The sequence below is a fragment of the Phragmites australis genome, chromosome 14 (assembly GCF_958298935.1).
Source record: "Phragmites australis chromosome 14, lpPhrAust1.1, whole genome shotgun sequence".
NCBI classification, from domain to species: Eukaryota; Viridiplantae; Streptophyta; class Magnoliopsida; order Poales; family Poaceae; genus Phragmites; species Phragmites australis.
This window is the reverse complement of record NC_084934.1, coordinates 14,861,640-14,933,728: the sequence shown is the minus strand read 5'-3', so window position 1 is coordinate 14,933,728 and position 72,089 is coordinate 14,861,640. Positions and strand designations below refer to the sequence as shown.

General features: G+C 42.9%; 2 protein-coding genes and 3 pseudogenes across 2 annotated transcripts; all 5 read left to right on the top strand.

The window, feature by feature from the left end:
* LOC133889928 (putative cyclin-dependent kinase F-2) overlaps nt 1-261 on the top strand; it is a 1,399-nt pseudogene extending 1,138 nt beyond the window's left edge.
* Nucleotides 262-4,951: 4,690 nt separating this feature from the next.
* LOC133890258 (serine/threonine-protein kinase SAPK4-like) lies at nt 4,952-6,561 on the top strand (annotated as a pseudogene).
* A 26,469-nt stretch (nt 6,562-33,030) lies between these two features.
* LOC133890796 (COP1-interacting protein 7-like) lies at nt 33,031-40,825 on the top strand. Its single transcript, XM_062331353.1, has 10 exons — nt 33,031-33,506; nt 34,010-34,189; nt 34,262-34,382; nt 34,471-34,510; nt 35,052-35,104; nt 36,075-36,136; nt 36,397-36,549; nt 36,963-37,174; nt 37,667-39,162; nt 40,048-40,825. Exons 1-10 carry the CDS (start codon nt 33,448-33,450, stop codon nt 40,342-40,344), a joined length of 2,673 nt encoding a protein of 890 aa, XP_062187337.1. The 5' UTR covers nt 33,031-33,447; the 3' UTR covers nt 40,345-40,825.
* A 2,348-nt stretch (nt 40,826-43,173) lies between these two features.
* Nucleotides 43,174-44,970, top strand: LOC133891583 (uncharacterized; annotated as a pseudogene).
* Nucleotides 44,971-53,217: 8,247 nt separating this feature from the next.
* On the top strand, nt 53,218-54,469 carry LOC133890126 (glycine-rich cell wall structural protein-like). Its single transcript, XM_062330572.1, has one exon. It carries the CDS (start codon nt 53,274-53,276, stop codon nt 54,207-54,209), a length of 936 nt encoding a protein of 311 aa, XP_062186556.1. The 5' UTR covers nt 53,218-53,273; the 3' UTR covers nt 54,210-54,469.
* Nucleotides 54,470-72,089: the final 17,620 nt, after the last annotated feature.

Genomic DNA, 72,089 nt, shown 5'->3' with positions numbered 1-72,089 from the left:
CGTTCGAAGTCCTACCGGAGCTGTCGCAGGCAGGACGAGAGGTCTTGGCGGGCCTGCTGGCCTTCCACCCCGACGACAGGCTCACAGCGGCGGCCGCGCTGCAGCATCGTTGGTTCAGCGAGGAGGCAGAGCAGCAGTGTTAGTGTAGTGACGATCATGGCCTGTGATCATTGAACTGATCCATGCAATCTTATTATTTAGTTCAGTTGTAATCTTGATTACTTGACATGAAGATAAAGCAACGCTTCTGTTGTTGCTCCATTGTCAGTTGTCCAAACATTTTCTGTATTAACAAGCAATTCCTGCCCAGCGCAGTTGGTCGGTCCGCGTTGTTGCCCCCACACCGCCCGTGTTCAACCCTGCTCGACGCTTGATCTCACCAATTTTACAGAATGGGTTTTCCCTTCTATATTTCCCTTCTGGAAAATTATCTTTGTTCACACTCTGCCTTCCCCCACTGACAAGCACATTTTATAACTCGTCGACAAAATTGTTGAGCAATGGTACACGTCGAAACGTTTTCTTACAAAGACGTTGCAAACCAAACTCTCATTCAACAGAAATAGAAATTATCCTCTGTTCATGTTTTGAAAGAATTCATTAGAAGACAGAGGTGAATATATGTTTATGGTACAAATACAACAAGGGATAACAAACATTACATTAAAACACAGCACAGACTCATTACTCGCCATACAAATTCAAGAACCAAACGACCGCTTGTTTGATCAACCGAGTGTACTGCATCAAGACGCCTGAAGATCATCCATACCCACACTGGCCTGCAAGTAGACAATTGTATCATAAACTGACACCTTCAAAATATGTTTGTTGATCACACCAAAAGCTCTGTAATTTGGACTGAACTTACCAAAAACTTGTGGTTTTCTGCCAGCAAAGGGGGAGAATGTTGCGCAGAACTTCTCAATGTCTGTGTTGATGTCGCCTGAGACATTGATGATCTCCATGAACTTCTTCCTGTCTGGAGCAAACTTTATGGCAACTTGAGATTCTGGGGCATTAGTATGTACTCATACAGCTTAACGCATTTCAGATAGCAGAGTGAAGTATCTATTTGTAACTGATGACACAATCACTGTCCACTGAAGGTTTTATGTTTGTTATTGTTAATAAACTTAACACCCCACTTTACATGTTCCTAAACCCTAAGTATGAACATTTTAGGAATGAGTAATCAAGGCTTTTCCCACTTTGCATAACTGTAAATGCTTTCAAAGTAATAGGAATATTAGTATTTCAGATTTTCTATACTACATGGAGCACTATAGATCTCACATTCTCTCCATTGCAGTGTATGTATAGTGCTAAGAAATATGTGCAGGCTCAGATAACTCATTACACAGTTAACTGTACCGCTGTAATGAATCAAATGTCTATTATCAATCTCATCCTATACTTTTAGGATGAACATCTTCATAGGACTTACCGACCTATATGATTAGCACAACAAATCCAAATACAACTCCACAAGATGGCATCATAAGTAATTTGGATCAGCCATTGCTTTAACCATATCAAAGTGTCACAGACTGAGCTACTGGGTCAAACTATGGGTTGGATCAATGGGCTCAAGTTGGCCCACCAGGCGGGGATGCGGTAGCCGTATATGAGAGGGGCAACGCCAATAGAAGAAGGGGACGAAGAACAAAAACAAGGAACATACCCTTCTCCTTCCTCACGCTCTGATCCTCTCTCATGCTAGTTTCTCCATTCCCAGTCTAGTTTGCTCTTCCCTAGTCTTTGCTTCCTTTTCTCCCAATTTGTATCCTAAAACATCATGTATCCAGTTGGGATTTTGGCAATGCAACTCTTAGGTTTGTTTTGATCGGTGCTTGATTATCGGATACATAATAAATGGTATTAGAGCTAGTTTTCACGCAGTCTACTAATGCCGACGAGTTCGCCTCCGAGCCTCATGTCATGAGCTATGAGGAGAAGTACGTTGCGATGTCCGAGGAGCAGAAGGCGAGGATTCATGAAGAACTAGATCAGTGCATTCGGATGTTGCAAGAGATGACCGACAGCATGAAGACCACGGTCTCGTGGGTATCGTCTTCTCGGATACCCATCCACCAGAGTGAAGCCCCCCGCATCTTCCATGATGCCACCACTACTGACACCTACATCACTGTAAGTTCATCGATGGCTCTACTCCCAACATCATCTATGTCCATCTGCATCAAGGAGCTCATCCACGACCCTGTTCCGGGTGATGCAGCTTCTCCGGCCATCCACGATATCCCCAGCAATGCCAACATCGACACGCCCACAATCGACGTTGGGCCACTACTCCCCGCAAGCATCAGCACAACATCGTGGAGGATGGCGTCACAATCGACGTTCCACACACGCGCTGCCAATGCAATGGCCTCTACTACGATGTCCGCATCAACCCCGATCTAGAGGTTGCAGTTTCCCCTTCTGCCACCTCCTCCACGCTGCAGCCGCCATTGGAGCCATCGGGAACCTCACCGCGCATGTCAACGTTTGCTTTGCCTTGGCCGGCTGAATAAGGACGACCAACGAGTGTTGGTCCCGCTAGTTTTTCTTCGAACGGATGGCAAGAGAGTTGCCAAATTTATATTAGAATGAGTAAAAGAGTGTGAAGATAAAACAAAAGGCCCACCAACAGAGCACTACGACACACCAACTAGAGCCGTAAGCAAGAACATAACACTCTGACTAGCAACAAAAACTACTAAAGGAAACAGATTATTGAAAAGAAAAAGTGTGACGCCGCTATTCAAGATCTTCTTTGATTTCGTGAGCCACTTGCAACGGTGGATGTGCTTGGTTTTGAAACGTTCGCTTGTTCTTCTCCTTCCACACATTCCACCAGAAATAAATCACCAGCCCCAGGACTTCCTTCCTATGATGTTTGTCCACCCTTCTGCTTACTTCTCGCTACCATCTTTTGTTGGTGCGGTACTCTATTAGGCTTGGCAGGGTATTTTGGTGAAACAAGCTGGCAACCCATGCCCAAACCTCCTTGGTGTATGGGCAATCTTTGCATAAATGTAGTGCCATTTCATCAGCGTTGCCACAAAATTTACAGGTGGGATCATGTGGCCATCCACGACGAGCCAAATTATCCACCATTAGGATCTTTTGTTGTAGAAGTACCCACATGAAAAACTTACATTTGGGATCCGCATGCGCCCTCCAAACATGCTTCATATTATTGTGTTGTATTGATCTTTGGAACTGCATCTGATAAGCACTTTTAGTGGTGTATTCTCCGTTTTTTTGTCCATTTCCATAAGATATTGTTAGGGACTCCTGCATGTATAATCATGTCTTGTATGCTCTCCCACAACCGCACAAACTGGTCCAGTTCTTGAGGTGTATCAATTTGTGCTAGGCTTTGCATCCAGTTATGATCTGGTAGTTCTTTGCTAACCATTTGATGTTTCCTCCTTGACTTGTTATATAGGGCTGGTGCTATGTTCTTCGGGGCTTGGCTGTGGACCTAGCTAGAAAGTCAGAACAATGCCTTGTTTCCATCCCCGATATTGACTATTGTCGATGCGTTGAACAGATCCATGTCCGTCTGATCACATGGAATGTGCATTCTTGCCCACGGTCGGTCTTCTTCTTTATATTGGGACCATAGCCATCGAAGACGCAAGGGTCGGGCAAATTTCTGTAGGTTTGAGATTCCCATCCCACCTAAACTTTTAGGCTGGCATATAATCTCCCAATTGACTAGACAATGTCCTCCACTCACTTTCTCTGCCTTGTCTCCTTTCCATAGGAAGTTGCGTTGAATCTTTTTTATAACCATTTTTGCAAAGGAAAGATTGTTAAGTGATAAATCATTTGTGATGATAGCACCGTCTTTACTAGTGTTTCTCTTCCTGGTATGGTGAACATTCTCCCTTTCCACTCTGGCAACCAACCACTCAACTTGTCTAGCAACGGTTAAACGTCCACCCTTTGTATCCTCCTGATGTGTAGGGGTAGCCCTAGGTATATGCATGGGAATTGGCCTACCATCCCTGGGAAGCTTTGCAAGATTTGATCCATAGGTAGTTGTGAGCAATGTATTGGAAAAATCTCTGGTTTTTGTAGATTGGTCACTAGCCCCGAGCATTTTCCAAAAGCAACAAGTATTACATTTAGAACTAGTAGTTCCTCTCTGTCAGGATTTGCGAAGAGGGCCACATCATCGGCATATAATGAACATTAAAGCTGTGCTGCTCTGGGAAGGATTGGCTTAAGCAAATTCCTTTGTGTTGCCATTTGTATGATGCGCTGTAACGGGTTGATCACCAAAATAAAAGGCATTGGAGATAGAGGATCACCTTGACGCAACCCTCTAGCATGTTGAAATTTCCTTCCTAGGGTACCGTTTAGCAGGACTTGAGATGAAGAAGTGGCAAGTAGAATTGATATCCAATCACACGAATGTTGACCGAAACCAATGGCAGTGAGGACCTCAAGAAGATATGCCTAATTTACTGAGTCGAAAGCTTTGGAGATATCTAGCTTGATGAACAGTGTTGGTTGCCTTTTCTATTGCAACTCCTTGATGACGTTCTAAACGTACATGAAGTTATCATGTATGCAGTGCTTCTTAATGAAAGCACTCTGACTTCTCGAGACAATTGATTGTAGTTTAGGAGCAAGTCGATTGGCTAGTAGCTTTGTAATTATTTTTGAAAAACTACTAATCAAGCTAATTGGCATGTAGTCTCCAATTCTTGTTGCATCATTCTTTTTTGGAAGGAGGTGTTTGAAACAATTAAGGAAATATCGTCTAAAAAGTCCCCAGGCCCAGATGGCTTCATCGACATCTTTTACAAGAAATGATAGAACATTATTAAATCAGACTTACTCGAGGCAATTACATGTTTCTATAGCATGAGGTGCTCCAATCTGTCACTTGCCAACCCTGCTGGTCCCGCTAGTGATCCCAGCAGCCACACCCACACATCTTCCAACTGTGATGGACTATGTGGCTGGCGGTGAACTCTTTGATCGAACAGTTGATCGTGAGTGGTTTAGTGAGGATGAGGCCAGATATTTTTCTAGCAGGTGATTTGTGGCATGAGCTACTGCCACCACATGCAAATATGCCATAGAGATTTAAAGCTGGAGAATGTTCTCTTGGATGGCAGCCCAGCTCCGTGGCTCAAGATAAGTGATTTTGGGTCCTCCAAGTCGTCAGTACTACATTCAACACCAAAATTGGCAGTGGGGACGCGGACATATATTGCACCAGAGGTGCTTTCTCAGCGGGAGTATGATGGTGAGCTTGCAGGTGTATGGTCTTGTGGAGTGACTCTTTATGTCATGCTTGTGGGAGCCTACTCGTTTGGAGACCAGAATAATCCTAAAAATACTAGGAAGACCATTTAGCGAATAGCAGCAATTCAGTGTGAAATCCCAGGCCATATTCACATATTTGCTGATTGCAGATAGGTCATTTCACGTATCCTGGTCAGCAATCCATTGGAAGAATCACCATGAGGGAAATAAAAAGCCATCAATGGTTCTTGAAGAACTTGCCGAGAGAGCTCACAGAAGCTGGAACAAGGTTGTATGTTCAGTCCCCAGAATGTGCCATGATATCTGGTTTATTTTGGGGAGAATGGGTTTGGGCTGGAATTTCCTTGGTGACTATAGATGAAGTGAAGGGAGATTGGTATGGTTTCTTGATACATAAATACTTGAAGGTGGACAAGGTAAGAGGACCAAGGAGCTGGTTGCTGAACTGTATGGTTTCAATGCTATATGCTCAACAACAAGTGACACTAGTAGCCATCATAGCTTACAACAAATCACCTGTTGTGTCACTAACTTTCTGCAGCAATCTGGTGCTAGATGAGGTGGGACAATACACGTACGGTAGTGAGCTCTCCAAGACAATCAGATCTAAAACAAAGGACTTAGGAAATGTCACTAACTAGTGTTGTCTGGTTACCATTGGAGTGCCTTGGAAGCAAATGAAATTGAAGGAATTGTTCCCTGGAGACATCTGGGTTGACATTTGCTCAAATAAGTGACCAGTATTTTCTCCTAGGCGGAAAAATTTGCATAATGCTTCTCCTTGTTACATCTTATGGCTTGATGCATACTCCTGGGAGGGCAGTCCATGGTAGTACTTGTCTTCGTATCTCAGCAGAGAGCATGTTCATGACTGAGCTATGGGAATCGTTGTGGTTTATCGAGCTAGTTTAGTGCAAGGATTGTTTGGCTACTCATACAAAGCTAATGAAGATGTTTGTTAATAACATGAAAGTGATGGATATTGAGCTCTACTACTATATAGATGCATCCGAGGTGCTATTGATATGGCCCAGATCCAGATCATACATGAATATTAGTATATGTTTCTCTATCCAAAGTATCACATATGCTCAGTTGATTCAAGTCCTAGTTTGGTTGCAGCTGAAGCATTGTGGTTCTGGTTATAACATTGTTCTTATGGTCAGTTCTGGGAGCTGTGAAGATTCTCTTATGGTCACATTGGTGTCCCATGATATCATTGACGAGCTATCTAAAGGAGACACTACTTGTGATGGAGTTCTGGAATGAAGATCCGTGTGTTCCTAGCCATGGTGGTGAGTATACTAATTGCATTGGTGATGTTGAGTTATCTGCCACCATCAAGAAGGTCTAGTTGTCATGGGATCCCGAAGGCATCTTAGCATCAGCTTGGGGACAAGCTGAAACTCAAGGAGGGGAGAATGCCACAGACTGAGCTACTGGGCCAAACTGTGGGCTGGACTAACGGGCTCGAGTTGGCCCACTAGATGGGGATGCGATAGCCATATATGAGAGGGGCAACGCTAGCAGAAGAAGGGGGCGAAGAACAAAAACAAGGAACATACCCTTCTCCTTCCTCACGTTTCGATCCTCTCTCATGCTAGTTTCTCCATTCCCAGTCCCTTGCATCTTCCCAGACTATTTTCTCTTCTCTAGTCTTTGCTTCCTTTTCCCCCAACTTGTATCCTAAAACACCATATATCCAGTTGGGATTTTGGCGATGCAACTCTTAGGTTTGTGTTGATCAGTTTTTGATTATCAGGTACGTGACAGAAGTACTGCATATTATGGAGAAGCACCCCTAAATCTATTACAGGAGCATCTGTTATTTACCTAACATAGGGAGGATGCGCTTGCATACTTCAAGAAATGGCTTGGTCAGGATCACACCACTCTATGACTTGACATGCTTCATCCCTTCAAGTGAGGGCGTCAACACAGCTCCCTCCATCTGCATTACGCATAGAATCAGCACACGGACAACAGAGAACATCAAGGCTGCAGAAAAGAAGAAAACCTAGAACATGCATTGTACCCAATTACCTTGGTTAACCAAAGCAGCTAGACATGGTGATCACGCTAGTTTCACTCAAACATCAGCGCGAATCGCATCACAAGGGAAACTACAGAGGAATTAGGAACAAAAATCCTCAACAATGTTTGTAATCCTACTTGCACCCTAAAGAAACAAAGTGATTGAATGTGAATTACTTGTAGAGTGCACTGCTCGTGTGTGGAAAGGAACAAATGAGGGGAGAGGAAGACGGATTGGGGTGAGCTCTGCTCGTGTGTGGAAAGGAGAAGAGACCCCAAGAAACGCAGGAGACGTGCGTTTGCGATGGCGGAGGTGGGGGAGTCATGGGATCCGATAAAAGGGGCTAATCGATGACGGTTCATATATAGCAAGTGCCAGTCGATCGGCCGGTCGGATGGTGACTGTTAGAATAAATTTGGTTTTTAGGATTTGTAATCCCATATTGTCATATGTATCAGGGAGACTTTTTATCCTCTAAATTTTTGTACTCTATTTATACCGTCTGATAGGCTCAATGCAATTTATCCCACATAATATATTCTTCCCACATGATATCAATTTAGGTTTCCGCCCTAGCTCTAAAGCGCTTTCGCTTCTACCGTGCTGCCCTCAGAGTGATCGATCTCCATGATCTCTATTGGGGGCTGCGCAATCCGAAACTAGGTTTTCGCGGCCGATCCTATTAATCTGTCGCCATTTTCACGTTGTCAAGAAGTAGAAGTAGCCACGGATCGGTAGATGCAGTCCCGAATCGTCATCGTGAGCCATAGGGCCTTGTCACTCATGGCCACCATCCTCGGCCATGGTCCATCGACAACATTGTTCAGGACCCTCTACTCCACGTTTGGCCACCCTGCGCCCTTGCCTCCGCCTTGTCGCCGATCGCTGTGCTGCAATGGTCCTGGCACCAGCTGTCGTCCGGTGATTGGAGCTCCTCGCGCTAGATCTGAAGCTCGGCTAGTTCCACCGCCATCACGTCCACTCCTCCGCCCGACCATACTCCACCACAGCACCGGTTGTCACCTAGCTCCATCGTCCCTGCCACCCGCTAGAGCCTCCCTGGCCACCGTTGCCAGGCGGCCCCTTCGCACCAACACCACCGTTAGGCCCCTCCACCTCCGTCGGGCTGCATCACATCCTCGATGCCAGCGCTGTCCCTCTCCAACACCGATGCCAAGCCTAGTCACCCAAGCTCCTCCCTGCGCTCCTCACACCATTCGTTGACAATTGTTGATCCAGTGGTCTTTCCAAAAGAGCCCATTTTTCCATTGCCTACCTTAACTTTAAGTGATGTATCGAACATCGTCTGCATCCTAGAATTACACAACATTGGCATGAGCAACTAGCTTCGCGTCGTGTCCACCCATCTAAGTCAAAGCCATCACATCTTTAGAGCTTGGCCAAGCAAATCAAGATCCAAAATCATATTGCCTCCTAATTCCGATGGTTAGCACACTTTCATCTAAGCGATCAAGCATTTGCCACTAAAAACCATGTCTGTGTCATGCAAAAAAAATCTATTTCCTGTGCACATGTAGTTTATTTTGCATATCTATTTAATTTATGTTTTAGTAAACATTGTCTTATTATTGGCTTATTTTTTTCAAACTCCATCGCTGCATGAGGAGTGCATCGACAAGGACATGTCCCCTTTGACCAAGGAGTACATTTACATGGCAAAGAAGTGGCACAAGGAGGAAATTAACATTATTGCCCGCAAAAAGGCCAAGCATGAGAAGGAGGAAATCAAGCATCGGCCTGAGGAGCAGCATAGGAAGATGGTGTCTAAGTGTGAGGCAGATAGGGAGAGAAAGTGCGAGGGGGCACATCATGCCAAGGTAGCCCTTCGTGAGGGTGGTGATGATGTCAAGAGGAAGAGAAAACGGCCCCGGTGCATGCAGTAAAGGCTATGGTGTAGCCTCTTTAATAATTTGTATGAGCTTGTAGTTGAAAGATGTTGTGTCACATTATGCTACTCTATTGGACGTATTTAATTTTGTCGTTGTTTTGAACTTTATGTTGCTTAGGTTGCGAACATGTATGTGTTACTTATGGACTGTAATATTTGCTTTTATGTAATGTGTTATCCTTGTTGTAGCCTATATATGTTTCAATGTGTTGGTATTATGAGAAAGATGCATTATTCTTGGCTCATAGACATTTTAGAACGTGTGTGACAAATAGAGGAATGGACATGATTATAGTAGAATAAAACCGGTGACAATACATTGTAATATGGTTACATAGTATTATGAGCTAGGTGAATCCCGTCTACTAGCATGATACATGTTGGAATTTGTCTTTTGTTGAATTGAAAAAATATTATACAAGGAACTAAAGCACAAAGCTAGGCCAATAGGTAGTACAACAATCATTTAGTCATATTGGTTTAGATTGAATTATGAGGAGGGTCCTGCCTCCTAGTAGGTAGCACTATCATCCTGAGCTGCTGTTGGTTGTGGTGGTGGAGGGGGAGGAACCTTATTGTGGCATGAGCAGTGGTACCATGGATCCAAACATATGATGTCATCGGAGAGGTGTATGACTAGCTTGTCCTCCATGGGAGGAGTTAGAATAGCATCAACTTCCCACTGGAGGTCAAAGATTCAGTCCTAGAGGTGATGGATGTACTCTTCAATGTGGGGAAGAACCGGACGATCCACCCATCTCGTGAAGCGGCAGTTGTCATAATCATCAGAGTTCTAGAAAGGGTAAGTCGCTGTTAGTCATAAAGATGATAATGTGATTGTAGTAATTGGAGTACTCACCCTCCCACGTGGACATGAAGAATCAACGTCCATCATGAATGCCTCCATCAACTCATTTGGGTGAGCGTAGAGCTTAAGCTGATGAGGTGGGCTAAAATCATTGTTTCCTGCAAAGGGAAGCTGGCACGTGGTGCGGCATAGGATGCAGGACCAAATGAATCCTCCCATGTCACAAGTGTGATGGATTGCCACCACACCCCCTGGTCCCCTCTGTCATCCTTTTCCCCAACCTCTCCCTCCCTCGGTCACCATTCTTCATACCTCGTTCTCTCTTGAGTTATGTGGTTGGGGGAGGTAGACGAAGAAGGCTTTTATTAATGAAGGGGCACGCATTGAATCCTTCTATATGTGCTGGACCTAGATGGGATGAATCACTAAAAAGGGTAATGGTGGTGTGGTCATTTTAGCCTGTACACGGGTACAATGAGAAGGGTACAATAGCATTATAAAAAGGCAACCATAGCTTCACAGAAAAGGCTACGGTTGGATTTGAATGTATGAAGCAGTCGTGAAATTATTTAATAAACATTTGGTCAAAATTATGTCACCATCATTGGATCAAAAGTATTGAATCATATGAAATACGCATGCAATTATTTAATCATCATTAGGTTGAAAAAATAATGGTCATTTCAAGAACACATTCAAGTATGGAAGTGCAAAATTAGCTAATACAAGGCACTGTTTTATCTGGAATCGTACTTAAATGACATGGTGCCATAGCCAATGGGACCATTGACAAATTACATGGCACCATAGCAAATGGAGCCATGGCTAAATTACACAGGGCTATAGACAATGTCGTCGTAGTTAAATGACATTGCACTATAGACAAAAGCTTGTACATCGCAGACAGGATATATGCATTGCATTCAAAGGCTTATATTAGCACACATAGTAGCACACATTTCACAAATACATATATAAGAAATATAGTCCAAATAGAGTTCGACGAATATAAGCACGAATACACAAGTCCAAAGTGTCCAAATAAAATACGGTGCATACTTGAGTCCAAAGCATCCAAATAAAGTCTGGCGTATACATATCACATCACGGTCCCTACAATACATTATAAGACGACTCACTGCCTCTTGCCCTTACCCTTCATAAGGGCATATGTCCCTAGTGCATAGGTAGTAGGCTAATGTGATGCATGCCTGGATTTATCACTTCCATTACATTCAACATTGCCACAAGGCGCTCATATGCCTCCTACCAATCTCCATATAACATTGCCACAAGCACGTTGTTTCGCCACCAGGCTTTGCCATATTTCACTGTGTACTTTCAAAGTAATTTACTAAGTGCCCCTATCACTGCTGACACGTGCATTCTTGACATGTGCTTAATCATATGGCATAAGCGGTTGATAAAGGACTTAGAGGTCAATTGAAGATGCTTCGCTCGAGCTCTGACATGCCACAAGTGTGTGGCCCAACAATACTTGTTACCTTCTATTGCTCCGTACACTTTTTCCTAGCTTGTACTTTCCAAACACATCCATCCACCTAACACTTCATGTTCTACCGCCTTTGAGCATATGAGTGCTTCAGATAGAACAGTTGGTGATGCACAACCAAGTACTCCTGCAACGACAACTATAAAGCACTCATGTTTTCAAAAGCATGCCTCTTCTCGGCGAAATTACTAGGCCCAGCATCCGGTATTGCTTTATGCACTAGACCCATGTCTCTTCAACCGCCATGTGTGCTTGGCTATGGTTAGTGAAATCTAAAATGAGGGGATCACAGCCATGAAACAACTTCCTGGAAACTTCAATATCTCTAGTAGACAATTCTAGAACAAGATAGTCATCATCGGAGTCAATAGCTCTCTCCTCTTCATACATCTGATCATCGCCCATAACTTGCACATCCACATGGTCTGATGCCCTAGCAACCAAATCAATATCCTCAACACCAATCTCTTCATTCAATGGAACATCCTTTGGTCTAGCCTCATCCACCACATTGGGTCCATGGACATTAAATCTACCTTCGAAACCATAAAAGCTACCTTCATCTATTGGTTGTGTCAATGGAACCTCACACGGAGCCGACAGAACAATATGAACATCAACCTCTTCAAGTAGAGGGGAGTTATTGACGTTGAGTGGCATCCCAGCAAGGGAGGAATCCCTCAACACCTTCTGCACTAGCAAATCTATCTCTCACTTTGAAATCCATCACGATCGACACATAACTCTCCCATTCCTCTTGAATACCAATTGGGACCAACCTCTTGATGTGTGGTCCCTAGCTAGGATGAACTGACATCAATCAAGCCTTTCAAATTAGCATCCACACCCTCCTCCATACACCCAAGCCTCACTTTCAATCATGCAACAATAGTACCCAAAGACGGGCATTCATTAAAGAGCAACACCACCTCTTGCATTCGCTCAAATTCAACACCTCCATTCTCATTTCTCTTCACAATGCCACCATGACGCAATGTCACTAATTTATCCATATATATCACAACACAAAAAAATCATGTATGAATTGCCAAAAAATCAAATACACATAAATAACCATTAAAAATTATTCCAATGTAACCCTACACAACCCAATAATCCAAATTACCTATTGAATATGTCCCCCTATTTTTCAACTCTCAATCTAGGGCTCTATCCAACATGCATTCATCAAATTTGTTTCTACAAATGCCACAACAAAAAGTAATAGGTATGCACACATCAATATCACTCATGTACACCACAAATTTAAGCCCTAACCGAACAAAATATCACGTTTTTGACCTAGGGCACAAATTTGGGTTCCAATAAATTTGCACCAAATCAAGCAAATATAGTGGACAAAAATTTAGTGAGGAGAGGGAGGTTACATGCCATTTTTTGGCTTGATTCACCCGGAGAGAGGGGTTTGGGATGGGGTGAGGTGAGGGGGGGAGAGAGGGCACCAACCTCCTCTCTGTGTCAAACAGAGGGTGAATAGAGGAAAAGAATGAAGATTGAGTCAGGCGGCATCGTGGGTTTTAGTCTGGGTGGCACAACGCTAACAGGTGTGGCACCGTTTCTTGTAAGCACAGTACTAAAGGGTCCAATGCTAGAGGGTCTGGCACCATGTCCTAGAACATGATGCTAAAGGACAAGGAACCATGGTTTGCCACCTCTCACCATTGCACCTCAGATCTGACATTGCATATATATACAACACCAAAGGTAAAGGCGTCGTGGCATGTATCAATGGCACCAAAGGACATGGCACCGCAAAAGGGGTCCATTTTGGGAATTTGTTTGGCCAAGGTTCTATTTTAGAAAAAGTTTTAACATATCCTCTAGTTGACCTAAACTAGAGGAGTGAACTTCCCATCTCAAAAGAGAGATGGGATAGAACCTCTTGTGAGGAACCGACCAAATAGTATTCTAATTAATCATCAGAATAATTATTTTCTTAATCACAACCATGATAATTAACCGGAATAGCGTCCCAGAAGTCCCAACACGTGTTTTGTGCCTAAGATCGGAACACATGCCTTTCCAACATATAATATCACAACAAAGCTTAAAAAAATGAGTAATTAAATTATATTACAAGTTCTTAAGCATTCAACCATTTACAATAATTTATACCAAAAGAAAGCTAGGAGGATAAGGAACAGATTACCTCCTAACCAAGCTAGAAACTACGCAGCGAAAGATTAACACCTAACAACACCAAAAGCTAGGTGAAGCCATATGCCCTTAGGCCCCACCCAAAAGCCTCATCACACGAGTAGTTTGCACTACTCATTCATGCCACCTACATCGGCGGGTATAAAGTAGCCAAACATGAGCTCCTCCTCACTGGTAGAACCTGAAAGAGCAGCATGAGTACGAAGGTGCTCGCAAGACTTAATCCATATTGGGTATATATAATAACTCAACTCCAAGGATTATGTATTGAGTCATTAGCAAGGAGTAGGCCACAAGGTTAAATAAATTCATATGCGTAAGCAACCTAGACACCTAGGTGGCACTTAACCAAAAGTATCTTCCTACCCTATAACCAACAACTTGAACATAAATATAACTGGAACCATCTCATGTAATTAATAGTCATAAACAACCATTTCCAACATACCCTTCCATATCACCCATCCCCAAACTCCAAAAACTCTACGACCGATGCAAATGGATAGAAGCATGCTCATGACTGAGAACGCGATAATTCAAATTATTTTTACACCCTGCAGGAGGTACTCCTTTACCTACACGACTCGAGGACCATTCAACTCATGTGTCCACATAGGCTCACATAAGGGGGTACTCATGTCAACTTTTCCTAGTAAGCGCTAACCGTTTGATCATACGCCGATAGCTGCAGGGGGTCATCCAGAACTACTCTCAAAGCAAACTGGATACCTTTACAATCCTATTATGCTAATGATACCATCGACTCGCATGCCAAAAGGCTAAAGCCAACTGCACCGATAGACGGTGCTTAAACGATGCAAGCGGTCTATGGCATCCGAGTTTCTATCCCGAACTACACTGAGGAACACCTCCGGTGTAGAAGATACCCCTAGCACCACCCATATCTCGCCTCATCCTCACCTCTTATACAACCCACATCATTGTCATTGTGTTTGTAAACAATAAGTAAGCCCTAAGCTCGCGAACAATGGTTGCACTATTGCTCGACTTCTACCGGGGACCTATGCATTGCTAAGTATTTCGAATAACTGTTAAGTTAGACATCAACAATGTTATCAAGGCTACAATGATATGGATAATCAATAACTCGAGGTAGAGGTAATGCAATTCAATATAGGTTCTGCCCATATAAACCTGACATCGACTCGCTAGCAATGCAATGATACATAAGCGACAACTTATTAATTTAGACTCTATTCAATTCAATAAAGGTGCAATATGCTTCGATGCTTGTCTTGCTGCTCTGGCAGTTGCCTGATACTCTCAGCACAACACTCACAGAACTTTGGTATATTGGCGTCACCTTCACTCGCTTGGATCGCTTGAATCAAGAATGCATTGCATAAATAATCAAGAGATGGAAAAGTATGCATATGATGCATACTTGAACATTGATAGAGTGTCGCGTTATGAAAACGTTTGAAAAATACCATCAAATGATTGGGGTATCGGAGTTTGAAACCCTGGATAAGACGACATAAGTGCATATAGCTTTAACTGGCTAGCGGTCAGACCGGTGTTAAAGTGGCGGTTAGACCACCGGCGTTCAGAAGGTTTTGGCCTCTAGCGGTCAGGCTATGAGACTCTGCTGGTGTCACTTTACGAGGCCACTAGCGAAGGCTCTGGCGAAACCTTCAACCATGAAAGGTACCAAAATGCTCTATGGGACTAGTGGAGTGTTTCTAAAGTGGTTTGAACAACATTCACCGAGCTAAACTCAACATACCCCATGGATAAGCCCTAGGCTTGGCTTAAGCTTGGATCTAAATGGAACGAGGATCGATTAGAGCTCAGGAATGACGGGGAAATAGTATGGGATGTCTCACCTTAGTATAGGAAAGCTTTCTAGCAGATCAATACACTCCGGAGAAGCTCTGATTTGGAGATCGGGCTCTGGGGTGGCATATGAGCTTGTAGTTGGATAAACTTTCCTCCGGCGAGGGAGAAAAGGGGAGGAGCTCGAGGAAACCTCCTGAGGCTCGAGGGAGTCCCCTCCACCGATCTCCGGTCGTCGAAGCCGTCGTGGTGATCTCTTCTTCTCTCTCTAGGGCTTGAGTGAGGGAAAGAGTGAGAGCAAAAGAAAAAGATAAAGTGAGAGAGTGTGTGATCGATCCCCTTAATGGGTGCTCTGTGTACTGGTGGTCAGCCCGTGAGGAGCCCCGGTTAGACCTTGGGTACGGTTTGGTGCTAAAAGTCTCATTCTTTTTCCTTTTTCTTATTCTTTTTCTTTTCTAATATCTACGGGGTTTCTCCGAATTAGCTTCTAAGTCATTTTCACTCTCAAATATTCGCGTGTATGTGAGGGAAATATGGAACGTTCAAAACACATAACTTTTGGAATGTGTTTAAACTCAAATTGATAATCAATCGCACAAAACATAATGCAATCATGATTAGGCATGCTTAATAATGTAATTAATATTTTGAGACGTGACAAACCTCCCCCACCCCCTTAAAAAGAATCTCGACCCGAGATTCGATAAACAAAGGGAGAAGGTGACAGTGATGAAGTGGAAGAGAATCTCCCACAATGGAAAAGAATTTTGTTAAAATTTACCAACGGGATAAAATGATAGCCATTGAGCCTTTACATGAGCTAGCGTTTAGACCGCAGCTAAGCTCAGTGTAAGGAATCGTCCAGATAATATTCTAATTAATCACCAGGAGGATCATTATTCGTAATCACAACCTTGGTGATTAACCAGAATATCATCCCAGTAGTCCCGGCCCGTGTTTTGTGCCTAAGATCGGAACACATACCTTTCCAACATATACATCAAAAAAAGCATAATAAAGAGCGAATAATTAATATTATATTACAAGTTCTTAAACATACAACAAGTTACTACAATTTACAGCAAAATAGAGCTAGGAGGAGACTAAAACCAGCTCAACTCCTAACCAACAAAAGAAACTAAGCAGCAACTAAAACTATACAACAAAGAAGGATGGAGCCATATGCCATTAGGCTCCATCACAAAAGCATGCCAACAGAGTAGGATGCACTACTCATGCCTGTCACCACCCTCGGCAGGCGTGAAGTAGCCAAAAACCAACTCATTCTCGCCAGTAGCACATGAAATAGCAGCGTGAGTACGAAGGTACTCGTAAGACTTAATCCATAAAGGACACTTATAAATAGCCCGACTCTAAGGATTATGCATTTGGATATTAGCAATAAAATGCCACATGGTTAAGTGAACTTCATATGCGAAAGCAAAATTTGACAGAAACATGTGTGAGCATCTATACTAGACCAAAGTAACAAACTAGACCATAAACATCAACTGGACATAACGTAAACGGAACCATAGTAGTAACATCTATAACGAACCATCTCAACCATACCAATCCACATTCATAACTCTACGACTGCTGCAAATAGACAAAAGCATGCTCAGGACCGAGAGCGCAGCATTTCAAAATATTTTTACACCCTGCAGGGGTACTCCTTTACCTACACGACTTGAGGACCATACGGCTTGCATTACCACATAGGTCCATACAATGGGTACTCATGTCAACCTTTTCTAATAAGCCATGACCATTTGAACATGCATCGGTAGGTACTGGAGTCATTCAGAACTACTTCTGGAGCAAACTGGATACCCCAGCCAGCCTCATGCCCGACACCATCGACCCGCACGCCGAAAAACCACAGCTACAAAGGTAATCGGTTTATCGTTTCCATATACGACATGTAGTAAGCACAGAAAGTACTAAAGCCAACTGCAACAACGATCGGTACTTAAATGATGCAAGCGATCTACGGTGTACGGGTTCCTCTCCCGAACTACCCAGCGGAACTCCACATCCGGGTAGGACAAACACCCTTAACACCACCCACATCTCGTCTCATCTTCACCACTCATCCAACCAACATCATCAACCTATCATTATGATCACTATGCAAGTAAATAAAGTCTATGCTCACGAACAATGAAATATTTCACCGCTCGACTTCTACAGATGACCTAAGCACTTGCTAAGCATTATGAATAACATTTTAAGTTAGACAACATAATATTAAACCCAGGCTACAAGGATACGGATCAACAATTAATCAAGACAGAAGAATTAGTGCACCAACATAGGTTCTACCCATCAAATCTGACATCGACTCGAACTCATGCATAACATACATAAAGCGTAATTTATCACATTAGACACATATGATCAAAAGTACTGGGAGAAATATGCTTATATGCTTGCCTTGCTGCTCAAGTGACCGCCTAATGCTACTCGCATAACACTCCTAGAATTCCGATAGATCAGCGTCACCATCAGCCACGACTGGCACCAATTCTTCGTTCATTAAACAAGAACGCGTGAAATGATGAGCGTGAATGAAGTGCAATGATGCATGCCACAATGTGCATAAGATGAAATGCCATAAAACTATGCTATATAATGCATTAAAATATTTTTCATAGATAGACAAGTCATAAGAAGACTAGCAAAATTGGTTTCACCCATTTTGGACTCGCAAAGAATTAACGGTGAATTAATGAAGTCTTAACCTAATTAATTTATCCCAAAATGTTAATTAATTATTTAATAGATAGAAACATTTTTAATAGGTAGAGAGGGTTATTATGAAACCAATAAAATTGGTTTCCTGATTTTTGGAGCTACAGGGAATTTATTATGAATTTTATAAGCCTCACATCGCCTGGTGAGCCTCAGCGAATTTCTGCGGAGACTCCGCATTTTTGTGGAGTATCCACGAATTTTTGCGGAGTCTTCGAAAAAATTTCCGAAGTCTTTGGACTTTCTAGAACAGCTATTCTTCACGTGGAAAAATGGTCAATTTGATTTGCGAGCTTCTCCAATCCAAAGGAGACATGTTTGAGATAGTTTAGAGAGTTTAGAATTCACTCATCAACCTAGCAATATGATTACTAACTCAAATCTCATCTAAATTCTCTAAGTTAGCTCCAAAGTTCAAGAACCCTAGAACTTCACTGTAACTCAAAATTGATCAACCAAATCACGCATTTACGCTAGGGAAAGTCTAAGAGACTTACCCACGATCCTTGTGGTGGTTGGTGACCGTCGGGTGACGAAGGAAACGGAGGAATCTGCCCGGAAGATGAAGAAATCCAGTGTTCCTCGTGCTTCAACCAAAACACCAAAAGACGTCAAATCCGGCTCGAATCCTTCGGGAAAGAGCAAACGAATTGGATAGATAGGAAGCTTATGAGCTCGTGATCCCGTGAGTACCACATGCTTGCCTAAATCCTTCTCTTGAGATCAAATTTTAGGGGAGAGGGAGAGAGAGCTTGAGAGCGAGAGGGAGAGTAGCTCGGGTGCTCTTGTGGCCGGTTGAGTACGGGTGGGAGCAGGTGGGAGAGTGAGGGAGCGAGAGAATAGGTGGGGTGGCTTCCTCTTTGAGTGAGGTGTGGGGCTGGGTGGTGGGTCCCACATATTAGAGAAAAAGTTTGTTTCAACTGTGAATCACATTCTTTTCTCTCCAGAATTTCTTTCTCTCATCCAAATGACTCAGAACAAAGTGCTAGTGTGCCAAAATAATTTACCTCAAAACTAATCGTGGCACTAACGACGCATAATTAGACTTAATTACGTGATTATGGTTTCAGGACGTGACAAACCCCCCCCCCCCCCCCCTTAAAAGAATCTCATCCTGAGATTCGGTACGAGTTGAGGAGAGTACGGTGACTCTAGGAACCTCGTGATTTGCGTAGTAATGAAAATATTCGAGGAATATCAATAGGCCACCCTGTGAGGAATGATACTAAAGTACACTCATAGGTTGGAGAAGAACTCAGGATAATCAGCACGAAGCCGATCTTCACGCTCCCACATGGATTCATCCTCAGAGTGATTACTCCATTGATCCTTGAGGAACTAAATAAACTTGCGCCACATTTTCCGTTCGGCTTCATCAAGGATGCGGATTGGATGCTCGCAATAAGATAGATCCGGTTGCAATTCTTTAATCGCCACCTCAATGACTTCGGTCAGGACTCGAAAATATTTCTTCAATTGTGAGACATGGAAGGCATTGTGCACAGCGGAGAGAGATGGAGGTAGCTCTAGTTGGTAAGCCACCTCACCACATCGGCCAATAATCCAAAAAGGGCCAACACAACAGAGCGCTAACTTTCCCTTCATCTAAAAACGTTGCGTTCCTCTAAGAGGAGAGATCTTAAGATAGGCAAAATCCCCAATCTTGAACTCCAGCTCATGCCGACGACTGTCAGCATAGCTCTTCTGATGAGACTGAGCTGTGAGTAGATGTTGGCGAATGGTTAAGACATGTTCATCTGCCTCTTCGACCAAATCCGGGCCTAGAAAAGCTCTTTTGCCAGACTCGAACCAATTCAACGATGTTCAACATCTTCGGCCATAGAGAGTTTCGAATAGCAACATTTCAATGCTTGCTTGATAACTATTGTTGTAGGAGAATTCCGCAAATGGCAAGCAAACTTCCCACTTCTTGCCATACGTGAGAACACAAGCCCGTAACATATCTTCTAGGATTTGATTTACTCTCTCAGTTTGACCGTCAGTTTGGGAGTGATATGCGGTGCTGTGGAAGAGCTCGATTCCCATAGCTTCATGAAGGATCCTCCAAAAATGAGAAGTAAACTGAGTGCCACGATCATAGATGATCTTCTTCAAAATCCCATGACAGCAAACAATCCTAGTGGGGTACAATTCCGCATATTGCTTGACCAAATATGTGGTCTTGATAGGAAGGAAATGAGCAGACTTTGTCAATCGGTCCACAATGATCCAAATCGAGTCATAACCTTGAGAAGTCCTCGGCAATCTGGTAATGAAATCCATGCCGATCTCCTCCCACTTTCAGGAGGGAATGGGTAAAGGCCGGAGCATACCGGCCAGCTTGAGATGTTCGGCCTTGACTCTCCGGCAAACATCGCATTCAGCAACATATCGAGTGATTTCACGCTTCATGCGAGTCCACCATAATCTGGACCTGAGGTCCTAGTACATTTTAGTACTCCTAGGATGGATGGATAGCAACAAATCATGAGCTTCATCAACAATCTTCCTCAAAGCGTCAACCTTTGGGACCCCTAGGATGGATGGATAGCAATGAATCGTGAGCTTCATCAAGAATCTTCTTCCTCAAAGCGTCAACCTTTGGGACCACTAGCCAGCTCTCAAACCATAGAACACCTTGCTCGTCTTCAGAGAAACATGTGGCCTTACCTACTTTCATCTTATCTCGGATTCGGGCCATGCCCCTGTCATCCTTCTAAGCTGCCTTGATTTCATCTAGGAGGGTAGATTTAATCTCCAAATTTGCAAGAAACCCCTCCGGAACCATCTCAAGTCCAAGCATTCTGAAATCATCACAAAGCGTGGCATTTCCGGACGAAACCCTAAGGCAATTGCACTGAGCCTTCCGACTCAAGGCATCGGCGACAATATTTGCCTTGCCAGGATAATAATGCACTTCCAACTCATAGTCCTTGATCAATTCAAGCCATCTCCTTTGCCTCATGTTGAGGTCAGCTTGGGTGAAAATATACTTGAGGCACTTGTGGTCAGTATAGATGTTACACACATTTTTGAGGAGATAGTGGCGCCAAATCTTAAAGGCGTGTACTACAGCTGCAAGTTCTAGATCATGTGTGGGATAATTTTCCTCATGTGGCTTTAATTGGTGTGAAGCGTAGGAGACCACACGTCCTTCTTGCATGAGAACACAACTGAGCCCAATACGAGAGGCATCACAATAGACATCGAAGCTCTTTTGAATATCCAGTTATGCTAGAACTAGCGTCGTGGTGAGATGAGACTTCAAAGTCTGGAAAGCCGTTTCACACTCCTCGGACCACTCAAACTTGACATTCTTCATTAACAATTTGGTCATGGGCTTGGCGACCTTAGAGAAGTTCTCGATGAACCGGTGGTAATAACCCGCAAGTCTAAAAAAACTTTGAATGTCAGTCACACTTCTGGGCTGCACCCAATTGAGTACATCCTGCACCTTGCTCAGGTCAACTGCAACTCCATTCTCTAACAAAACGTGACCTAGAAAGGCGACCTCTTTGAGCCAGAACTCATATTTGTTTAACTTAGCGTAGAGTTGGTGATCTCGAAGGCGGCCAAGAATAACTCGGAGGTGCTCAAAATGCTCTTCTTCGGTCTTGGAGTAAATGAGGATGTCATCGATGAAAACTATGATAAACTTGTCGAGTTCCTCCATGAAGACCGTGTTCATTAGATACATGAAGAATGCTAGTGCATTAGTCAAGCTGAAAGACATGACGGTGAACTCATGAAGCCTGTAACGGGTCGAGAAAGCTATTTTTGAAATATCCTCCGGTCGGATCTGAAATACGCCTCAAGTCAATCTTAGAGAAAACCCAGGCACCAGTCAATTGATCGAATAAAATATCAATCCGAAGAAGTGGATACTTTTTCTTGATCGTGACAGCATTGAGCGGACGATAATCAACACACATCCGCAAGGTACCATCCTTCTTCCTCACAAAGAGTGCCGGGCATCCCCAAGGTGAGTAACTCAGACGAATGAAACCCTTCACAAGCAATTCTTAAATTTTTCTCTTCAATTCTGCAAACTCATTCGGCGACATCCGATAAAACCTTTTTGAAATCGGGGTCGTACCGAGCAATAGCTCAATGGAGAACTCTATTGTTCGGTCGGGTGACATTCCTAGCAACTATTCTAGGAAGACATCTGTAAATTCACAGATGATGGGAATATCCAGGAGATCCGTGGCTACGACAACCTTTAGTGCATATAGGTGGAGACCGCCCTCTCCAAGGTGGAGAGAAACCCAACCACCCTTGAGATTTTTGAGAGAAATGACTCTCTTGGCACAATCAAGCTGAGCACCATACTTGGTTAGCCAGTTCATTCCTAATATAACATCGACACCTCTAGTGTCAAGAAGGATCAAATTTGCAGAAAACTGAACTCCCTCAATAAGAACCTTGGCCTTTGGAACGACTCGATTGGCCCACAACTTAGTTCCGGGTCCATCAATGATATAGGCATAAGGCAGAGTCTCGGCAGCCAACTTATGACTCAAAACATAACTATCCCTAATGAAACAGTGAGATGCCCCCGAATAAAAAAGAACAACTGTGATGTGAAAATTCACAAGTAGTGTACCGACGAGCATGCTGTTGTCCTCGCGAGCACCCTCGGTGGTGGTGTAGTGCACTTGGGCACGCTTGAGGACGTGTGTAGCCTGGGAGGACTGTGAAGTGGGTTAAGTGGTGGCGGCTTACATGACTACACAGGTCCATACAAGGGCTACTCATATCAACCTTTTTCTAATAAGCTCTGACCATTTGAACATGCGCCGATAGGTGCGGGGGTCATCCAGAACTGCTCCTGGAGCAAACTAGATACCCCAAATGGCCTCATGCCTGACACCATTGACCCGCACACCGAAAAGCCACAGCTATAAAGGTAATCGGCTTATCCTTCCCATATATGACATGTAGTAAGCACGGAAAGTGCTAAAGCCAACTGCAACAATGATCGATACTTAAACGATGTAAGCGGTCTACGGTGTTCAGGTTCCTCTCCCGGCCTACCTAGGGGAACTCCACATCCGGGCACGACAAACACCCCTAACACCGTCCACATCTCATCTCATCTTCAACACTCATCCAACCAACATCATCAACCCATCATTGTGATCAATGTGCAAGTAAATAAAACCTATGCTCGCGAACGATGAAACATTTCACCACTCGACTTCTACCGAGGACCTAAGTACTTGCTAAGCATTACGAATAACATTTTAAGTTAGACAACACAATATTAAACCCAGGCTACAAGGATACGGATCAATAATTAATCAAGACAGGAGAATTAATGCATCAAAATAGGTTCTACCCATCATAAATCCGACATCGACTCGAACTCATGAAAAACATACATAAAGCGTAATTTATCACATTAGACACCGCAACACTTGCAAAATTCTGGTAGATCGGTGTTGCCTTCAGCCATGACTAGGTCACGCAACGGTTCTTCGCTCACTAAACAAGAACACGTGAAATGATGAGCGTGAATGAAGTGCAACGATGCATGCCACAATATGCATAAGATAAAATGCCATAAAATTATGCTATATTAAGTATGAAAATATTTTTACTAGATAGAATAAGTCATAAGAAGACTAGCAAAATTGGTTTCATCAATTTTGGACTCGCAAAGAATTAACGGTGAATTAATGAAGCCTTAATCTAATTAATTTATCCCAAAACATTAATTAATTATTTAATAGATAGAGACATTTTTAATAGGTAGAGGAGGTTATTATAAAACTAAAAAGTTGGTTTTATAATTTTTGGAGCTACAAAGAATTTATTATAAATTTTACAAGCTTCACATCGCCTGATGAACAGTAACTACGGAGCCTCTGCGGATTTCTGTGGAGACTCCGCATCCAGAAAATTTTCCGGAGTCTCTGGACTTTGCAGAACAGATGTTCTTCATGGGGAAAAATGACCAATTTGATTTGCGAGCTTCTCCAATCCAAAGGGAGACATGTTTCATATAGTTTAGAGAATCTAGAATTCACTCATTAACCTACCAATACGATTCATAACTCAAATGTCATCTAAATTATCTAAATTAGCTCCAAAGCTTAAGAACTCTAGAACTTCACTCTAACTCGAAATGGACCAACCAAATCACGTATTCACGCTAGGGAAAGCCTAAGAGACTTACCCACGGTGCTTATGGTGCTTGGTGACCGTCAGGTGATGAAGGAAACGGAGGAATCCGCCTAAGAGATGAAGAAATCTGGTGTTCCTCGTGCTTCAACCATAACACCAAAAGACGTCAAATCCGGCTCGAATCCTTCGGGAAAGAGCAAACGAATTGGATAGATAGGAAGCTTATGAGCTCGTGATCGTGTGAGTACCAATGCTTACCTAAATCCTTCTCTTGAGGTCAGATTTTGGGGGAGAGAGAGAGAGATCTTGAGAGAGGGAGGAGAGCAGCTTGGCTGCTCTTGTGGCCGGTTGAGCACGGGTGGGAGCAGGTGGGAGAGTGAGGGAGAGAGAGAGAGCGGGTGGGGCTGCTGCCTCTTTGAGTGAGTGAGGGGTGGGGCCGGGTGGTGGGTCCCACATGTTAGAGAAAAAGTCTGTTTCTACTGCAAATCACATTCTTTTCTCTCCTTAATTTCTTTCTCTCATCCAAATGACTCAGAACAAAGTGCTCTAGTGTGCCAAAATATTTACCTCAAAACTAAATATGGTGCTAATGACACATAATTAGACTTAATTATATGATTACAGTTTCGGTACGTGACACTCAATCAGACCGCAGCTCGGTTAGACTGCAAAAACGATAGTTAGACCGAAATCTATATAGAGAGTTTTGGGCTTTGTCGATAGGATTGACGTTATGTGGGCGGCAGATCACCAACCAACGGTCAGACCATGAGCCTAGGGTGATCAAACTACCTAGGAACAGAGAGTTTTGGGTTCTAAACGCCTCTGGCGATCAGACCGGCAGATCAACAATAGTCAGATCGTTAGGAGTATACTCTCCCGGTTCGAAAGGTTTCTAAGCGCAATCCTTTCGGAACAAACTTACCATTCAACATGGTGATAACTATAGACATGTGATATGCTCCAATTATGCAAAATTACAACGACATTTACAAATTTTCAAAAAGTTCAGGATATTTGGAGCGAATTTTATCCTCACGCTCACAAGTTGCTTTATCCTCGGTGTGGTTGCTCCGTTGGAATTTGATGAACTTAATAGAGTGTCTTCGAGTCTTGTGTTCCGCTTCGTCTAAGATTTGAATTGGCCGCTAGCAATATGAGAGATCTGGTTGCAATTCTTGATTTGCAACTTCAATGACTTTGGTTGGAACTCGAAGGCATTTCTTCAGTTGCAAGACATGTAACATATTGTGAATAGCGGAGAGGGACGAAGGCAAGTCCAATTGGTAGGTCACCTCTCCACATCAAGCAATAATTTGGAAAGGTACTATATAACGAGGGTCCAACTTTCCTCGAACTTGAAAGCGTCAAACCCCTTTGAGAGGCGATACCTTGAGACATACAAAGTCCTCAATATCAAACACAAACTCTCATTGGCGGCAGTCTGTATAGCTCTTCTGTCGGGACTGAACCATGAGGAGACACTTGCGAATAGTTAGAATATGATCTTCTGCCTCTTTGACCAAATCTGGGCCTAGAAAAACCCTTTCACCGGATTCAGACTAATTCAACGGCGTTCAGCATCTTCAGTCATAGAGAGCTTCAAACGGCGACATTTCAATGCTCGACTGATAACTGTTGTTGTATGAGAACTCAGAGAATGGTAAGAAAATTTTCCACTTCTTTCCATATGTGAGAGCATGAGCTCACGACATATCTTCTAGAACCTTATTCACCCTCTCGGTTTGACCATCGGTTTGAGGGTGGTAAGCGGACTATAGAAGAGCTCGGTTCCCATAGCTTCATGAAGACTCCTTCAGAAATGTGAGGTAAACTGAGTGCCTCGATCGGAGATGATCTTCTTCGAAATCCCATGAAGGAAAACAATCCGAGTGAGGTAGAACTTCACATATTACTTAACCGAATATGTGGTCTTGATAGGAAAGAAATGGGTGGACTTTGTCAACCGGTCCACAGTGATCCAAATTGAGTCATATCCATGCGAGGTCTTCGACAATCCTATAATGTAGTCCATTCCGATCTCCTCCCACTTTCAAGAGAGAATAGGCAAAGGTTGAAGCATACCGACCGTCTTAAGATGCTCGGCCTTCACTCTTTGGTAGACATCATACTCAGTAACATATCGAGCGATTTCTCACTTCATGCGAGTCCACCAAAACCTTAGCTTGAGGTCTTGGTACATTTTGATACTTCCCGGATAAATATGCATGCTTATGACTGAGTGCACAGTAATTCAAATTATTTTTACATCGTGTAATGGGTACTCATTTACCTATACGACTCAAGGACCATTTGGCTCACGTGTCCACACAGGCCCACGTAAGGGGTACTCATGTCAACCTTTTTCAACAAGCACTAACCGTTTGATCATGCACCGATAGGTGCGGGGGGTCATCCAAAACTACTCCTAGAGCAAACTAGATACCTCTACAAGCCTATTATGCCCACGACACTATCAACTCGCATGCTAAAAGGCTACAACTACAAAGATATTCGGCTTATCGTTCCCATATGTGACATGTAATAAGTATGGAAAGTGTAAGCCAACCGCACCAACGAACAGTGCTTAAACAATGCAAGCAATCTATGGCATTCGAGTTCTTCTCTTGAACTACACTGAGGAACTCCTCCGGTGCAGAAGATACCTCTAGCACCGTCCACATCTCGCATCAACCTCACCTCTCATACAACCCACATCATTGTCATTATGTTCGTAAATATTAAGTAAGCCCTAAGCTCGTGAACAATTGTTGCACCATCGCTCGATTTCTACCGGGGACCTATGCATTTCTAAGCATTTTGAATAACTCTTAAGTTAGACATCAACAATGTTATCAAGGTTACAAGAATATGTATAATCAACAACTCAAGGTAGAGGTAATACAATTCAATATAGGTTCTACCCATATAAACCCGACAATGATTTGCTAACCATGCAATGATACATAAGCGACAACTTATCAATTTAGACTCCATTCAATTCAACAAAGGTGCAATATGCTTATATGCTTGTCTTGCTACTCTGGCAGTTACCTGATACTCCTAACGCAACACTCACAGAACTTTGGTAGATTGGTGTCGCCTTTACTCACTTGGATTACCGGCGTAACGCTCTCTAAATGAATTAAGAATGCATTGCATAAATAATCAAACGATGGAAAAGTATACATATGATGCATGCTTGAACATTGATAGAGTGTCGTGTTTCGAAAATGTTTGCAAAAGACCGTCAAATGATTGGGGTATTGAAGTTTAAAACCCTGGATAAGACAACCTAAGTGCATATAGCTTTAAGTGGCTAGCAATTAGACCAGTGTTGAAGTGGCGATCAAAACTTCGGTGTACAAAAGGTTTTAGCCTTTGGCGATCAGACCGACGGTATGTCAGCGGTCAGACCGTAAGACTCTATTAGTGCCACTTTTTGAGGCCGTTGGCGAAGGCTCCGGCGAAACCTTCGATCACAAAAGGTATCAAAATGTTCTATGAGACTAGTGGAGTACTTATAAAGTGATTTAGATAGCATTCACCGAGCTAAACTCAACATACCCCATGGATAAGCGTTAGGCTAGGGTTAAGCTTAGGTCTAAATGTAATGGAGATTGATTAGAGCTTGAGAATGATGGGAAAAAGGTAGAGGATGTCTAATCTTAGTGTAGGGAAGCTTTCTAGCGGATCAATTCACTCCGGAGAAGCTCTATTTTGGAGATTGGGCTCCAGAATGGCGTATGGGCTTGTGGTTGGATGAACTTTCCTCCGGCGAGGGAGAAGAGAGGAGGAGCTTAGGGAAACCTCAAGGAAGCTCGAGGGAGTCCCCTCCGTTCATTTCCAGTCGTCAAAGCCATCGTGGTGATCTCTTCTTCCCTCTCTAGGGCTTGAGTGAGGGAGAGAGTGAGAGAGCAAAAGACAAAGATAGAGCGAGAGAATGTGTGATCGATCCCTCTTAATGGACGCTCTGTGTACTGACGGTCAGACTATGGGAGTGGTTTGGTACTGAAAGTCTTATTCTTTTTCCTTTTCCTTTTTCTTTTTCTTTTCTAATATCTATGTGGTTTCTTCTAATTAGCTTCTAAGTCATTTTCACTCTCAAATACTCACATATATATGAAGGTTCGAAACACATAACTTTTGGAACACATTTAAACTCGAATTGATAATCAATCGCACAAAACATAATACAATCATAGTTACACATGCTTAACGACATAATTAACGTTTTTTGGACGTGACACCTCTAATCCTCTAAACAAACATGATGATCATCCAGTTCATATCTCCATCGAAATAATCACATGCATACTTCGGAATTGGTTTCTGCAAAAGGGAGATCAATGGCATCATTGCTCATCATTAACTAGCCCCGGTTCTATCAGAGCTGACCCTACAGACGACTGAAAGTAAATTAACCAATAGTAAACTATCAACATGCATGCTCTGACTCTCATGTAAACGGACATGTCAAGCACTCACTGCATGTGACGAGCTTAGACATTGTGCTCGCGCGACATTCTTTTCTATTGTGCTCGTGCGAAATGCATCAACGCCACTCATCCCTCGCCTATTCTCTTCATCCTCACCTCTTCGTCTTCAACGTGACATGCAAAGAGCTTCCCCGGCCAGTGTTCACGCTTCTCTCGTGCGGCCTCTCCTGCTTCTCCCTCTGACTGGCTCTGCCAAATCGAAGCTAGCTCCTCCCACACCCCCCCCCCTCCCAAAAAAAACTATAAATCCATGATTTTCTTTTTGTGTTTCAATGTTGACTCAAATGAAGCGGGGATAATTGCTTGTTCAGAGTTAAAAGTTAGGTTTTCAAGTTAGATGGATGATTTAGGATTCAAAGTTTCAATTTAATTGAGATCAAAGTTGAATGGTTCAGCTGTGAATTTGGAGGTGAAAATTTATGATTTTTTGTTCAAAGTTTCATTTTAATTGAATTTAGAGTTGAATGTTGAGAGTTCAAGGTGGTTCTATGAGTTTTAAAGCGAGTTCAAAGTTCATGGAGGGGACAATTCCAACTACCAAGTTCATGGAGAGATAGGCGATGAAGAGTGGACCAACTTCCCATGATTAACGTAGAAAGAGCGGGGAAGAAATGACATGAAAGAAAAAGGGGAAGAAAGAGAAGGGGAAACTTATAACATGTTTGGTAGTGCTCCTCCTAATCTAAATTTTCTGAGAAAAATAATTTTTTAGGGAAAGATGATTCTGTGATTAAAAATGATTCTCTAGGGTAATCTACAAAGGAAGTGACTATGTAGGGGAAGTGAATTAGAAAAGGCTGATATTTTAGCTCTAAGCATCTAAGTTTATTTTAGAAAATCATTTTCACAGAATCACTTTAAAAGTTAAAAACTACAGACTAACGTTTAGCGAAGCTCTTACTAATTTTATTTTAAAAGTTACTCTAAAAATTTAACAATCAGACCTTTTAGGACCGTCTTTTGCTACCAAGGACTAAGTGTATTCGGTAGCAATGATTTCATCATTGGAATTCTATTTGAACATGAGATGATTCTTTTCTTTTTTGCAATGTCGTAACATGAAGACCCGGGAAATTGTAAGCCATATTTTTTTCGTGGTTTCATGCAAGGAACATATGTCCTATTTCTTTTCGATTTCCAAATTACGTGTATCGAATTCGAATCAGCGCATCTGTCCGTCCGTCCTTCTGTTCCCTACCCTGCCTGCCCCTCGTCGATTTCCAGGCTTGTCTTGCTGGGAATCCTAGGCGCTCGCCTCTTGCTGCTCTTGTCCCATTTTCCATTGCCTTCTTTGCACACATCACCTCGCACCACTGAATATTTGGCAGATCGCCCTTTTCCAGTGCTAGGATTAGAATACAGCATCGGCTCGTCGCTAGGATTGCATAGCACTAATGATTGGGGTTTCGATCGATCTGGGGCTGGGATCGATGCATCTGATCGATCTGCTGCCACATGGACCTGGTAGAGGTGCCAGGGTGGATGCCGAACAAGAAAAGTCAACCACATGTTACAGCGACTTTAAATTACTAACCCCATCTCTAACAGCTCTGGTATCCATTTGCCGCTTCACTGGCCGACTGGTCTACTGTCTTTTTGCCTCCTCTCAGCATCCGCAGCTCTCCAACAGATACGGTATCAAGCTTTACAGTGTTGCGGAGTGAGAAGATAGTGCTCCAAATTTATGTACTACTGTAGCAACCCTAATACTGTTTATATAGTATGACTGTGGGTCCCGAGGGAAGAAAAGAGTAATATAAAGTAGGAAATAGAGTAGTTGTTGGAGATGAAAAATAGAGGATGTTATAATAGTGTTAGGAGATTCTGTAATAGTATTATAGGGGATAAATTTTTAGAGTATCTGTTAAAGATGTCCTAAGAACTACTACTTTCTCCGATCCGAAAAATGTGTCGATTTCGAAAAAGATAGGAAAAATATATTATTATAAAAATATTTTTTTAGATAAATCTACTCATATTATTTTTAAGTATTCAAATTTAATATATAAAAATTAATTTATAGTTAAAATTTAAAAAAACTGGTTGTATGTAACCAAACGATACTTATTTTAATTGGCGAGAGTAGTAAACTTGCATCCAAATTCGAGCCATTTTCTTAGCTTTATAACAAGGGTAAAAGCGTCATTTTCTGATCGGACAAGCACAAATTTCAGGAAACAAGACAGCCTTGACAAAATTTCATTACTTACCTGAAAAAAATCTTACAGTGCATTGCTGTTGTTTTAGCAATGTTATGCATCGACATTTTTTAATAAGTAATAGTAAGCAGCACCTATATATATCTCAGCACTTGTACTGCTAAATATATAAATGAATGAGATGTTGCCGTACGTGGCAAAATGGCAACTTGGCCAGAACAGCACAAAAGCACGTGCGACAGGTCGGACCAACCCTCTGCCACGGTGGAAAGAGGTGCCTTGAAACCAAGGGGCTTGATGCACTTGTCGGTACAATGAAAAAAAAGATGACGCACCCAATCATCTTAAAAAGAATGAAATGTACCCTTTAATCACTTGTTAATGCTGCATATCCTCCTAGTACTATAGTGTCTCACATGCAAATCCAATTTTTTTTTTTTGTCGAACACCTTAACGAAAAAAGGGTTCACATAGCTTGTGTCACAACCTTTTGTTTTGTCGGCAATTGATACTACCATAATAACCGGCAAATTGCCCTCTCACATAGTTTGAAATGACAGCCCAGCACCGGAAAGATGAGAAATAATTCTTCTAATGCATATTATTTATAGCTGGCATCTAGAGAGTTTTATATAACCAATAGATAAATACGAGAATATGGACTGAGGACAATGCATTTCCCCTAATATACATTTTGTTATTTCTTGTCTCTAGGATTTTAAAACTGCATGTTTTTCTTTTACAAGATAATAGCTCATTCTCTTTTATCATTTAATTGCTTGCAACATCCGTTTCATCTTCCATTTAATATCCAAGACATAAGTTAAGATAAAGCATTGAGAGAAGCCTTAATAGAAAAAACTAGTAATTTAAAACCAAACATCACAAGTTCACCAGAATAGTTTGACACTTACTGTCGAGGGTAAATCTCTGACAGTGATTCCGAGGTATGTTGGATAGTGGGTGCGTGAATGGTGTTTCAGGGACTGGGTGTGTCAGTGTGTCGATGATGGATTCGGGGACACTAGGGTTTATACAGGTTCGGATCTCCCGGAGGATAACAATCATGCGTCCTGTGTTTGTGTTCGTAGATCTCACTTGGTTACAGATGGTGTTCTAACAGTTTGCCAGAATTGATCTTTCTTAGTTACAGACGGGGTCATCATCTCTTTATATAGTAAGAAGAGGGAGAACTTACATTCGGATCCCACACAGATGGCCTCCGCTTATTCTAATATCTAACTCAAATCATCGTTATGGAGTAACAGACATGCAACTTACTCTGACGGCATTGCACCTTTTATAAACCCTTTATTTGATACACCAACACTTACCATAAGCATCAACCGTGACATATGTACGGTAGGACAAATAAAAAAGAAGTCGGAAAGCTTGGTAATTTTCTAAAAAAAAAAAAACAGCAACACTCTTTGTCAAGTCCCTTTCATGTCAAGCTCTTCTCTTGCTGGCAGAGTGGAATGGTGGTTGAAATGGCGCCTTCGCAAGCATGCGCCCGAGTGCAAATTTCCATGTAAGCATAGCATAGGCAAGGATTCAGTTTCGCATGCCATTAGTGCTAATATTAGTAACAATACAGTAAAAGTGGAGGGCCCAAAGTAAAAAAAAGACCATCTTTTTCATGCTATTTTTTGCATAAGGATACATCCAATAGTTAAGCTAGCTACTGGCGCTTATTGTAGAAACGCGGAGAGGAGAGTAATATGTGAATGTGAAGATAATATTTAGCTACTACCTCTTATTTTATAGATATGAAAAAAAATCTTGGAAAACTATCTCTCGATAAGAGGTAGCTCTAAATGCAAAACAAATTTTACCTTAGCACCTCTTCCTTTTTTTTATGAGTATAAAATATTAAAAATAATAAAACTTCTATATATTTTAAAAAATATACTGTTTCAGTAACCGTGGTAGCTGCCCTTATTAATAACTGCTACTCGCAAGTCGCAACCCCACCTCCACACCTCTCTCTCTAGCATTCACACTCGCACACACAGTGTTCTTGTGCCGAAGAACTATTTATTGCCACCGCATCGATTCTTAGTACTGGGGCTTAATTACTCATTCCCTTCTGCTCCATCCACCCCGTGTTCTTGAATTTCTGGGATATTTTCTTTCCCCCACTCCGCACCAGAGCTGCATTTGCTCGAGATTTATAGCCTCCTGCTTTAGCCTCTCCTTTCTGCTTGTCCCTTTCCCCAGTGGGGAGGTTAGCATCCGGCACAAGCAAAGCGCTGCTTCTTCTTGCAGTTTTTGCGCTCCCTTTTGTTGCTAAATCTGCCTGCAAGATCTGATACAAAGAGGAGAGGGTGAGAACCAAGCGAGGGGAGGTTCTTGCGTGGAATTCTTCAGCGTGATGAGGCCTGACGCGCGGCTGGATTCGGTGGTCTTCCAGCTCACCCCCACCCGAACAAGGTGAGAGCATCCTAGATCTCCTCATGAACCAGCGGCGACTCGGTGCATCGTTGGTTCATTGGGTTTTATCTGTGGAATGATAGCAAGAACTGATTTTTAAGATTATCTTGGGGTTACAAAGTTTGGCCTTTTGTGACGGTTCATGTGCCCTGGGTTTGATGGTTTTATTACTTAGAGGCTTGACATTTGAAGAGTAGTTATGTTTATTTGCACTGTCCTATGATTGTTTTCTTTGATGTCAGGACTGAAGAAAGTTGTAATCTTCGTGCAATTTGGAGTAGCAAATGTTTTGGTCTCTGTTATTATCATGTTGGGCTTTGCGGTCGCGTTATAATTGCTAAAATTAGTAGTAGATCTGGTGATCATTGTGAGGCAGCTTAACACAGAACAGATTAATTCTTTATACACTTCATGGTTTTGCTTACTGTTTGGTTATGTTTGTGGCAGTATCACCAACTCACCGTCCAAGACGTCTGACGGGACTTGTCCTTGTACTGTTTCAGGTTTGATTTGGTTCTGATAGTGAATGGCCGGAAGGAGAAGCTTGCATCCGGTTTGCTGAAGCCGTTCCTGGCGCACCTAAAGGCTGCTCAGGATCAGATTGCCAAGGGAGGGTACTCGATCACGCTCGAACCAAGCTCTGGCATCAATGCACCATGGTTTACGAGAGGCACCGTGGAGAGGTTGGTGTCTAAATTTCTGCAATTACTCGTGGCAGTACCAGTTGGGTCAATTTTTATGTTAGTTGTTTGCAGATTTGTGCGTTTCGTGAGTACTCCGGAGGTCCTTGAGCGAGTGACAACACTGGAGTCTGAGATCCTGCAGCTGGAGGACGCCATCGCCATCCAGGGCAATGATAATCTTGGATTAAGATCTGTAAGTGGAGAACTGTATGTTATGAGTTGGTACTGTGTGTATTTTTAGAAAGATGAGAGATGACATATCCTTGCTTGTCATTTAAAAGGTAGAAGACCATGGAAGAAAGTTGACTGAAAGCAATGAAGGTATAACATGGCACCACCTTGGTTGTTTTTTTAGCATGTTGTATTGAACAGTGCATGTTGTATAACAGTGTTTCCTTGGACCACCAAAAAGAAAAATGCAAGCTGCAATCGCTCTGATTATTTTGGACTCTAGTCATTATGAAGTTTGGTGTGAAATTTTCCTAAAAAAAAGTTTGGTGTGACATCAGGGACCATTAGAGTTGGGTACATATTATTCAACCCCCAAGATGTCAGGGATGAAGGAAGAGCCAATATGTTTTATCTTATTTAAGGAGAACCTTTGCTATCAAAGTGGAAACCAGTAGTTTTAGTTTTTACCATGTAATTTGTTAAATTGATTTAGATATGGAGTTCTTATAATTTTAACCCTGAATATTTAGTAAAATCTTGCTGCCAACTAGAACTCTGGATGGTATTATGTTCCGTGCTTAGGGGATGACTGGGATGGATTGATCTGTTTCATCCTTTTATTTTCCTTACCTACCGTCGTATCTTTTTATTTATTGCTACAACATGCCTGACATTATTTATCTACTAATAGGTGGCCGGGTAAATTATGATCCTGCTGCAGATACAGCGATTGTTGTCTACAAGGTATGATCATATGAATAAGGGAAAAATGTAATAACCCCCCCCCCCCCCAAGTCACTTGGATTTTGACTTTCCCCCCGGCAGTTGTTTTGTTGCAAAAAAAAACCCAAAGATTTGACTTTGTTGCAAAAAGAACCCCCAAAAGTTTGACTTTGTTGCAACACCCCCCCCCCCAATTCAAAAAAATAAAAAAAACACAAAAAAATTCTAAAAAAACTAAAGACAATTCTATGACCTTCTGTAAAAAAAAAAATTCAAAAATAATATCCTTTGCATCATATTTCATGGAGAGGAAGTTCGGAAAAAAAGAAAAATGTGCAGCTCATTTATTAACTCATGTTATTTTAACTTTGTCATGTCTACCATTATTTTTCCTACACAAATCATTGTTTAAGTAAACTAATAAAAGTGGTTTCACTAATTTTGGGGGTGTTATGGATTATTTATAAATTAATCTATCTGCAACACATTTACTAAATCCTGCACGTTACAATAACTATTTCAAGATTTCATGTATTTTTAGAAGATAGAGGATCATGTAAGAAGACTAAAAAAATTGGTTTCATGATTTTTTGATTAGTAAATAATTAACTATGCATTTAAATCGAATTAATAAATGAGCTGCACGTTTTTCTTTTCTTTTTTTCAATCTTCCTCTCCATGAAATATGATGCAAAGGATATTATTTTTGAAAAACAAATTCACAAAAGGTCTTAGAATTATCTCTAGTTTTTTTTAGAATTTTTTGTGATTTTTTTTATTTTTGGGGGTGTTTTTGCAACAAAGCCAAACCTTTGGGGGGGGGGGGGTTTGCAACAAAACAATTTCTGGGGGGAAAGTCAAAATCCAAGTGACTTTTTTTTTTTTGGGGGGGGGGGGTTGTATTTTTCCCTATGAATAAGCCATGTTTTGTCTCTGTAAATGTATTATTGTCCAGCACTACAATCTGATTGAGATATTTGATTGATGACAGCCTGGGTCACATCCTATGCCACCAGTGCAGAATGAAACTACAGCACAGGAGGAGAATTCAAAGTATTTACACATCTTTTTTTATAGATTGTTCTTTATTAGTCTTCACATTTTCTGGCAAATATAGCTGTACAAAAGCATGCTTTAAATAAATAATGCATTTGAGAAATCTGAAAGATATGCAAACTATTATGTATTCAGTGTTTAATTGTCTTGATCTCTATTACAAGAAGCACATATACTCTGGGATCAGATTTTGTTTCTTACTATTGTGAGTATTGTCCTATACTAGAAAGCTGCTAACAGAATTACAACTTCTGCAGAGTTCAACTGCTCAGAGTGCTTGAATCCCGCAAAACTGTCTTACGGAAAGAGCAGGCTATGGCTTTTGCTCGTGCCGTGGCGGCTGGGTTTGAAACTGACAGCCTGGGTTACCTGATTGCATTTGCTGAGCGCTTTGGTGCTTCACGTCTGATGTACGTATAGCCTTACCATTATTTGGTGTTTTTGTATGCTGGACTAAACTAGTCATCTTAATCTCTTGAGTGCTTTTAACATGACTTCAGGGCTGCTAATTTTCCTTGAAGATTCTATCATCTCTTCTTTTATTCCAGCCTGTCCTAAATTCAGAATAATGTGGATAGATCAGATGTTTATAATGTTTATTCAAATGTGAATGTGAGCTGTGGACAACTGTGATATTCCATGCTCTCTTTATTTGTGCTGTCTTGAACTTTTATTCATTGTAACTTTAAATATTTGCAGTATCTTAATATTGAATATCCTGCATTGCTAAGTCATGCAATTGCACAACTTATTTCATCAAACTAATAACAATTTCATCTGGACATCTTGCATGCTAACTGCCTTAATGTTGCTAATTGAACAGGAAGGCATGTTCGCAATTCATTGAACTGTGGAAGCAAAAGCATGAAACTGGACAATGGATTGAAGTTGAACCTGAAGCAATGTCTACACGCTCTGAATTTCCTCCATTTAATGCATCTGGCATTGTGTTTATGGGAGACAACATGAAGCAAAACATGGAATCAGGGTCTGTTCCTAATGGAGAGGCAAATGGCGAGGATGGAGCTAAAGCTGGTATATGTTGTTGCATCTTCCCAAAAGAAAACATGTCACTTCGATTTTAAACATTCAATGAACATACTTGCCAAAAATGAATATATATTTCTTTTAAGCTAAGCATGTTACTTTAATTTTTGTGCATTCGCTGAAAGTACTTAAGAACAGTACTATTCTTTTATGTTTCAAGTTTCCTTCTGGTTGTGGGAAGGAACAAAAATGAACTATCAGCAATTCATAGTACTGTTTTTAGGTGGAGGTGTTATCCTATTTTTCCTCTTCAAGAATGGAATGGGTTGTAATTTTCTCTTTACTTTGCAGTATTTATCCAGCTTGTTCTTAATTGGAAGTAGTCTCATGCACTCAGAAAAGTTCATTTAAATAGTAGGCATCTTTATGTTAAAATATTGTGCAACCGTAGGTTTAGTTCATTTCTTGTCACTCTGTTAAGCACCTTAGATTGCCTTTTACTGCTGAAACTTGAGAAATTATTTGCTTTCTGCTTTGCAGATCAGAAGCCTGGTCAGCAGATGGGATATCAGGCAGCATATCCCCCATGGGCAATGCATCCTCCATCTGGTGCAGCTGTTTACCCACCTTATCCTATGCAAGGCGTGCCATTCTATCCTGGGGTGAATCCATACTACTCTCCATATCCTCCAGTGGATGACCCCAGGCACCACTACTCAGGAAGGAAATCTTCGAGGAAGCACTCCTCGGATAGTAAGGACTCAGAAACTTTAGATGTTGGAAGTGACAGTAGCAGTTCAGAAAGAGGAAGTTCTCATGGTCGCAAGTCTCATAGAAAGGGTAAGAGGTCAGGGAAGAAGAAGCCTAGTGTAGTTGTTATCAGGAATGTAAATGTAACATCTAAAAAGCATGGCTTATCAGAGACTGAGTCACAATCAAATTCTGATGTTGGATCTGAGGATAGTGATGATTCACACTCAAAATCAAGAGAAGGGAAGCATAAAAGTTCAAGTTCAAAGAAAAAGAAAGAGGAAGGCAGGAAAACTACTTTTGACTCTGGGGATGAGTATAGCAAGGATGAAACATCAAATGGTCAAAATACTGACCAAGGTAACTGGAGTGCATTCCAAAATTTCTTGTTAAGAGCAGAAGAAAAAACAAGAGCTAGTGATGCAGACCTGTTTGCTGGTGAAAAGGAGCCCCCATCAAGGAGAAAAAAGAATGTAAACGCTGCCGATCCTATTCTTTTAGCTGAGAGAGATTCTGGCAATGTCTATGAACAGAACACAGTAGGTTTTGATTCAGCCAGTGGGAGGACTAGGACTAGAACTATTCGGGTTGTGTCCAATGATGAACTTGTTATGACTGGGGAAGGGAGAAGCTATATGGATGGTGAAATAAAGGAGATAGAAGCTGGTGGTGGAAGGTACAGGAGAGGGACAGGTGATGACTTCATGGTTTATGGTCAGGAAAGGCAGATAGACAGAAGTAATTTGTTGGATCCTCTTGCAGAGGCCCGGTACAAGAGTCCCACTCAGAAGGATAAGAATATGAATGCTGTGGCGGATGAGTCTTTTATGATTCCTCTTAGATCCAACTCACTGGATAATTTCGGAGCAGAAAGTAGAACTGCTATTGACATAGGTGTTGAGCTTCCTACAAGCATTCATAAAATGTCAGATGGAAAGGCTGGAAATCAACTTTTCTATGAGCCAGATGAACTGATGCCGGAGCGTGGATTCGAAGATGTTCCGATTGGATATGATCCAGCAATGGATTACAATAGCCACATGCTGATGACTACCGTGAAGGTGGAAGATATAAAAGAAGAGGATGTCTTGCTGAGTATTAACAGAGATGTAAAGAAGGCAGAGATAGAGAAGCTAAGGAACGCAAAGGATGGTTCAGATAAAAGAAGGAAAGATGCCTTATTGAGGAGACTATCAGCTCCAAAGACCCCATTGAATGATGCACAAAAACGTGCACAGAACCTGCGAGCATATAAAGCAGACCTTCAGAAACTGAAGAAAGAGCAGGTATTGCACATTTTATTCTATTTCCCCTTCTGTGCATTTAAAAAGGCTAAATATTGTGAGCATAAATGTTTTGAACTAGAAGGCTCTTGTTGGGTTTCATCTCTAGACTACCCTAACTTGCTTGGGACAAAAGACCGTTGTTGTGCTCTGATCATCCCTTTCAAAGGGGCAGCTGACTAAGGCCCCGTTTGGATAGGTTGTGGCTTTAGAGCTTTTGGCTGACTGAGGAAGCAGCTGTGGCTGTTGAATTTTAGTTATTGGATTTTACAATAAACTTTTACCTTCTCAGCACACCAAAAGCCAAAAAAGCTTCTCTCTGTCTGCTTCGCAGCTTCTAGTTCATTTTAGCTACAGTCGCTTACTCAGCCAGCCAAAAGTCACTAGAAGTCAAGGCCAAAAGCTAGCCCATTGAATAGCTTCTTGCTTTTTCCAGGGAAAAGCTAGAAAAAAATCTATCTAAAGAAGGGCCAAGTTTAAACACAATCCACTGTAGTTTCTTGAAATAATACATGGTTGCTGGCAGTTCTTGTAAGATAGAATTTCAGGTAGTTAACCTCTATATTAGTTTCCCATAATTCAGAAATATTATGAACTTTACCAATAATGCTACATCCAGAAAAAAGAGGACGTATCCTACTCCAGAACTTTGTATGACATTACTTTTTCCTTTTTAGTTTTGTAATCTGCCTACTTGATCAATTTATGATTGTTGATAAAGTTCAGAAAAAAAGAGAATGTGATTTTCTTTATCGCGCTTATATTTTTGCGGCTGAGTTTCTCACACATAATTTCATTCTTATGTACTGTTCTAACTCATACCAACTATTTTTTTGGTAGTTTTACCATCTGTATATTTGCCTTGCTAGTAACTTTTATCAATTTCAGGAAGAAGAGCAAATAAAGCGACTGGAGAGGCTTAAATTAGAGAGGCAAAAGAGGATTGCTGCAAAAGGTAATGGAAAGAGTCCAGGGAGCAATCCTCCAAAGGCAAACAGTATCAATGGACTGAGTAAATCAGTTCCATCCTTCAGTGGGGTGAAGAAAGAGAAAAATGGAACAACTGAATCATTCAGTGATCGACTGAAGAGGCTTTCTGAACCCAAAAGCATTGCTGGGGTGGAGCATTCTTCGAATGCAAAGTCAACTAGTGCAGACCATTCGCGGAGGAGAAGCATGGCATGAGTTGATGTGAGATGAAGAACCAGTACCTTGAATCTGTCTTGCATTTTGACAATCAATCAACCTTACTGGAACAAGGCACCGTGATCAAGATCTCCAAAAGCAACCTTACAGCATTGCCTGCTTCCAAAATCGTGACGGAAAAGTGAGCGAGTTCTGCAATGGCAAGGAATTGCACTTTCAGTTTAACATAATTATTTCATTCTTTGATTGGAGGTGGCTTGTAATAGCTGTAAACCTGTTTTTGGTAAAGATGTGCTATATTGTGGATGTATTTAAAGAATGAATTGGTCGGTGTTTGAGATATATGGCGTGATGGCAATGGACTGAGATGGCCCGACAACAGTGCGATACGCTACAGTTGAGACAAGCATGAAAAGGATGTTGTTTTTCTACACTTCGTTAGATAGGTCAGGCGATGATCAAGGATCCTGAGCTTAAAACTCTATTCAAGGAAGGTAACTTTCAGTGTGTGATGACTTTATTTCTCTTTTGTTATACTTTCCGGCAGTGGTGTTGGGATGTGGGAATCAGCTCTAGCTGGTAAATTTCAAAGCAATGCTACCGCTGGGGGAAGCTCCCAACTGTGTAGCAAGTTTTAGTACGTCTTCAGTGAAGTTTCAAAGCAATGCTACTAGAGTTTCAACTAGTTCCAGGCGAGCTTAACAGCGAAAACCCAAGTTTTGCAAGAGTTTCATACTAGAACCTCAAAGTTTCCGATGTTTTTTGGTTGAATTTGTACTGAAGTTTCAAATCTCAGAAGAGTTTCAAGGAAAAAAATTCAACTGTTCCAAATGTTGTATCGAAGTTTCAAAATTCAAAACCAAAAATACAAGCAAGTTTCAGCAACTTTCAAGCTTCAATAATAAAAAACAAAGCATAATTCACACATTCCAGATATTGGGCATACTCCCACCGTACTGTTTTCATTCCAGATTTTGCTAGGAGGCAAACAATACAAAACTAATGATGCATTCCTAATTAAGCTTGGTAGAATTGGCATCACCACCACCACCAAACCGACTTGGTGCCAATACAGGTGGCGAAGGAAGTGCTCGCCGGCGGACCATGGCAAGCTTTCGCCGTTGGACGAAGGGATCGCATGCTGGCCATTAGATGGTGATGATTGTGAACACCCACGCTAAGAGCCATTTGTTTGTATCTGACCGATTGCTGATAGCGGAGGTGAGCTAAGGGCATGTAGTCTTACAAGATGGACTCTATTAGAGCTAACTTCTTCTGGCAAGGTGCAGATGACAAGTTTAAATATCATATGATGAAGTGGGAGGTTATATATAGGCCTAAAGAGTTTGGTGGTCTGGGGATTGCAAATACCAAGATTCTGAATGAATGTCTGTTAGTGAAATGGGTCTGAAAGATTATTAGGAACAGTAAAAAGACATGATGTCAAATTCTGAGAGCTAAATACATGTTTGATGGTCTGTTTTTTAGTTCCAAGAAAAGAGGAACTTCCCAATTTTGCCAGGGGTTGCATAAAGTTAAGCATCTCTTTAAGTGAGGTGCTAACTACAAGGTTAACAGTGGAGACAAGGTCACTTTCTGGAAGACATTTGGTTTTGGGAGTCTCCAATCCATGTTCAGTTCCCAGACCTTTTCAAACTTTATGATGATCCTGACATTCTGGTTGCAAATTGTGTCAGAGATAATGGTTGGAGCCTTGGGATTAGAAGGTCTTTAAACCTGAGTGAGTAGAAAAGCCTTAAGGATCTCTATGAGAAACTGAGTGAGGTGGTTCTAAATGGTGAGAAGGATGAGGTGCTATGGGCTTTGGATAAAATCAGAAAATTTTCCACTAGATCTCTATATTGGTTTGTGACTTTTGGTGATGTTGTCAGCAAAGGTGTTGATGTGATTTGGTCCAGCAAGTTGCCTTTGAAAATCAAAAAATTTCTCTGGCAAGCCTTACATAATAGATTACAATTTGCTGAGGCTTTGAAAAGAAGGGGTTGGAAAGAAAATGATCGCTGTTGTCTGTGTGGGAAGTTAGAATCTAATGATCGTATTCTTTTTTACTTGTCATTTAGCTCATTTTGTTTGGTGATGTCTCAATGAGTGTTTCGATTTGAATTCTCAGCCCAACTCTATGCGAGAGTTTTTGTCTTCATGGATTGGTTTGTTTCGTAAAGGATTGACAAAATTAGGTGTTTTCCTTTTTGCAGATTTAGCTTGGGCGATTTGGAGGGCTCGTAATAGGATGACGATAGAAAAGAAATTTCTTTTGCTTCCCATTGATGTGATTTTTTTCCGGGATTTTGTATTTGCAGAGATGGAAGATCCTGCTCACACTGGGGGATAGGAAAACCTTGGAGGCAACTCTGTCCAACATCCTTCAGTGGATCTCGACGTTCAAAAGGAATCAGATTCTGGTCTCTGATATTGTGGAGTTGTAATTTCTGGTCCCAATTTTTGCTTAGTCTGTCGGTCTCTTTTTTTTGGGGTTGTTATGCTTATGGGTGAGTTGTTTTGGTTGTGTGACTGTCTAGTTGCTGGGTTTTTCTTAGCCTTTTTGCTTTCCTTGTTTCTATTTTCGGTTTGTTGCTGTTGTTGTAAGACTCCTTTTGACTTTCAATAGAAGTCGAGTAATATCTTGTTTCTAAAAAAAGGGCCTATAATCTTATCCTTTGAGGGTGAAAATCTGTTACATGGTTCCGAGGATTCACGCTAGCAATTAATATAAGTCGCATTGTTGATGATCAATTAGATAATCTCTCACGAAAATAGAAAAAAAGTAAAAATTGATATTAGACCAAAGTAATATTAATAATTTTAATATATCTCTATCTCTACAATTTAAAAATATAATAGTCTATCCTAGATCAAACAGAACGTGCCGCCGTCCTCCCTCCATTCCTCTCCTCTCTTTATTGATGACAGGTGGTCCCCCGATCCCGTCCAACCCGATCCTGTGCCCCTGCTCACCCGTGGTCCTCCGCCTCCGCCGCCTGCGCCCGCGCCGCGCCACCTGCCTCCGCCGCCGCTCCACCCGGAACCTCCCGCTCCTCCTCCTCGCGCTCCTCGGGGCCTCGCCTTCCTTCTCTACCCGTCCGCCCCCGCCGCCCGCGTCGCCGACCTCCGCGTCGCACGCTTCCGCGTCAACCCGCCGCCGCTCCCCGCGCTTGACCTTGGCCTCGCGCTCCGCCTCCGCGTCCGGAACCCTGGCCTCGTCCTCCCCCTCCGCTACCGCGCAGTCTCCGCCGCCGTCTCCTACCGCGCCCACCTGCTCGGTCAGGTCGTCGCATCGCCTTTCCCCTCCTCTGCCCGCCTCGCTCGCTCTCCGTTCTCCGTTCGGCACCACCAACCGAGGTGACCTTCTATTCCTCCCCTCTCCTCCCTCGATTAGTTCCATGTTTCCAACCTTAGATTTGTGGAGGCCTCAGCGATGGGCTCCGTTTCGCGATTGATTTCTGGTCGGATTGTGTGGTCATAACCTCACTCCGAACCCAGCAGATCTCGGGGTTATCAATTTTGTGTCCGATTGGGTTGGGGATGGGTTGGCTCTGGTTTGATTTGACCCCTGGGTTCGTGATCATTTGACCCCTGGGTTCGTGATTGGATCCGATTTGTTCGCTTGTGTGCCGTAAACGAACGCGTTGATGTGATGATCCTTGTGGTCCTGAGAGGCCTACATATTTTGGTTTAGCTATTCTCTGACGCTTTGAATGATCGACGTTGGGGCTTATCTTATTGGAATTTAGGAACTGGTTGGCTGATGTTACGGGAACAGTTGTAGTGTATGAGGAGGAAATTTGTTGTATAATGTATTAGTATGTGGAAGAGGCCAAGAATTGGGCGTTTCTTCTCACCGATCCAATTTCAGAATGTAGTATTCTTTCGAAACCAATTGTTAAAATCTAGAGTTTCGGCTTTTGATTGTATCCTTCTACCCTCTACATGATTGCTGAAATTTCAGCGCCGTCCTGCAGAACACTGATTTGTGTCAGGCACATTGGTTACATTAATCTGAATTTGGGGACCATATTGTGTTGTTCATTGGTGCTGCCTTGAATCTTATAAAATTCTTTTGTCTTTAGCACATTGTAATAACAGTTTTTAGACATTCAAAATTCGATCTTTGCTGGAAGACATTCTGACTTCATGGTTATTTGCTGGGAGACACCTTGTCAAATAAAATAATATTTTTTGCCTAAAGAGGAGAGATGAATCTGAAAATGATGAGGATGCCCTTCTTCTTCCTTTGACGACCCTTTGGAAAATGGCTGGGAGAGGGCCCGTACGCAATTGATGGTGGGAAAGTATCATCTTGGCATGATATTTATCTGTGTTTGGTTTGCTTCATACTCTAATCCAACTAATCAGGGGGACTTCTGATTATCCATGCTTATTCCTTGGAATTTATCTGAATTTAACATTTTCGGTACTAGGAGTGGAAGTTGATTAGATTGCAGTGCTTGGAAGCAGATCAATTGCTTGCATATGTGTATGAAGCTGCCAATTTTTTTATTACACATATCTTTGGTTCATATTGTTGTGTTAATAAACAGCCTGTATTATCCTTTTTTGGTTCATATTGTTGTGTTAATAAACAGCCTGTATTATCCTTTTTGGCATCTTTCAATGACATTTGTGATTACGTTCCCGTAGACAGAACTCCTCACTGTGATAAAGATGTTCTAGGTTTATAGATCCTAAATCACTTATATTCTTGCAAGAACTGTCGCGTTGTAAAAATTACATGTACTTTCCATGTTGTTTGGTATTGCCATGTTGTTCTGTCTTTAATGGTTGCAAGATTCATTGAATTGGACAAGAGAGGCTTTTAAATAATGTTATGGTACTGTTCATCCAAACTCAAATCACTGTTTTTTTCGGTGATGTCAGAGGATACGAGTCCACAGGCAAGTGATGCAAGCATCTCCTACTCCAAAGTCCAACTTAGCCAAAAACTTCAGGAGGTAGGGCCTCTTTTCTCCACCACAGGCAAGTGGGACAAAGTATTGGATTACCTCTCCCACACTTGAATCGGGGTTGAGGGAGAATGGTGACAGCTAGTAGCCTATTCATGGAAACAAACAGGCGTTCATTTAAAGCTTGTCTCAGTTGCAAAATCGATTCTACCGATTGAATCATGAAGAAACACGGTAAAAAATCTGCAAAAATATAGACTAAATTGGGGATACCTCTACTGAACGCCAACGGAGGGCAGATCAGCCGCGAGGCTCAGAGAGCTGCGCAACAGCTGCCGAGGAGATTTGTCGTCGGGCTCAGGGCCTTCACCACCACCGGGGTCCGATCCTCACGTGGGAAGGGGACATGATCATCCTGGATGGATCAGGGTGCAGAGGAAACAGCTAGGGAGCGGAGCTGGGTCGCCGGGGAGGGCAGCTGGGTCGCTAGGAGGAGCGAGATCGACGGGGAGGCGTGTCGTCGGGCGCACCTGCGCAGGTACGAGGTGAGCTCCTCCATCGGTGCTCGTTCGGCGCCACCGCTTCTCTTAGGGATGAGAAATTGGGGGGGGGGGGGGGATTAAGCTAAGAACACGGGTCAGGCATAGGGCGTGGGTCGACTCGGTGCGCGGGACATTGGCTGGGTCGGCCGGATTGGGGTTAGGCATGGGTGAGGTGAGTTGGTTGTCGGGTCGGGCAGGACGATGCTGGTTCTGTTTTGGGGCATAGGATAATATTCTATATCTAAGTTGTAGTATAGCATATATATATATATATATATATATATATATATATATATTATGTACTCTTGGTATAGGTGGTAACGGGTCGGGTGTGGGTTGAGCCAAAACTCGTCTATCATGAAACCCGAAACTCAAAAGTCGATTTGCATCTGAATGGCTAAACGAGCTAAATTATGCCCTCGAACCTGAACCTGGTGGGGACTCGAAACCTAGCGGGGACTCGTTGGGTCTGAGAAAAACGAATGATGAAGAAGTTTTAAACCTTAATAGACAAAAAGAGCCTAAAACAAGAAAAACATATAGAAAAAAATACTTCCATAACACAGGTCCAGAATCTTAATTTATCTCTAAAACAATCCAAACCAGATCCTAACAATTGAACTGGCTTTCAAACCTTCATGTGCAAGTTTCTCCCCATGCGGAATTCGACACATCCTAAAGAACCAAAATGTAATGACCATATCCTTAGCACCATAAACCTCACCTCTGAACATGTGATAATTTGTGTTATAGGACTTTTGATTTGAATGTACATCCAACCATTCACAATTTGACACTCGATGGATCATTCGGATCATGTAAACTGACTCAAATGAGGACAATATCAGTAATGGATATACAACAACAATGTATCTAAGTGCCACCACAAAAATCAACAATGTATCAATATACCTGTTGGGAGATTGCAACACAAAATTACTAAGTAGGAACACACTAACATCCAATGAAGTACCTAAATTGACAGTTTGACACACAAATCACCTAATCATATATTCAACTTGTATATTACCACTGAACTTCAAAAGGCTGAGTTAACTACCACTAAACGTGAGGCCGTAGACGGCGACGAGCCAACGAAGCAGGTCTGGATGATGGTGTTCTCCTGGCGCGTGAAGGGCTGCTCCACTGCTCGAGCAAGGCACCAAGCCCACGCTTTCGATGGCCTTGGTTCAGAGGCGAACGAATGATGAAGAAAAAGCCAAGGAGGCTAGCGGATCTGAGCACCTCAGGAGAAGATATGAGTGTGGAGTCGCGAAGGCTGAAGTGGCGGCGTAGTGGTGTGGATCCGTGGACGAGACAGTGGGCCTAGTGGCTAGAGGGGCGGTTAGCGGCACGTATTGTCAACCGCACGGTCGAAGGACTGGCGCCGTGGCACGTCGGCGTGGAGCCTAGACGGGACGACGAGGGCACAAAGCCGAAAGGGGCATGAGTCAACAACGAAGGACACATATGATTAAGTTGGTTACGAAGCTCCACAACATTACATCATGGTTGACCAGGTCATGAAACTCGCCATCATTTGATGAAGCCAAGAGCACTTCTGGAAGGGCTATCATTTGATGGAGTAGTAGTAAGATTGTGTTCAGCTTCATATGCTGTCATTAACCAATTGAAAAAATTAAAAATTAATTCATGAACATGTATAGAAACTGAAAAGTAGACATTAATATGTAATTATACCTCAACATTATTATCTTTGACATTAGAATCGGTGCATTCTCGCATGCATGTGCATCCATAGAACCCACATATTGTTGCCTTAGTCCTGCTTGTGACACTAAAAAAACAAATGGAACCTCAAAGCAGTGGAACGAGTCATTTACTACGAATCATGATATATAAATATTTATACATACCGAAAAGTTAGTATAGACAAAGAAATCCTTCTTGCATAGAGCATGTTGCACACTCTTTTTTTACAGTATGTACAAATGCCCTATGGTGATTGTGAATAGTAAATTAAACTTAGATGCAACAGAATGAAAGATTACTATAACTTATCTATAGATGAAATGAGCGAGTTCACCTGTTGAGGAAATCTATAAGGTCTTGGTACTATTTTTTAGTTTGTTTAGTGAGTTCAAGACAACGATCTTGTTTTTGTTTAGCTCAATGTTAATGAGGATCTAGTGAAAACTACATATAATATATGTCACCATAACCATTAGTCCTAGCATCGTGTTGCGAGTAAAGAAAATGAGTAGGTGAGAAACACATGCCGAAAATTATAGGGTAAAAATATGTCTCTTGTATTGTTTCTTAAGCGTAGCCTTGAATACGTAATCCTCCATCTCAGCTAGTTTTTTTTTTGCCAATTAAGCTCCACATTCGAACCATTCTCTCTGGTTGTCCTTATCTCCAATCTAGAAAAGAAGAATATATCAATATTACAAGCGTAAATTTTACAAAACTACAAATATTTACATATAACTATTATAAAACTATAACTTCTGAAACGAGTTTTATAAAACTATAAGTACTTATACCCTTTAACACGAAACAACATTTTTTTATAAAAGTATAACTATAATTTTGTGAAACACAAAAAATATAGTTTTATTCAAAAAAATATGGTTTTGTGGTACTAGGGGCACAAGTACATATAGTTTTGTAAAACTCATTCTAGAAGTTATAGATTTTTTATAGGTATAAATAGTTATAGTTTTATAAAATTTACTCATATTATAATAATATATACCACAAATTATGTATAAGATGCTTACAATATCATGCATCTTATTATAGTAACATCGAGGGTATCTTAGTTGAAGAAGTCTTAGGGCATATTTGTTTGGGTTTTTGCTTCTGACTTTTCTGCTGTTAGAAGCTAAAAGCTCAAACAAACAAGATTGCTGACAAGTGATTTCTGAAGAAGCTAGAGTCTATTTCTGAGAAAATGAACTAGGATCTGATGAACTAGCTGGGAATAGATTTTCCGAGAAGCAGTATGCTGAGAAGTTAAAAATTTATTATAAAAATCAACAGCTAAAATTTAAAAGCAACTTTAAAAAAACCAAAAACATAGCTTTTAAAAAACAAAAACAAAAATTCAAACAAACATACCTAGACGGGACCAATATTAGACGAGACCAATATCAATGTAAAATGTGTTGTACCGTGTATTGCGGGGCCTTTTCCTCACCTCTCGCTTACCCTGCATTGTCGGACCGTTTCCTTGCCTCCCCCTCGTGCTTTTTTTTTTTACACCTCTTGACTGGGTACAAATGTAGCATCTGTTCGTACAAGCATACGCACAACACACACCACACCACAAACATACAGACCTACATCTATATGAAGCAAAACGTCCTTCGAGAAATCGATGAAACCAACCGGTTTCGTAGGACGATCCCCTTTTACTCCACGCACGAGAAGCAGACCTGAAATTAAACCAGAAAAATCCAATGCAAACCCGCGTCGAGCATCGCTCGAACGCGCGCTGACTCGGGCGCACGCGTCGTCCTTGCCAACCGAGGCGACGCTCGGATGCGGCTCCCCTCGTGCTGGCACCGACGCCCCGCCTTCCGCACCACCACCAAATGCATGTGTGGAAGTTGGCAGCCGGCGGGCTGTACGGGTGGGTGTTAGGTTGGTGTTCCTTGCTACGGGTGGGGAAAGCGGGCGTTGGACAGATCGAGCGAGTTGTAGTAAAGTCATGCACGTACTTAATGACCATGCATGCGTGTTGTACGTGCGGTGCATAGGTTGCAGATAGGAAGGTTGGTACAGTTGTCAGGGCACCGTAACGTGCATGTGCTGGCAGTTAATGAGAGTGGCAACTGGAAGGACGCTTACGAGTACTCGTTCAGATCAGAACGTACGTACGTATACGTATTCTACGGGTGCCAGCTAGCTCGTCCTTAGCTTGGCCAAGTAGCGGCAGCTGCTGGTGGATGGCCGTATAGTTGTACTTCACAAGTATAATTAAGGCCGATCTTATTATTCAGTGCATGAATTTTTTTAAACAAGATGATGACTGTGACCCGTTAAATAGGCATTCAATCGTTTATAACCGTCTTTAACCTCTCGCTCCACCTCACCATGCCCTCGCCTTCAGCCATCTCTGGCAACGTCTTCGTTGTCAGATCTGCATCCACCACCCCTATCACGCTAACTCGATGGATTCGTGCTTCCCCTCCCCACCCGAGCCCATTGGCCATTCTCTGTCACCCGCGACTATCGGTGCCCTACCGCCATGCTACGTTACCCACATCTACTTTCTTCACTGGACCGGTCTACCTCTTTCAAAGCTTTCTCTAAAACCGAGGATGAAGGAACCTCAAATCAATCCTCTAGGAACCCTCACCGACATGTGTTCACGGACGCTAAAATGTATAAAGCGTGTATAATTAAAGCCACCCGTATTGGTATACTTGCATTGGCTTCGTGAGAAGTGGAAGTGGGCGTACGGTCTGTGTTTTCATTTGAGTCCTAACTACCCTAGATAGAGAATTGTACTTTTTTTAGATGCATTACTGTATGTTTATTCGCCGAAGATGTAAACTTTTCTGCATGTTACAATGTATACAGTACTCTCACTAAAGGTAATTGTTATTAGTGGCGGGTAACACACATGTCACATGAACACGTTACTGATGAGAGATTATTAGTGATAGATTATGACCCGTCATCGATGAGATCATTAGTGATGGGTTATAACTGTGACCTATCACTAATATTTCGTTATTAATGACGAGTCGTAATCTTTACCCATCACTGATCACTGACGAATATTTTTTGTGTTTTTGACAAGAAAAAAGTAAAAAAAAATCTATCCAAGCAATCCCAACGCAGACCTATCGCCACATGTTACTTTCTATTTTTCACAATATTTTTCATACTCTATGTTTCGTGGGAATTGATCTTCTCTTGCGCACGTAGCCCCTTTACCACCTCACATATCATATAGTTGTGACAAAAACTAGATTTTTCATCATTTTAACCTTCTTTACCGAAGATCATTAGTGACAGGTTACAACCGTGATCCGTCACTCATGATTGAATAGTGACGAATCAAGATTATGATTTGTCATTAATGACTGATGATTAGTGATGGGTCGTAATCTTGACCCATCACTAATGACTGATTTTACCAAATTTCATCAAAGGTTATAATTTACATATAAATTTTTCTTCATCCAAATTTGTACAAATATTTTATGAATTTCTGAATATCTCATGCAAACGATTACAATTTGATAGGTGACCTGGAGTGCCTTCGGTAAAATAGGCATAACTTTTGCATACGGACTCCGATTTTGATATTTTTTGACTTTATAGATATCTACAGAATAAGTTACATCGGTTTCTTCTCGACTTTGGAAGATTGAGTTCTCACCCACTGAAGTCTCTGCATTAATTTTGAAATGCATGTTTGTGTCTATAGTCGTCATCTCTTATATCAAATTTTAGTAGAAAAATATAATGGTTCTTATTCTAGTGCTATTGAGATAAGAAAAATAAGAGAAAAATAAAAAATATTCTGTTTTGGTTCTATCTTCTTAGCTGCGCATTCAACTTGGCATTTATATCAAGGTTTCGGTTTGTTTATACCAACTCGAGCTTCTAGAGGCATCTAACTATAATAGATGGATACCATTGCCAATTATAAAAATACCTTCATAGTGATGACTCAACTATCATATCTATAGCATACATGCATTTCTTTCAAGTCCATGAAACCAATATAATATCAATTACTACGAAACCAATATATTACTAAAAGATATATGAAACACGAGTCTATTGATAACATCTTTTATGTACTAAGTAGTGCTGTTGAGGTGAGAAACATAAAAAAAAAATTAAAAAATTTATGAAAAGGTGATAGGTCACTATTATCATCAATGACGAGTTATATTATGATCTGTCACTAATTTTGTATCTTCTTTATCTATTTTTTTACGTAGTGTCTACCCTTTTCCATGTCCCTCCTGATGAATCGCATATATCACTAGAAACATATGCCAGCTCAGAAGAGGGGGGAAAAAATCATTTTTCTAAAAAAAGAGGAAAAAAAGGATCGACCTCTCACGACTCAAAATTAAAGAAGAAAAATAATGATCCGCCGCGCCAGTCTGGTTTGCTGACATTGAGGCCGAACGAGATGGTTCTGTCTGGTGATTCTACTCAATAAGAGTTTTGCCCAGCTTTAGTCACACTAGGCAGTTTGGCGCAGCGTAGGGAATAGTCAGTATAGGTAATCATGCCTTAATCTGCTGTTTGCGATGAATTCTTGCCCAATATGTTGGAGCTAATCTTGATATGTTGTATGTTTGTTACGTTAGTTTGTGTAGCAAAAAAGTAGTTGTCTAATCTGTCATTGCAGTAGTACAGTAGCCGGTAGATCGAGAAGCTTGGCATGCGAGATGTGCAAGCTGCTATCTTTGAATCGGATCAACGGACGCTCGGTGAGAAGTTGTGCTGTGTGAAATGGCAAGAGTGTGTGTATGTGAGCTACTGTCAAGAGCTAGCTAGTCGCGTCGTGTTGAGTCTGCATCATGTTGAGTTAGCTAGTTGCTATGCTCGGTCAAGTCTATTAGGAGCCGGAGTCTAGTTTTTCGGTTTGTTTTTTCAGTTAGCTCTCTGCGCTGATTGGCTTGTGATCACGCAGAGAAGTAGATAGGAGTTAGTTGGCCGCAATGGTTGGACGTGGGATGGCACGTTTGAAATCGTGGCTGAAGTGTCAGGCATTTGGCTCATGTAACCCTGGCGACGTTTGCTTATTTAATCAACAGAAAAGCCTGCTGCAGGTGAGCGTGAGAGGCAGCACCGAAACAACTCTCTTGTGTGTTGAGTGAATCAACCAAAGTGTACAGGGAGGTGAGCGATTCAACTGTTATTCTCGTGTTCCAAAGTGATCTCGTGTGTGTAGGAAGCGAGGGGGCATCTAACACAATATCCATATAACTGTCCATGATCGTGTCGACTTTGGCATGAAAATCAAATGGAAGACAATATTGACGACTCACGCGATGATTGTGTCGATTTTGCACTGAAAACCAGCTGGAAGATGATATTGACGACAACTTGCATGGAAAATGAATGAAATATCATCAATGTGATGATAGAATAGTAATTGATTCCAAAATGACGAACATTTCTGTAGATTTGAAATATCACCAATATGTTGGCATTAAGCTTGTACCAGTGCCCTTCTTCTCCATCCATCTCATCTGCCAGTTTGTCCCTGCAGACTGCACTTGTGCAGCAACCCTCTTTACTCCTCCCCTCTCATCTCTCCACCCACCCAGCTGCGTGCTCCTTTATTGCGCCACCGCCATGGCGACCTCCCACCGTCCCCTCACATGGCCAGTTCGGTGCACTGTGCACAGGTAACCATCACTTATTGCTCCCTAGCTCCACAGCACTGTGACCACGCCTATAAAACGGACTGAGCTGCAAAGCCACTGCACTCCACCCGGCCGGTTTCGAGCTAGCTACAAGCTTCTTCCTGAGGAGTAGGGAGGAGGAGGAGAGAGCCATGGGGAGCAAGGGAGTGGCGCTCGCGGTGATGCTCTGCCTGAGCAGCGCGGCGGTGGGCGCATGGGCTCGGCCGGTCTCCACCAAGGACGATGTCAGCGACGAGAAGTTCCTGTGGCTGAAGAAGCACTTCGGCAAGGGGCTTGGAGTTGGAGGCGGCTTCGGGAAGGGTGGAGGGCTCGGTGGAGGTTACGGGAAAGGTGGCGACTTTGGCAGTGGTGGTCTCGGTAGGGGAGGTGGTGGTGGTCTTGGTGGAGGTGGCGGTGGCGGGTACGGCGGCGGAGGTGGCACTGGACTGGGCAGCGGTGTTGGCCATGGTATTGGTGGTGGGTTTGGGAAAGGTGGTGGACTTGGAGGGGGTGTCGGGCATGGCATCGGTGGCGGATTTGGGAAAGGTGGAGGACTCGGCGGTGGTATTGGCCATGGACCTGGTGGTGGGTATGGTAATGGTGGAGGTATTGGTGGTGGTATTGGCCATGGCATTGGTGGTGGATATGGCAAAGGTGGTGGGCTTGGAGGAGGAATTGGTAATGGCATCGGTGGTGGCTACGGAAAGGGTGGTGGTGTTGGCGGTGGCTATGGAAAAGGCAGTGGTCTAGGTGGAGGCATAGGTCATGGTATTGGTGGTGGGTACGGCAAGGGTGGTGGACTTGGAGGCGGCACCGGTGGAGGCTATGGTAAAGGCGGCGGCCTTGGTGGTGGAATTGGTCATGGAATCGGTGGTGGCTTTGGAAAGGGTGGTGGGCTTGGCGGTGGCTTTGGCAATGGTGGTGGTAGTGGACTCGGAGGAGGAGGCGGTGGTGGGCTTGGTGGCGGTGACGGAGGTGGTTTCGGTGGTGGTGGCGGTAATGGCATCGGTGGTGGATTCGGCAAGGGTGGTGGGTTTGGTTTTGGGTTTGGCAAAGGCGGTGGTGGAGGTATCGGCGGCGGTCACTGATACGTTATTAAGTGTGTTCTGCAGTTCTGTTCACATGATCGAGCTCTATATTTGCCATCGATCGTGATAAGTTGTGAAAGTTTGTAGTACTGTGTTGGTCGTATTACTCTCTCCTCACTTGCAGAAATTTGTTCCCCCACTTGTACGTTGTTATCAATTTGGCCATGGTGCTACCATTCGCAATATGTAGATACCCCATCTCCATGCATGGTTGGATGGAATTATTATCAGAAATATAAATGAAGTTACGCATGATTTAATGACGCGTACGCTCATGACTATGCACTGCAGATTTGATGCCATCATACTACCAACGGCTCGAAGGTGTTCGTAGCTCGTACAGATAGCGAAGTCAGGCTCATGCAAAGTAGACAACTCTACACTAGATCTGTGTCTTCTTTTTCTGCGCAACTGTGTTTTCAGTGCTCACGATGCAAGTCCTACGATTTTTGATCGATGGATAGATGTAACTTTCCATCCGGCCGGTTTGTTGTTTCATCTAAATGGCATAATGTTTCACACAATTGTACTTCATTAGATTCCAACTCTAGACCTCTCACCTCACGTAAAGCTTGTTTACCATCCCGTATTGGATTTTTTCCTTTGGACCTTTGTTGTTCAAAACTTTTAATGATATTTTTAGGTATTTAAATGATTTTAAATAAAAAAATAACTACAAAGTTATAGATCTCATAGAGAACTACAATTTTCATATAATTTTTTTTTTCATCTGACTTCATACTAAAGTTTTATAAATTATCAAATATCTCACTTAAACATGCAAATCGACCCTGGTTTTGCATGGCTTCAACATAAACCAACTTAAGCATGGCATATGTTATTTTTTCACCACGTAATTACTGTAGAGAATATATAGCTTAAGCTTGTGTGATTGTATTCATGGCTCAAGGCCTTAAATAGAAGAGTACAGGAGTGTTGTGAACGCTTGAGCTAACAGCAAGCAGTTGTGGATCCTAATATCTAGGCTGAACGTGGACTCCGTTGAGGACTGTGAGCTGTTGTAGGTGCTGGAGCCGGTCACATCGAGAGAAAAGGTCTTGCTTGACAGCCCCCCAATAGGACGTGGGGAAGACGTAGGAAGACCTTTAGTAAAAATGTCCGCAAACTTAGATGATGTAGGTACGTGAAGAACTTGCACAACGCCGATGGAGACTTTGTCACGTATGAAGTAGAGGTCAACCTCAATGTGTTTTATACATTGATGATGTACTGGATTGGCGGAGAGATACATGATGGAGACGTTGTCGCAGTAGACAATTGTCGAGTGGCGTGGAGTGTGATGAAGTTCTTGCAGTAGTTGACGAATCCAACAGGTTTCAGCGATGACATTAGCACTGCCACGGTACTTGGTTCGGCACTTAGTGTCGATTGGAGTGGAGCAAGGATTGCAATGCGACATGTTAGCACAGTCAAGAATGTCTTCAGCATATTGGTCTTGAGAGAGGAAGAGGTCATGTGGTGAACATGAGAGTGAGATGCCGAGGAAGTGCTGGAGCTAACCAAGGTCTTTCATGGTGAATTTTCCATGAAGTTGAGAAATGAGAGAAGCAAGAAAGGAGGAGGAATCAACAGTTAAGATGATATCATGAACATATAATAGAAAATAAGCGGTGTTGTGAGCAGATTTATATATGAAGAGGGAGGAATCACTTTTGGAAGCTCAGAAACCCATAGTGCATAGGAAGGAGGTGAAGTGCAAGAACCAGGTGTGTGGTGCTTGCTTCAACCCGTAGAGAGATTTGTGAAGTTTGCACACATGACAATAAATGGTTTTGGAGAGGTTGCCATGGAGGAAAGCATTAGAGACATCTAACTCGTGGATTGGCCATGACATGGAAGTGGTGATGCTAAGGACAATGAAGATAGTTGTAGACTTGATGACTAGGCTAAATGTGTCAGTGTAATGAAGTTTGGAGCGCTGGGAGAAACCTCAGACGATCCAGCATGCTTTGTGTCGGGAAAGGGTGCCATCGGGATGGAGTTTGCGATGAAAATGCATTTGCTGGAGACAATATTTACAACGGAAGGGGGAGGAACTAGGGACCAAGTTTTGTTAGACTGAAGGGCTGTGAACTCATCAAGCGTTGCTTGGTACCAGTTCGGATATTTAAGAGCCGATCTATAGGAGGAAGGAATAGGTGAGATGGTGGTAGTGGTAGTGAGATTGGAGTGTTGTTTGGGTAGGAAAATCCCATATTTTGCGCTAGTTTGCATAGGATGGCTGGTCTGTGGAGCAGGTAGCGGAGGAGGTGAGGGCACACCTGGGGTAGTAGAGGTGGGGGGCGCGGAGCTAGAGAAAGTGCCGGATGGGTGCGCGTAGCTTGTGGGAGAGAGCGCGACACGCGAGGACACTAGCTGGACATATGGCATGTGATAAACAACCGGGGAGTGGACGACTGAATCTTGTGGTCCAGCGAGCGTGGGAGATGGCAGGGAAGTAGTGCGACATGGCAAGCTCGGATTGGGGAGCACCAAATTAGGGGTGTTTCGACGCGCTAAGGATAGCGGCGTGGACTGGCACCAAATCCAAGAGCGATTACGGTGGATCGGCTATGGTTGTTGAGGATCCAGATGATGATTGTCAAATATTAGTTCCCAACAATATATCCGTAATTGAATAGGGGTACCTTGAGATCTGGGATCGAGCATGAAATAAGACACACGATGTAGACATGTTCGGCCCCCGACTGGAGTAATACCCTACGTCCTGTGTGGATGATGTTGTATATGGATTATCTCGAGTACAAGTAATGTGTCTAGACCTATTATAATGGGGCCAATTAGATATGAATTAATCTAGGGTTGAAGTCGTCCAGTATCTCTGATAGCTATGGTCTTGGTGCTACTTTCTTCGAGTTGCGTATGCGTTGGTCCTCCCCCTGGGGGTCTAGGTCCCCACCTTATATAGGGGTCCTGGCGCTGCCCTGGATCCAGCCATAGTCGATAAGAAGTCCTTTGTCTTGTCGACCCAGGTAAAGCAACTGAATCCAACCTGGATTCTAGTTGTACTTGAGTCAGTTAACCCAGTCGAGACCTTCCTAGTATAGGTTTTTGAAATCCCTGAGTATACCAGGTCCTGCAGATTTAGGCACGTAATATCTGAAGTTGTTAAGTATGTGTATGATGTATCCTGTCAGTGTATGGTGTACTTCTTATGTATATATACCATATAGTTAGATATTCGACAATAGCCCCCCTGACTCTACTCGGTGGGGAGGGCTTCCACAAGCACCCACTCAGGCACTGCCAAGTCTGGGCTTGGTCGAGTAAGGTGGATCAAGCTTGTAGTTTAAATAATCAATCAAGAAAAAGTCATGTTCCGAGTATCAAATAGAAATGCAATTAGGTCAAGCGCTTTGCCATTATCCACACTCAAGCCTAAAGAAAGGTTTGAAAACTCGACTTATCGACACCATACTCTGAGTAGAGTTAAAAAGAAATCTTCAAAATTTAAACCATTTGGTATAGGTGCATTTAATGCATATAGATGGGCATGTAAAAATTCTCACGACACCATCACCCCACTTTTTACGCCGAACGAGGCGCCACAACAACAGGAGTGGTTACCAAAGAGACATTAAATTATGACTATTTATTCGTACGAACCTGGACTGTAGCCATTCTTTCACCCTCTTATCGTTAGTCTTCTCCCGCAAGTTCTCATCTTTCTCCACCAAAAAATGCGCCGCCATAAAGAAACCTAGCTCCATGGCTTCCAACCCCTCTGCAAAGGCCACTGCTCCTTCCTCACCTAAGAAGAAATCTGACGCAAAGGCCGCGAATGCTTCTCCCCAATAATTGGATGAGATGAGGCTCCTAACAGATGTTTAGTCAATTTCGACGATGCAAGAATCAAAGCTCTAGGATATGGAAACTGAAAGAATCATTCCTCCTCGCAAGCTGGCCAACTAGAGGCCGGTGTTGGTTAAGGAATTCCCCTCCTACCAATTCGATCATGAAATTGCAGTTTTTGAATCATTTTTCCAATGTGGTTTCAATGTTCCCCCTTCCAATTCTTACCATATTTGACTGCTACCAAATGAAGCTTCACCATTTGAATTCGAACTCAGTCACCGTGCTTAGCGTGTTTGTCCACTCGTGCGAAGCCTTCCTTGGTATCATACCGAGCTTAGATTTGTTTCAGTGCTTTTATCATTTCAAGAGGAATATTGAGAATAAAACTCAGAGGCCGTGGTTTCCAGCTGTGGAATGGAATGAAGAATTTCTACATCCCAGTTTTGCTAACCTCCTCCTCGCAGAAAGATTGGAAAAAACATTTATTTTACGTCTCCAACCCTGATCCAATCAATCCCTTAGTATATAAGTGCCTCCATCCCCAACCAAACTCGTCCTGGTCGAAGAAGCACCACGAGTCTGACCACGCTGTCCATTACGTCGAGAAGATTGGTGAACATAGGCAGAGTGGCTTAACCGTGTGGCATGTGCCCAAGACTTCATTAGTTAAAGGTCAAGCTCCTTGAAAGCACGGGATCACTTTGCCTGGGACTATGTTGGAGATGATGATAGCTCCTAGGACACGACCCGATGTAAGATTTAGATAGCATTTTGCTGCTTCTATTGTTGCAGTCGAACTCTCTCGAGTGACTCTTCTTCTGTCTTTTTTAGCCTTGTCCCTACAAGATACTGCTGCTCGATTGAGCAAACTATTTGCTGAAGAAGCGCAGCCATGCTCTATTCAGCGCTACTCATGAATCCTCGATCACCGGTGAGAATTTTCTTGAGTAAGTAGATGGTGCTAATTATTACTTGTTTGACCTAATTCGCCTGTCCAGTTTTAGATTCTAGCCTTCCACTAAGAGGACAACATCCCCAAGGACGGGGTTCTTGTTCTCGAGGATACCTCCTCCTCTAGTGCCAACAACAAGAATGACCCTTGCCTCGCAACCAGTGCTATTGTAAAGGAGGCTGAGGCGAAAGGGAAAATGCCAGCCGATCTAGAGGCTGAAGGGTCTCCTCGATCCAGGAGATCGTCTTCGCCATCTGACCCACTAACCCTCAAGCACACGCATAAAAGAAGTCAATTGGTACAAAAATCAAGACTTCAGGTGATCACATATTTATCTGCTACTCTTATTATTGAATACATACCAACTGACGTCGGGTTGTACGGGTTGCCTTTCTTATAGGAAACAGCCAGAACTCTTGCTTGATCGCCTCCTCAAGTAACTGACACGCGTGACAACTCATAAGAGAGGTAACTCATATCAAGTTGACATCCCTTATTCTGGTCATTCTTCTGATTATTTGCCCAATAAGTCCAGGATGATGATGAGTCATTGTGGGCGGGTTTTTTTTGCAGGCAATGGGTTCCTTGGCTTCATCTAACCTGCAAGTCATCTCTTAAACACAAATGGTCTCAGCTGTCGGTACAATTGTCATGTCCCAAAATACTAATTACGTATTTAGGCAAGCATAATCGGCATCGCATGTGCTTGCATGTGTTTTTCTATGAAAAATCGGTTAATCATGTCTCAAACACCTTACAGATGGTTTAGAGTACTTTGGAGAATCCCTACATGCCTTGGAGAAGGAAAATAATAGAAGGAGGATGATGAGGGGAGATTTGGAAAATTTCAGCGAAAGAACCCCCCGTGGTCTGACCGGTGTCACTCGCGGTCTGACAGCCAGGTGCACTGCCACTTGGGCTGCCACGTGGATTCCCGCGGTCTGACCGCCCGAGCACAAGGTCTGATCGCCAGCACACAGAGGCTTGGGTTAAGTGGATCGATCACTTCCTTTTTCTCTCTCCCTCTCACTTTTCTCTCACTCTTTCTCTCTCCACCTGACCCTAGAGAGAAAGAGAGCTCTGCTCATCGCGTTCGAAGGCTAGAGATTAGAGGTGGGAACTCCCAGGAGTTTTCCGGAGGACTTTCCCCAAGTTTTCCCCTATTCCCCCTCACCGGAGATCCATTTATCGACCGCAAGCTTCACCACCACTCCAGAAGTTGATCCGCAAATCAAAGCCTCCTTAAAGCATTACAATCCAATAGAAAGCTTCCATAAGCTGAGATGAGCTATCCCCTACCGTTTCCCCATTGTTTCTAAGCTCTGTTGGTCCCTCGTGCCATTTTAACCTAAGTTCAACCTAGCTTATATCCAATCTATGGGGTATTTTGAGTTTAGCTCGGTGAATGATGTCCAAATCACTTTAGAAACACTCCACTAGTCCCACAGAGCATTTTGGTACCTTTCGTTGTTGAAGGTCTCGCCAGAAACCTTACTGGCGACCCCACAAAGGCGATGTTGGCAAGGTCTGGCAGTCTAACTGCCACTAGGGCCAGTCTGACTGCCTGTTAGGGACTGAAGAATCCGAGTTAAAAACTTATACATGAGTCTGACCGCCACTTGGGCCGATCTGACTGTTGGTGGGCGGTCTAACGACTACCATGCCTACGGTTAGACCGTTAGAGGCTAAAACTCTCTGCTAGCCGTCGGTTTGACCGCCACCACAAGGCTGGTCTAACCACCAGCTTGTCAAGGCTAAGGTGAGGCTAGGTTAGCTTATTCGGGGTTTCAAACTTTGGAACCCTAATCCTTTATCGATCCTTTATAGATGTTTTTAAGTCATAGTGCTCTACTATTACTTGAGCATGCATGTTGCATCATTTTTGCATTTTTCATTTATTTATGCATTGCACCCATGTTTCTTCTAGAGAGTGTCGATCCGACAGTTCAAGCAACCAAAGGCGACGCATCTACCGCACTTCTATGAGTTCTGTGCAGGTAGTATCAGGCAACCGATAGAGCAACAGGGCAAGCATCTAAGCATATTACACCCATTGTTCAATTGAAGAGAGTCTAAATTGAGAAACTATGATTTATGTATGTTTACATGTGTTGAGTCAAGTCTCGGGCTTATTCAGGTAGAACCTTTGTTGAATTGCATATCCTCTACCTTGAGTTGTTGATTATCCTCATCCTTGTCGCCTCAGTAATGTTGTTGATATCTAGCTGATGAGTGGTTCGTCATGCTTAGCAATACATAGGTCCTTGGTAGAAGTCGAGTGATGGTGATGCCGTTGTTCGCGAGCATAGGGCTCACTTCTGGTTTACAAATACTTTTATGATGTTGAGATGGTTGGATGAGTGGTGAGTATGAGGCAAGATGTGGGCGATGTTATGGGTGTTTTCTACTCAGGAGAAGTCTTTGGGGGTAGTTTGGGAGAGGAACCCAGACACCGTAGACCACTTTGCATCATCTAAGCACCGACCATTAGCCATCGTTGGATTTAGCACTTACAGTACTCACCACATGCTAATCTAATGGTAAGGCAAGCCGAATTCCTTTATAGTTGTGATCATTGGGCTTGAACATCGACGGTGTGAGCAGATGGGCTTGTAGGGGTATCTAGTTTGCTCCGATAGTAGTTCTAGATATCCCCACGCCGAGCGATGCACGATCCAAATAGTTGGGGCTTATTGGAAAATGTTGTCATGAGTACCCCTTGTGTGCACTTTAGCAGGTAGCACAAGCTGAATGATTCTCGTGTCGTGTGGGTAAAGGAGTGTTGGAGCAAGAGTTCGTCTTGCCCCAGCAAGTATGGCGAGAGTTTCTTCTAAGGAGGAGACTCAAGCTTGGAGACGAAGTTTAAGAGAAAGCAACACCACTAATGTATGGATGGTAGAAAAAATAGATCGCTTCTGGAGGAGTATCACAGTATGACTTTGTGTATTTTCACCTCTGTGTCTTTTTCGCTGTCTTGCCTGTCCCCTAGCCCAGGTGACCATGGTTCCTATTTATAGGGTCGTGCGCAACTTGGCGTGCAAGTTATCATATCGTACAAATATCTGGGATCTGATCGGTTTAATGGGCCTTATCCTGGATAACTGTCTTCTACCCTATCTAGGAGATAAATATCTACCGTGGTAATTATCGTGGTGCCTGCTCCCTGAAGGGGGCGAGCCGATCGCCAACTGCGGCTTGGCGCCGCACTGTTAGGGGTGTCAGGACAGCCTCCATCATGCGGGGGTGTTAGAGCGGTGTCCACTAGCCTAGGTTTTTAATGCCGGTCACCTCCTTGCAGGAAAAGTACGACCGATGCTTCCCTCTGGTAGATCTTTCCTGGGGCCTAATGACTCACCCAGTAGCCTTCGGGAAGCCGGCCCAAGCAATGGGAGGTCAAGGCTTCAGGAGACTCAGCCTTCGGGAGGATGAGCCTTCGGGAGGTAGGACTCTAGAAGGCCAGAGCTTCGGGAGGCCGATGCTTTGGGAAACCGAGCCTTTGGGAGGCTGAGCCTTCAGGAGGCAGGACTCCGGAAGGCTGGGGCTTTCGGAGGCTGAGGCTTCGAGAGATCGAGCCTTTGGGAGGCTGAGCCTTCGGGAGGCTGGGCTGGTTAAGCCAATGGGCCATCGGGGGTCCTTTACAATGACCCTCAACAGTAGCCCCTCGCGAGGGCGGCCAGCGGAGCGGTCAGGCCCGTGGTTTCTATGGAGCAGGGCCTCCGGCGGCCCCTGGCATGTGGTTGATGTCTTGTGGTCCAAGTATTGGTTGGTTTGTCTGGGACGGTTTGACCCGCGTGACTGAACGATATGTTGGATGACATCGGCGATAGGGGGCATTGAATGTGCCCTAGGGAAAGGCGCGGTCCTACCTTGTCAGGCGGGCATGTGACGCGTGTTGTCTTGTCACTGGGTGGTCAAGGGGGTCGGTTCTGCTCCCCCATGATTTCGGCCTGGCAGGCGAAAGGACTGGGGTGTGCCCGCCGCCTAGGGTAGCAAGTTGCACCTTATTTGTAGCAGGAGGGGGATTATCCAGAGTGACCTTTTCGCCAACTCCTCGTTCTCATCTGCTTTTGTCTTCAGTGTCTTTTGCTTTGTGCGAGTTGCCCTTTGATCCCTGCTCTTCCTCTCTCTTGTAATCCAATGCCTTTTGCCATCCTCCTTTGGTTCGTATGGCTGGTTTGAGTACCCCGAGTGAAGCCGGAACTTGGGCGGCGAGGGAGATTACCGGAGCAGCCACTCTACAGGTTTTGCAGGTAAGGAAGAGGTGGTATTTGGCTACACACCCGCCGAGGCTAGCGGCGTGAATGAGTAGGCAACTATTTGGAGGTCGCACTTTTGGGGTGAAGCCTAAGGGCATATGGCTTCACCAATATTTTGCTATATTTAGCTTTTGTTTCTACTGCGTAGTTTCTTTTTTGGCTAGGAGTTGATCAGTTTTAGTATCCTCCTAGATCTCTTTGTTGTAAATAGTTAAGAACTTGTAATATGATTTAATTACTCACTCTTTATTAAGCTTGGTTATGATTGTTTATGTTAGAAATACATGTGTTCTGATCTTGGGTACAAAACATGTGCTGGGATTATCGGGATGGTATTCTGATTAATTATCGAACATTATGAATAATGATCTTTCTGATAATTCATTAGGATACTATTTAGACAATTCCTCAAAGCATGGTATCAGACCTTCATTTAATTAAGTAGTCTAAATATGACTAAGATGTTGTTTAACAACTGTGTTAACTTCACTAAGAAACTCACTAAAGTTTGCATGTGCCTCTTGTAGCATCTAGGCCTCTAGGTAAGTGGTAAGTGTTTTGGTGATTAATGACAACCATATCATTGTGACTAATGCGTATGTTTTGAAGAAATTCAAATTCTTTAATTCACAATGATTGAATGGGTTTTCTTGGTCCCTTATGGAATTCTATTGGTCAACCAAACGACTTTTGCGTCAAGATTAAGGATCTTCTAGTTCTAAGTGTTACAAGGTGATGAAGGATACTTAGAGTAGTTATAGGTCTTCTTTTTGTCTTTTGACAGTACTATAAAGGGGTGGCTAAGTGTTGTAGCTTGACCTAGTTGAGTCTAGACATAGTTGGATGCACACTTGCGAAAATCTAGCACTAGGTAGCCCAAAGAAATCCATGGGTGAGAACTTGAGAAGTTAGAACTCAAAGTCGATTGAACTGGATGAGTTTCAGGAAGTTTGCTCTCACCGATTTCTCCGGTGTGGAGAAGGATTTTACTCACCGGACAATTTGTCTTTTCTGAGAAGACTTCAACTGAACTCATCGGACTGTCCGGTGACAGAAGGAATTATGCACCGGTGCATTTAACAGAAGAGTCATTTTCAGAGAAATTTGAAGCTATGTGCGCCGAATTGTTCGGTGACCTGAAGGATTCATACACTGGACCATTTAACAGAAGCTTAGTATTTTTGGAGAAAATCAGAGTTGAATTGATCGAATTGTCCGGTGACTTAAAGAAGTCATCACCGGGCTATTTAACACAAGTTTGGTATTTTCGGAAGAAATGGAGTATAACTCACCAAACTATCCAGTGATGCTAATTGCAAGAACACCGGAGCATTTTGCAACGGCTACTGACAACTATCAAATCAGCATGTGGAAAAAGTTAATTCACCGAACTGTCCGGTGTTAACAGAGGCGTATGCACCGGACCATCTGGTGTTCACAGAAAAAGTGAGTGGTTGGGCAACGGCTAGATTTGGACCTCTAGCCTATATACACCTCCTCAGTTGGTTTCATTCGTCTCACTTGCAATCCAGAAGCATTCATACATATTGTGTATCATCTAGAGGCAAGGTAGAGCACTTGAAGTGATTTGCAAGTTCTTAATTGAAGATTAAGGACTCCATTTGTGCTCCTAGAGTAGTGGGTGTGCATCTAGTTGTTGTTTTAGGCTTGATTGGGATGAAGTGAACCAGTTAGCTTGTTACTCTTGGTGGTTGGCAACACCTAGCCGGTCGTGGAGATTGGAGGTGTTCTCGGTGAGCTCTTGGAGGTCTTGTGGGAGCTCCGGGAAGCTCGTGTACTTGGTTTGATGTGCGCCAATCCGAAGATGGAGAAGTGGCAATCACTAGTGAGCACTTGAGTCTCGGTGACTCAAGGGAGAGTGACATCCTTGTGTGGATGCTCCAACGAGGATTAGTGAAGAGTGCCAATTCTTTGATACCCCGGGAAAAACTCAGTGTCCTCTTTCTCTACTCTTGTTACATTCTGCATTTTGCTTCTAGCATTTCTTTCATGCAAGTTTGAATTTTGCACTTTACTTATGTTCTAATGCTTGCATGTTTGTGCTTATCTTTCTAACTTGATAGGTCGTCTAGTTGATTTAATACATTATAGGCTAATGTTGCTTCTTGTTCTAGAAATCGGTAGTTGGTTTAGTTTTTAATTAGTGCCCTTTTCACCCTCCTTTAGGGCTATTAGATTCTTTTAATTGGTATCAGAGCCTCGTGCTCTTGTTAGGCTTTAAATCCTAGAGTAATGGTACCGGGGAATGGAAGTAGCATGCCAAGGTTCGATGGAAAGAACTTCACTTATTGGAAAGGTCGCATGACGAGCTGTATTGAGGCTATTTACCCTGAAGTTTGACTAGCCGCTTCCATTGGGTTTGATCACCATTTTACCGACCAACAAGTTAGATGGAATACTAAGGCTAAGAATGGTATTTTTGAGGGAATTAGTGAAGAGGTTTTCTCTATAATTTGTAGCAAGGAATATGCTAATGAGATTTGGACCGCTCTTTGTGAAATTCATGAGGGGTCTAGAAAAATTTGTGAGGAAAGATATCATGTGCTCATGAATGCTCTCAATCAATTCAAGATGCTTCCAAATAAATTATGCAATGATATGTATCCTCGCATGAACATGCTTGTAGAAGAAATTAACTCTCTTGAACTAACTAAATTATCTCAAGGAGACATTATTCGCAGGTTCTTGATGGTGCTTTCAAAGCCGCAATACAACATTGTTATATCTCTTCTTCATGAAAGGGACATCAATGACATGATCATCACCGACGCTGTTGGAAAAATATGTGCTCATGAAATATTCTTATTTGGAGATCATGAGTCTTCATCTAAGAAAAATCTTGCTCTCAAAGCGAAGATGGTTGACAAGAAGAAGAAGAAGATAAAGCTCCCATCATCAAGCGAAAGCGATGAAGAAGATAGTGATGATGATGACTCCAACACCGAGCTTGCTCTTCTCATGAGAAGAACTACAAGGATGATATCAAAATTACAAAAGAAGGGCTACAACTATGATCCCAAGAGGAACAAATTTTGCCCAAAGAAATTTGACAAGTTCGGTGGAGAAAACAAGAAGAGGTGCTACAATTGTGGTGAACTTGGCCACATGATACATACATCTCTCAAGAGGAAGCTCAAGCTCAAGCTCAAGACGTCGGACCACTGCAAGACACGCCACAAGAGCCACACGTGAAGCAAACTCATATCTCAAAGGATCGCCCAATTTACTTGATCATTGAGAGTCCATCAAAGGGAGTAAGAACTCGCTCTCAATACACTTCATTTTGTGAGCATTACTCATTTATTTCTTGTGTGGAACCCACTCATGTAGAAGAAGCCCTTAAGGATCCGAATTGGGTGATGGCAATGCAAGATGAACTTAACAACTTCACCTGCAACAAAATTTGGATACTTGAAGAGAGGCCTCAACACAAGAACGTCATTGGTACAAAATGGGTCTTCCGCAACAAACAAGACGAAAACAGTGTGGTGGTTTGAAACAAGGCAAGATTAGTCGCTCAAGGTTTCACACAAGTGGAAGGCTTGGATTTTAGCGAAACGCTCCCATTGCAAGTCTAGAAGCTATACGTATCCTTCTTGCATTTGCTTTCACATCATAACATTAAGTTTTATCAAATGGATGTGAAGAGTGCATTCTTAAAAGGCTTCATTAATGAACATATGCTGAACAACCTCTCAGTTTTGAGGACCATAGATATCCTAATCATGTCTACATGTTGTAGAAGGCACTCTATGGACTCAAGAAAGCCCCAAGAGCTTGGTACAAGCGCCTTCGCAACTTCCTAATCAATCAAGGATTCAAGATCGGAAGGGTGTGATGGGATTGTTGGCCTGATCTTCTGATAGGTAGCGATAAGTCGGTAGGTGGAGAACTCAACGTTGATGATCCAAAGGCTTCGACCCGAACAGATCGTCTCCCTTGCAATCACTACACCACAGCTCCGTTGGTTATCAACCGTGTCGCACGGTTGACCTCGCCAAAAAGGCTCAATCCCTGCAAGCGCGTACTAAGAACACAAGCAAGAATGTAGAAGATGCAATCTGAAATATTGCGAATAGAATTCAAGCACTCGAAGTTGGGGTTCCACAAACACTTGCGGCGGCCTAGAACAAGAGCGAAAATCTCACAATCTGTGTGTAGAACAAGAGCGAAAATCTCACAATCTGTGTGTAGATCAATATCTAAGCAAAACTCAACCTTAATTGGGGTAGCGGCTATTGTATATAAGAGACTAGGGTCGGCCAAGGACCCCTGGACGCGTCCCTAATGGACTCCAACACGTTACACGGCCCAACGGGCCAAAAGATGGTGGCGCAGCACCCTGACAGATTCTGGATGTCCACTTGTTTCGATGATTCCTGTTGACTCAGAAATAATTTGGACATGGGACCAGTCCTGTTGGAAAGCTTATCCCCTTAGCTTTCCAACCATATGTAGAACATCAAAAACGGAGTCCATATACGTCCTGGGCGACGATTTTAGTGCAGTCTGGTCCTGGACTCCGAAACGGACTCGAACTTGATTGGACCTCCACCTTGGCTTAGGCGCCCTTGCTGGTCTTCTCCTGTGTTCCTAAGTAACAATACATCACAATTATACAGTAGCATCCCATCCTTATCAAAATATAAAGGAACACTAAGGAACGAGCTCACCTCATGATTTAGTTGACGTGCACGAGCTCGTGTCAATGGACCTACTGTTGGAGGAATACTCGGTGTGTGTGTATCCGAAAGAGTGATGTCCTCATCAGAGTGGACACTACATTGTTCACAAAGACTATCGACAATGAGCTTTTTCTTTGTCAAATTTGTGTTGATGATATAATCTTTGGTTCAACTAACAAGAAATTTTGCAAAGAATTCGGGGAATTGATGCCAAAAGAGTTCGAGATGTCAATAATTGGCGAGCTCAACTTAGCGAAAAGAATCTCATCTTAGCGAAAAGAATCTTGAGATATCTTCAGCATACACCTAGCATATGCTTGTGGTATCCTAAAGGTGCTAGTTTCCTACTCTTAGGTTACTCGGATTCGGACTTTGTTAGATGTCGTGTGGATCATAAGAGTACTTCAGGTGGGTGCCACTTGCTAGGGCGGTCCCTTATTTCTTGGTCTTCTAAGAAGAAAAATTCCGTAGCTTTGTCTACTGCGGAAACCGAATATATAGCCGCCAGAGCATGTTGTGCTCAAATCCTTTATATGAAGCAAACTTGATAGACTTTGGTTTTAATCTAGAGAAGGTTCCACTCATTTGTGACAACGAGAGTGCCATAAAAATTCCAAATAATTTGATTCAACACTCTCGCACAAATCACATTGATATTTGCCATCACTTCTTTAGAGACCATGTGGCTAAAAATGATATATCCCTTACTGGTGTAAGGTTGGAAGATCAATTGGCGGATATATTCATAAAACCTCTAAATGAAGCCACATTTAGTAGGTTGCGAAGTGAGCTAAACGTTATAGATTCTTCAAATTTCATGTGATGCTTTTGTCATATAGATGCATTCATGATAGACGCTTGTCTAACCTTCTCAAGATAGTGGTGAACATGGGTTTTGCTTGAGACGGTGGTTCTGCTAACTTCTCTCAAGGCATGTTGTTGGGTTCACTATGAAGAATCTTGAGAAGGGAAGTAATATGAAAAGATAGTTTAATTTATACTATACACTCACATGCCATATAATTTTTACTCATGTTTAAATTCATGCACTTGTTATACATTGCATGTGCATTGGTGGTAGAGATCACAAAGGAGAATATCACTATTTAAGAATGTTGTTTGCTTTCCATATGAACATACACCTCTATAAGTGTGATTAGAAAGATATAAGTGCTTAATGTCTATCGAGTCATGTCCTAGTGAATTTAAAGCCTTAATATTTGAATTCATAGGCAATATGGCTCAAACATTTTCTTGGAGTTCTCCTCCTCTTTCTTTGATTTTTTATTGCCTATTTCGAATTATTATAAGATAGCCTTTTGGCAAATATTTGAAAATGAGTGTTTGAGAGGGTGAGATTTCACTCAAACTGGTCCAAACATGTGTTTTTGTTGTGTGGTTATTTGAAGTTTGGACTCAACGTGAGATTTTAGTTCAGCAGAAATCTTTCCTTCTCATCGGATGATCCGATGCTCTCTTGGTTTTCCCAATGGATCATCCGATGCTTGGTTGTCGGCGTTTGCTAAGATCTCTGGAATTCTGTCCGGTGCTCTTCAAGGTGTCTTCACGAACCTTTCGGTGCTCTTTTTAGAGGCAGAGGATTCTCAGTGGAAAGGAATAGTCCGGTGAGTTTAAAATTCACTTCACCAGACCATCCAATGTGCTTATTGAAATTTTAAGACAGAATGATTCGGTGAGCATATGGTCAGACGTTGGACTATCCAGTGTTTAGTTTTCAGCAGAGATGCAACATTTCAAAGGTTCTATTAAATAGAGCAGTGCTTTGTCCAGTGCTCACTCCTATCATCACCGGACAATCTGGTGTTCACAATTTTAGCGGGACCCATCTATCATATTTCTCTCGTCCGCTCGGCCTCCTCCCTTTCTAACATGTTGCCCGAGCTCTGTCTCCTCCGCTACCATTTCACTGTTATAGCCGCCCAGCTTTGCGCCTCCTGCTCCGCCACCAAAGCTTGTTGTAGGGCCTCCACCTCTGTAGCCACTTGGCCTCCCTCAGAATAGCCGCCACATAGCCACCACCGCCGCTTAATTTTTCTTGCCGCTGCCGCCAGAACTCACCGCCGGCCAACAGAGGCTCACCTTAAGTCTCCAGATCTTCCTTCTTCTCGTGGTGAGCTCAATTTCTGCGAGTTTTTCCATATTCCCCAAATCATAGCTCGAATTTCCTCAAATTTTGTGCAAAATTCAAGCAAAATTGAGTCAAATTGCTTCAATTAAGGTCATATCTTATTCAATTGGACCTCAATTAGTGTCGCAATGTTGAAGCCCTAGCATGTTCATCTAAATTCTCCTCAAATTAGGGCTTAGGATTCAATTTTGGGCAAATTTCATTCAAATTTCAAACTCCTGAAACTCTCGCTCATCCATATTGCATCCTTTGATCTTCTAGATGGGTCGTGAGCGCCACGACAAGGGCAAGGCCGTCGAACAGCCTAAGAAGAAGAAAACAAAAGAGCAGAAGGAGTGGGATCAAGCGATTGCAGCTGTCAATGCTCCAGTTCTTAGCGAGGGCTACAGATCAGAGACACAGATACGAATCCGTCACGTCGGTCCACCCTCACTTGTCAGACTGCTGGGTTGGGATTGATTCCATCCGGTCAGGAGAGCCGGAAGAAGACTCGTCAGGAGCCTCAGGGAGAGTCTGAGTCAGAGTAGACAGAGGAGCCACAACCTCAGGGGGAGATCAGCTTACTAGACTTGACTTCTTACAAGTCCCACAGGATTAAGAAGCTCAGATTTGTGCCGATTGACGAGTGGTTTACCCCACAGAGGGATGAGGGGGTCAACCCCAGGTTTTGGACTATTCTCCAGGAGAACTTTCATGCTTCTTATCTGAGGAGGAGGGTCAGTCTGAGCATGCACAAGAAGATTAACTGGCATTATCTTGAGTTGGTAGCTGGCAGAGTTGATATGAGAGCTCATTTTGAGTCTATTCCTGGACTATCTGAGTTGGTATCTGGAGTGGGCCAGTATGTTGAGGATATATGAGAGCTCATTTTGAGTCTATTCCTGGACTATCTAAGTTGGTATCTGGAGTGGGCCAGTATGTTGAGGATTAGGTGAGAGTGTTCTATGCCACGGTCTGTGTAGCACCCGAGAGGAACTTCATTCAGTTTATGTTCCAGGGTGAGAGCTTCAGACTCTACCAGAACAACATTTTAGAGGCGTTGGGCCTTCAGGCGAGCTCCCGATGATTACACGAGATTGTTCATCCTCATGCTCAGCCACCCCGCCGTCCTCTCGTTGGTGGAGTCTTCCCGACAAACGACAAGATCCGACCAATCTTTAGGCCGCCTTTTGCTCCAGGATCACCGAGAGTGCCAGATATGCTTACTCATGAGGCAAAGGCTTTACATATGGCATTGAGACACTGCCTTCTTTCAAGGATTGGATATGGAGAGGCGATCACTAGTTTGCAGCAGTGGCTTATACTCTTCATCCTCACTCACCAGAGATTTGATGTGGTTGACTTGATTCTTTGTGAGATTGAGGGTATAATTGCTGACATGATGACCATAGCTAGACAGCAGGCTTATGCACATTTCATATCCCACATGATTGCACATTCAGTCAGATTCCCTCAGTTCGTTCAGGCCTACAAGCAGTTGCCTACACACTATAATGTGTATGCTCCCACAACACCTTTAGACAGGCGATGAGGCCATCGTGCGATGTTTCATGCTCAGGAGTGGATGCCCGCTAATGTTAGAGAGAGAGAGCAGCAGCAGAGGATCAGGCCCTTGCAGCAGCCGAGGTAGAGCTCCGGCATGCATTCTTCTTGAGTGACAGCGACTTGGATTCTTCAGATCTTGAGTTCTTCCCACCAGTCGCTAGGTCACATGATGTTGAGGTTGGAGGGTCTTCTCAGGCTGTTCCCACTTCTACAGTACCTTCAGTAACTGAGACAAGACCTCCGTGCCCCCTGCTGCACTTCCATCAGAGTTCATTCTTATTCTTCAGCAGATGCAGCAGCAGTAGGCAGCCCAGGCAGAGCAGCAGCCCAAGCTATAGGGAGACATGCTTCGACAGCAGGAGCAGCAGCTCATGATGACGCAGTCACTCCAGCAGCAGCAGGCTACCTTAGTAGCTCTTCACGCCGATCGAGAGAACAATGATCGTATGTTCACTT

Bases quoted from the DNA above. Each gene is read 5' to 3' on its own strand.
- LOC133890796 (XM_062331353.1), top strand. From the start codon at position 33,448: ATGAGGCCTGACGCGCGGCTGGATTCGGTGGTCTTCCAGCTCACCCCC. The intron at 34,190-34,261 runs GTTGGTGTCTAA...AGTTGTTTGCAG, and splicing joins ACGAGAGGCACCGTGGAGAG to ATTTGTGCGTTTCGTGAGTA. The intron at 35,105-36,074 runs GTATGATCATAT...GATTGATGACAG, and splicing joins CAGCGATTGTTGTCTACAAG to CCTGGGTCACATCCTATGCC.
- LOC133890126 (XM_062330572.1), top strand. From the start codon at position 53,274: ATGGGGAGCAAGGGAGTGGCGCTCGCGGTGATGCTCTGCCTGAGCAGC.